Source organism: Monomorium pharaonis, chromosome 1 (genome assembly GCF_013373865.1).
Source record: "Monomorium pharaonis isolate MP-MQ-018 chromosome 1, ASM1337386v2, whole genome shotgun sequence".
NCBI lineage: Eukaryota > Metazoa > Arthropoda > Insecta > Hymenoptera > Formicidae > Monomorium > Monomorium pharaonis.
Genome location: NC_050467.1, coordinates 28,045,045 through 28,117,133, shown reverse-complemented (window position 1 = coordinate 28,117,133; position 72,089 = coordinate 28,045,045). Strand labels below are relative to the sequence as shown.

Sequence of the window (72,089 nt, the reverse complement as noted above, 5' to 3'; positions counted from 1 at the left end):
TAGTGGCTCGCGCCAAGTGCAAGCGCAGCGCGAGCCCGACCGTGCTCTTTTACGCGAGTACGCGACTTGCGAGCACTTGAGATTATCGGATCTCAGAAACGGCTAAACCGATCGAGTTCTAACTAGATTCAATCGAAAGCTTGGGGTCGATTTACATTAGAAAACTGTTTTTATTTTTTCTCTACATGCCCTATGAGTGGAGGTATCGCGACGCAAAGTCCGAAATGTCAAAAATTCATTTAAGATACGTCGTCGTCGTCAACCTTGTAGGTATCTCTGCGGGCAGTGCGGGTGCCGAAAATGAGGGACGAAATTCCATCTCGCTCATCTGCTACCATGTGGCGTTCGCATCGTCACTATAGCACCATATATGGCAATGTTTAAGTCACGGGGGTTGTCATGTCACTTGTCAGTGATCGTTTGCGCTAACTCGTGTCAAGTGAGGATGACGTGTGGTGTGTTTAAGGTTGTTATTTCAAAATTGCTGTCAGTACTGATGAAAATCTATATATACTACTACAGATTTTCAATATGACAGCAATTCTGAAACAACTTCTTTGCGCTTTAATTAATTAATAATCGTGTCGATCGATGGTAGAACCTTGTCGTCGAAGGATATAGCTTCGTGCACAAAAGAAGGTTGCACGCGAGGTCGGACGCACGAGAAGCGCCGGGAGATTGTAGTCACCTTGAGATTCAAGTCCACGTCCACGCCTGGTTGTAAAGCCGGAGAGGGTATCGGATCACAAATTCATACTTTTGCGACTGCACACACTGGTGAATTTCGCATCGTCGAACACGTGGGTTATACAGAAGGTAAGAGTGTACATGTACCAGCTAAAGACCAGCATGAACCAGCTGTGCGCCCACATAATAAGTCATTTAATTAATACTGGATTTTATGCTATCATGCAGGCTCTCTTAATGAAAGGATTGGGTAGAGTGAAAATCGCTTTGAAATTAGTTACACCCTCAGTAGCGGTTACTATACTGACATTGAGACTACCGATCTCTTCCCAAATGTCTGACAAGCTGGTATGTATGTTGTTAATTATTAACATGCCAACTCTGGTCTATCACCTCAATACCTTGTCACGGGAGTGCATTTTATCGTTCATGAGGGTAAAGGAGATTAGTTTAATAAATATACTTTAGATCCCTGTTCAAAAAATCCGATAGAATCAGATAAGAAAAAGTCCTATCTAATTGAATCGTGTTTTTGGTTCGTAAATACCAGATTAGTTATCTGAAATATACGATAGGCTTTCTATATTTCTGTATCGTATTTTTCATATAGTTACTTATCGGTTTTAATCAAATTCTATCGTCATGTTTTATATAAATTAATCGTATTCTATCGTGTTTTTGGTTCGTAAATATTAGATCGGTTATCTGAAATATACGATAGGCTTTCTATATTTTTGTATCGTATTTTTCGTATAGATAACCTATCGTTTTTAATCAATTTCTATCGTCATGTTTTATATAAATTAATCGTATTCTATCGTGTTTTTGGTTCGTAAATATTAGATCGGTTATCTGAAATATACGATAGGCTTTCTATATTTCTGTATCGTATTTTTCGTATAAATTACCTATCGTTTTTAATCAATTTGTATCTAATAATATTCCATATGAATTAATCGTATTCTATCGTGTTTTTATTCGTAAATTTTGAATTATTTGAAATATATGACTTTTTATATTTCTCTATTGTGATAAATATAATAAAAACATTTTTTCTATTTCTTACTAGCTGTACCCGACCACGCGTTGCCGTGGCTCAGTAAATCGGAAACATTAGTATTCTTCGTTTTGTCTGTTCTGGGTCTACTCGGAGTAAACCCTAGCAGACCAACGCACTCTAATAGGTTAGCGTCATCAGAATCATCAACCTTAGAATCAACATTAGAGTGCATTGATCTGCTTGGGTTTGCTCCGAGTAGACCCAGACAAAACGAACAAGACTATTGAATAAGTATATAAAAACGCGCGTATTCGAAAGCATTGTGTCAAAATTTCATAGCAATCGGTGAAGAACTTTCGGAGATTTAAGATTTTGAACGAACATTTACATTTTTATTTATATAGATTTTTACATAAAAGATAAATTATCGAAAGATAAATATCAAAAAGATAAATATTGAAACTTATAAACTTATAAAAACTTATAAACTTATCTTATAAAAACTTATAAACTTATCTTATAAAAACTTATAAACTTCTTATAAAAACTTGAAAACTTAATTATATTATTTAAAAAAAATACGTTTCAAGCTATTCATTCTTATTTTCTTCATTGGAAGTATCTGTTACATCGTTGATATTTATAACATCAATTCTTTCCTCAACGGGTACTGAAATTATAAAATTATTTATATCTTTTTTATTGTACGTATTTAATATAGCATCTTAAAATTACGTATTTTAATATAGAATTGTAATAAGTAACAAAATGAAAAATTCTTTTTACTTTACGAAAATTAAATCATTAACTTATAGACTTTTAATTTATATTATATAATTAAACTAATGGTAATTGTTCAGTTTAGAAACCTATCATTAAAAATCGATAAAATTATGCTCATTCGACGCGGTTTGCACGAAATGAAAAAAAAGCAGAAAAAAGCTTCGCTCTGAACAATTACCTAAATTAATTTCAGTATTAATAGTCTATCCTTATATTTGCAACTGCCTCAATTTCATTTTAGATGCTATGTGACAAATAAAAGAACCCGTGTAACATCTAAAAAAAAATAAAGCGACCCTCAATGATCATACATCCAAATAATTTCAGTAGTCACTGAAGGACCGTGGTGAATCCAACAACTTCAAATGGTTGTCAAAAGCATGCGCTCTTTTGACTTGAAAAAATTATTGTACATTATTTAAGTATTTTGTGTTCTAATGGTTTATGTAATAAAATTTTAATTTTAACATTGTTTGAGAATTAGTGAAGTTTTCACTAGTTCTCGCCCCGTCAGGTGGCAGCATCCATCGATCACCGAGCGCATGGATCGCAAAACGCCGACAGCGCACGGTAGCGCTGGCCGTCTTTTTCTGTTACTACTTTCTAGTGCTCATGGCCCCGGCCTAGTGTGTATACGCAGCTCAGATAGAATAGTAAATCGAGTGAATCAAGTAATTGTGAGAATTCATCAAGAACTCTAGTGCTCATTTTGGTCAGCTCATCTCAGCGACGTTCGCCGAAGTAGGAAACGTAGCAGACAACTCCGGTGCATCAACAAGGACCTTCTCATCGCTCAGCACGCGCAGCGCGCGCCGGCGCCACGTGCTCAACACGGCTCACGGGCATCCTCACATTAAGGTGATAGATTAATAAAATTGACTCACGCAAGTGCTCATCAGACAGTAAGTTAGCATACAGGACTCAACGTGTATCCTAGTGTGATTAAAATGACATTCTGTGATATAGCATGACGATAGCCACAGACATCTCCGCATTTCGTGCTGTAATTTATTAGTAAAATAAATTGTATTAATATCTGACTCCACGACGCCCTTTCTCACCCTCGTGAACATCCACAGGGCATAACCGCGAGCTCACGCGAGCATTTCGCAAACAAACATATTAAAAAAAAATTTATAAAAAAATTGATAAAATGATTTTTTTTACTTTAAAAATTGTAACTTTTTAAATTTTTGATATTTTTCAAGAAAGGTTTCAAGATTATACTCTCCAGATATTATACTTTAAGAAAAATATTTGATAGTGCGTGTTTGAAAACAGTATTTATGTTGAAATTGAAATGTTGGCAAATTGCGACTACTGGAATCACCCTACCGCTTTGAGAATTACAATATATGTTAAAGTTACCGTGACCTTATGTGTTCGTTGAGGATTAAAATATAAGGATTAGCGTATTATACAAATCAATTATTTGTATTAAATTAAAAAATATAATTTATTTAAGTTAGATTATCAACACAATTATAATATCAGTCACCAAATATATTTAATATTTTATTAATAGCTAATTGAAGTTTGGAACGTTCTTGGAGCGATTATTAAAAAATTATTTGGCATACTTCTCCTTTGGTACAGAGGTCTTTCTGAGTGCCCCACACAAAATGCAAAAGAGAGGAACACGATACATCCTGCGGAAGACACCCTTATATTCAAAAAACTACCCCGAGATTACTTAAAAAATTCTGCCCTCGCTAAAAAAACGCATGTATTCGATGAGAATTTTTTATTGTGCAGCAGGTGTAGCAGCAAGGCAGACAAAGAGTCTGCGATTAGGTGCCTGCCATTGCTTATTCTCGTTCAAGCTAAGTTCCTCAAGTCTGGATTCTGCATTGATCATGAATAGACGTGAATTTGTTATTGCCCGTTTTCTTCTCCAATATAATTAATATTAGCGTCGATTTGATCAGATGCAGAATGCGTACTGCTTGTTGTGTCATAGTAAGTATCTCGTGCATCACACATTGCAATAACTTTAAAATGTTTTAAATAAGACATTACTTTTTGTCTATACTGAATATGATTGTTTTCACAAAAAGTTGGTAATAAATAAAATATATTCAACGACATATTGTTAAATATAGATGTAGAGTTTGCATAAATTAATATATAAATTTGTATAGCATACTAGATTGAAATCGTCATCAAGGAAACAAAGCACACTGCGCGTGTATTTGGCGCGTGCTTTTACCTATTTTAAAAGAGAATTTTGCATTGTATATTGATACATTAAGGAAAGATACGAAAATTTAACTTTTATGGGATTACATAAGCTTTATTTTACATTGCATCCAAGGGCGAAAACCTTTGTTACACAATAAACATCTGTACTTGGCATTTGGATCTTGCCAGTTTGTCATGTCATTAAACTTCTTTCTCAGACAAAGTTGATGTACCCAACGTCGACAAGTATTACACATCACTAATGGTATTTTGCGATCGCTGAAACAGTATTGACAAACTTCCTTCATACATCTGGATGACGTTAATAAAGTTTCGGCAATTTTAATTCGATATTGTGCAGGGTTAAAGTTTTCATCGAATGGCGAATCGCAAATTATACAGTCTATATAATATATTACATATATTCCACAGTTAAATGAATCCTTCTGAAAAGGCCTATTATCGCATGTTATTTCGCGCCATGGTTTATGACATATATTTTTACCATCTGTATCTATTAAAGAGGGTCCTTTATATAATTTTTAAATGCTATAATTGCTCGTTTCTTATCAGGACTTTCTGCAAATTTTGGATCTAAGTGCAGAATAGTATTTTTGTTTAAATCAATGACTAAAAGACACCAATGCGATGTATACAAATAAGGTATTAACATAATACCGCCAATAGGATTTGTTATATTAAACATACGCCAATGTGCACTCTTAGACATTTCATAGAAATCTCCTATCATGTAGTATGAATAATTAGTAGGAACATATATAAAATTAGCAGATATGCTATTTAATAATGTGATTACAAAACAATCAATAATTTTACCGTCAATCCATTTTGTGTTTTTTAAAGTACAAAATTCTTCTGCAATAACATTATATGTATCAAATCCTATTACTGGCGCATTTTTTATTGATCCATACTGTCCAATTGTGAATGTAGGATCTGGTGATTCCATGTAATATTCTATATCCAAAAATAACCCATTTTCAAGCGCATTTGCATGAGTTGAATTTTCGCTTAAATTAAATTCTGACAAATCTATCATATTTGTACTTTTATTTGATATAGGTGTACTTGTATGAAACTTATATTTTTTAGTTATACGTCCTAATACACGGCCTTCAAAGTGACTGTACAAAGATTTTTGTTTTTTTTTGCCACGTTTCTTCTATTAATGTGTCATTTATGTCCTGCACATTACGATGTTTAATATTACGTTTTCTGCGTTTTATAGATATGTTTAATTTTAATTCAGCGCATATTTGTTCGGTATAGTCTTTCATTTTTTTAACAAACCGTCCAACTTTTAAATTTGTTTCATCATTTAACACATTTTTTTTAACAATATTAAAAAAACCTTCGATGTTTGCATTACTTAATCTAACTGTATCAGGTGTAATCAGTTTCAAAAGTAACGCTGACCACATTGGAGCAAAAGGCATATAATGATTTGTAATATAATCTGCTATTTCCGGAGCATAATATTTATTATCTTTTATACTATTATTTTCAACATTATTTTTTAGTTCACATAGTTTTGATACGTATCTTTTAAAAAACGGAGAATCACTAAAAATTCGACCTTCAAGTTTATAATTTTCATCCAAGAAGTCAGCGTTACTTTCGAAATCTGAGTTTATATCGTGCATTTTATTCTCAAAATGTTTCAAAATATGAAATCTATTGATGTCAGTAATACTGTTGTGAGCCTCTTTCGAAGAAGATGTTAATAATAGAGTCATCAATTTTTCGTAATAATAATCTAAATCATCCAAAGTATTACAATGTATCAATACACCCATACACTCTAATATAAGACTTTTATTTTGTACATATTTTGAAAATTTCTTATGAATACTAGACGAAATGCGTTTTTGAAAGTGTGCGCAGCAGCTATGTACAACAATTAAGTTTGAACGTAGTTTTTCTTTTTTATTAAGAGTAACGTAAATTTCTTCTAAGTATTCTGATACTGTTGTTCCATTCCATTCGTTCATTACTGCATTTATTAATGCCCAACTCCAGTCGACAACAATGACAGAGAATAGTGGCCAAGTAAAACGTTTAGTTTTTAAAAAATAACGGAATGTTTTTAAAAATATGCCTATTGCATTAGTGTCATGTACTGCGGTAACCATTTCAGCAACTGGAAGTATAGTACCATTTTTATTTACTACCAATGCATAATACAAAACACGTTTGCACTTAATATCTTTTGGCTTGCGAATAATAGAACCAGTAGCATCAAAATGAACTATAATGTCATTCTTATCTAATGCATTAATTTGTTCTTCTGTATACATATATACATGAAATGGCAAACCTACATTTCGTATATATGGATCATTAGATTGTTGATCTGTAATATATTTCTGAAATAAATCAGATAAATCGTAGGAAGAAAGATGTAAGTCGTTTTTATTATTCTCTTCGGATTTTGCTTTTTGATACGTACTAAGCATACGCAATTCTTGAAGATATCCATCTTGAGCAAGTTCATTATTTATATTCTGTAACGTATTTAATTGCAACATTCGAGGAGACATATAACGCATTTTCATTTTAGCCTCATCTCGCGCTTTACCTCTTAAAGTGCAAAAAATAGGTCGACCTTCGTGTAATATCTCAGTGCATTTTGTACTAGAAACAAATATTTCGACAATAGCGTTATTTAAATCTGAAATATCAAATTTGAATTGTTGTACATGGCTCAGATATCTGCACTTTGCGTATGTAACTAAACTACTTGCATTTCGTCGTATTCCGCCATAAAATTGTAGTGGACATGGAAAATTAAACTTATGCACCATATTATCCTGTATTATTTCTCGTACTTTATCCTTATTTACAATTTCATATTCATCGAAAATAATATTTCGTTGAATATGAAATTGTCCCTGTAAAATACAAAATTTCTTTTGTATTGATAATTTTGAATTCGGTTGACATTTTAAGGAACTATTACTATCACTTTTATCGCTGGATGTGTAATCACTGTCAGTTACAGAATCTACGTTATTTCCTTCTTCACTTGTGACGTTAGAAAAATTATCAATTTCCGTATTGTCAAAAAGTAATTTACACGTCGATTGTAATATATGTCGCTGTGGTGTACTAGAATTATCACATAACGTTTCATTTATATCATGCAATTTTTCATTTAAATTTTTTATGTTAACTTCTTCATCTTTTATATTAACTTCTTCATTCAAAGGTGAATAGATTTTAGGCGTTTCGTTTTCATTTGAGACATCATCAAGTACAGATTCGGTCTTCTTAATACTGATTGCAACGCTGGATCGAGATTGCAATATATTCTGTACAACATTTTGTATATTTTCTTTATTTTCATTCCATATCCTTTTATAATATTTGTATTTCGTATTGTCAACTTTTCTCTTTTGTTTTTGAAATAACTGAAAAATGCAAAAAATACAAATAACAGTAATACATAAATGTGAAATTATAAAAATATATTAGTATAAAATTTTAGTTAAAAAAATTTCATAACTTTAAACGTTCAACGATGTGTATTTAAATAAAATCAAAATTAAATTTAAAAGTTTAATTCTTATTTCTAAATTCTATATTCTTTAAACTCTCTTTAATTAAAAAAATTTTTTCATGTTAAATTATTTACTATTATCATTATTATTTATAATCTAATTACTAATTAATTTATTAATTTATATTATTTATAATTCAATAATTTAAGTTTTTAATAGCGTTCTCAACAAAAATAAAACCAATATTATCAAACAATCAATAACTTTTAAGAATATTAGATAATTGCAATATATGCAATATATATACATCAGTATTTGTAAGTACAATGCTATTTAATTAAAATATATTACATTTTCAGAATATTAAATCTGATTATTATATAATCATAACCACCGTTATATACAATATTGTATTATATAATTCCTTAAAACATTGCATTGTAATGTAAACATACTATTTGAGAAGAGACACTTACAAATTCACAAAAACTTCCTTTACCACAAGAATCAAAATTTATGTCTTGTACGGAATTCACTAAATTACATAACGTTTCAGCTAATCTCCTTATTTCGATTGACTTGATATTTTGTAAACTATCCATTATTTTCTTTGACAATAATAACTAATTACACATATAACTACATACAATTATATAAGGTAGTAATACTATAACACTTTTTCTAGTATAACACGACAAAAAAACTAAATTATCGCAGAAATTGAAGTACTACTGCTATATAATGTACTGCAAGCCAAACGTGAGCGACAATACAGAAGCGTCTCACTTCGCAGAGTTAACGCGAGTAAGGTACGCGAGTCGTACAAAGCGTTTTCCAAATCAATCGCAAAAAAAAGGCGAGCGAATTTCGTGCTCTCCACCCGCTCGTCTTCTATTCGCTCGTATTCTATCCGCTCGTCTTCTGTTCGTCTCGCTGTGGAGACAGCGCGAAATTCGCTCGCTTTCTTTATCGCAATTCGGTTGTCTCGGCGGTAAAAACTCATAGGGGAGACGTTATTCTCCGCCAAAGTCTGAGCGGCACATCAAACGCGGACAGCGGCAAGCGATCAGACGAAAGTCGCGAGCCGCGAGGTTCGAGCGCTCTTCGATAAAAGCGCAACGCGTCTGGAGATTCTCGTCACCGCGGCGCCGGAGAATCTCCGGACGTGTTGCACTTTTCGCGAATTTCGCGATGTATATAAATATATACATCAGTATTTGTACTTACAAATACTAATGTATATATACGCATATATTGCAATTATCTAATATTCTTAAAAGTTATTGATTGTTTGATAATATTGGTTTTATTTTTGTTAAGAACGCTATTAAAAACTTAAATTATTGAATTATAAATAATATAAATTAATAAATTAATTAGTAATTAGATTATAAATAATAATGATAATAGTAAATAATTTAACATGAAAAAATTTTTTTAATTGAAAAGAGTTTAAAGAATGTAGAATTTAGAAATAAGAATTGAACTTTTAAATTTAATTTTGATTTTATTTAAATACACACACTCGTTGAACGTTTAAAGTTATGAAATTTTTTTTACTAAAATTTTATACTAATATATTTTTATAATTTCTGTATTATAATTTCTGTATTACATTTATGTATTACTGTTATTTGTATTTTTTGCATTTTTCAGCTATTTCAAAAATAAAAGAGAAAAGTTGACAATAAAAAATACAAATATTACAAAAGGATATAGAATGAAAATAAAGAAAATATACAAAATGTTGTACAGAATATATTGCAATCTCGATCCAGCGTTGCAATCAGTATTAAGAAGACCAAATCTGTACTTGATGATATCTCAAATGAAAACGAAACGTCTAAAATCTATTCACCTTTGAATGAAGAAGTTAATATAAAAGATGAAGAAGTTAATATAAAAAATGAAAAATTGCATAATATAAATGAAACCTTATGTGAAAATTCTAGTACACCACAGCGACATATATTACAATCGACGTGTAAATTACTTTTTGACAATAAGGAAATTGATAACTTTTCTAACGTCACAAGTGAAGAAGGAAATAACGTAGATTCTGTAACTGACAGTGATTACACATCCAGCGATAAAAGCGATAGTAAGCAATAGTAAGATAGCAGGTACCTAATCGCAAGTTCTTTGTCTGCCTTGCTGCTACACCTGCTGCACAATAAAAGATTCTCATCGAATATTTGCGTGTTTTAGCAAAGGCAGAATTTTTAAAGTAATTTTGGGGTAGGTTAATTGAATATAAGGGTGTCTTCCGCAGGGTGTACCGTGTTCCTCTCCTTTGCATTTCGTGTTGGGCACTCAGAAGAACCTCTGTGCCAAAGGAGAAGTGTGCCAAATTATTTTTAGCAAAGGCAGAATTTTTTAAGTGATTTCGGGATATGTTTTTGAATATAAGGGTGTCTTCCGCAGGGTGTATCGTGTTCCTGTCTTTTGCATTTCGTGTGGGGCACTCAGAAGAACCTCTGTGCCAAAGGAGAAGTGTGCCAAATTATTTTTAGCAAAAGCAGAATTTTTTAAGTGATTTCGGGGTAGGTTTTTGAGTATAAGGGTGTCTTCCGCAGGGTGTATCGTGTTCTTTTTTTTTGCATTTTGTGTGCGGGACTCAGAAGGTCCTCTGTGCCAAAGGAGAAGTGTGCCAAATTATTTTTAGCGAAGGCAGAATTTTTTAAGTGATTTCGGGGTAGGTTTTTGAGTATAAGAGTGTCTTCCGCAGGGTGTATCGTGTTCCTCTCTTTTGCATTTTGTGTGGGGCACTCAGAAGGACCTCTGTGCCAAAAGAGAAGTGTGCCAAATTATTTTTAGCAGAAGCAGAATTTTTTAAGTGATTTCGGGGTAGGTTTTTGAGTATAAGGGTGTCTTCCGCAGGGTGTATCGTGTTCTTTTTTTTTGCATTTTGTGTGCGGGACTCAGAAGGTCCTCTGTGCCAAAGTAGAAGTGTGCCAAATTATTTTTAGCGAAGGCAGAATTTTTTAAGTAATTTCGGGGTAGGTTTTTGAGTATAAGAGTGTCTTCCGCAGGGTGTATCGTGTTCCTCTCTTTTGCATTTTGTGTGGGGCACTCAGAAGGACCTCTGTGCCAAAAGAGAAGTGTGCCAAATTATTTTTAGCAGAAGCAGAATTTTTTAAGTGATTTCGGGGTAGGTTTTTGAGTATAAGGGTGTCTTCCGCAAGGTGTATCGTGTTCTTTTTTTTGCATTTTGTGTGCGGGACTCAGAAGGTCCTCTGTGCCAAAGGAAAAGTGTGCCAAATTATTTTTAGCGAAAGCAGAATTTTTTAAGTGATCTCGGGGTAGTTTTTTGAATATAAGGTTGTCTTCCGCAGGGTGTATCGTGGTCTTTTTTTTTGCATTTCGTGTGCGGGATTCAGAAGGTCCTCTGTGCCAAAGGAGAAGTGTGCCAAATTATTTTTAGCGAAGGCAGAATTTTTTAAGTGATTTCGGGGTAGGTTTTTGAGTATAAGGGTGTCTTCCGCAGGGTGTATCGTGTTCTTTTTTTTTGCATTTCGTGTGCGGGACTCAGAAGGTCCTCTGTGCCAAAGGAGAAGTGTGCCAAATTATTTTTAGCGAAGGCAGAATTTTTTAAGTGATTTCGGGGTAGGTTTTTGAGTATAAGAGTGTCTTCCGCAGGGTGTATCGTGTTCCTGTCTTTTGCATTTCGTGTGGGGCACTCAGAAGAACCTCTGTGCCAAAGGAGAAGTGTGCCAAATTATTTTTAGCAAAAGCAGAATTTTTTAAGTGATTTCGGGGTAGGTTTTTGAGTATAAGGGTGTCTTCCGCAGGGTGTATCGTGTTCTTTTTTTTTGCATTTTGTGTGCGGGACTCAGAAGGTCCTCTGTGCCAAAGGAGAAGTGTGCCAAATTATTTTTAGCGAAGGCAGAATTTTTTAAGTGATTTCGGGGTAGGTTTTTGAGTATAAGAGTGTCTTCCGCAGGGTGTATCGTGTTCCTCTCTTTTGCATTTTGTGTGGGGCACTCAGAAGGACCTCTGTGCCAAAAGAGAAGTGTGCCAAATTATTTTTAGCAGAAGCAGAATTTTTTAAGTGATTTCGGGGTAGGTTTTTGAGTATAAGGGTGTCTTCCGCAGGGTGTATCGTGTTCTTTTTTTTTGCATTTTGTGTGCGGGACTCAGAAGGTCCTCTGTGCCAAAGTAGAAGTGTGCCAAATTATTTTTAGCGAAGGCAGAATTTTTTAAGTAATTTCGGGGTAGGTTTTTGAGTATAAGAGTGTCTTCCGCAGGGTGTATCGTGTTCCTCTCTTTTGCATTTTGTGTGGGGCACTCAGAAGGACCTCTGTGCCAAAAGAGAAGTGTGCCAAATTATTTTTAGCAGAAGCAGAATTTTTTAAGTGATTTCGGGGTAGGTTTTTGAGTATAAGGGTGTCTTCCGCAAGGTGTATCGTGTTCTTTTTTTTGCATTTTGTGTGCGGGACTCAGAAGGTCCTCTGTGCCAAAGGAAAAGTGTGCCAAATTATTTTTAGCGAAAGCAGAATTTTTTAAGTGATCTCGGGGTAGTTTTTTGAATATAAGGTTGTCTTCCGCAGGGTGTATCGTGGTCTTTTTTTTTGCATTTCGTGTGCGGGATTCAGAAGGTCCTCTGTGCCAAAGGAGAAGTGTGCCAAATTATTTTTAGCGAAGGCAGAATTTTTTAAGTGATTTCGGGGTAGGTTTTTGAGTATAAGGGTGTCTTCCGCAGGGTGTATCGTGTTCTTTTTTTTTGCATTTCGTGTGCGGGACTCAGAAGGTCCTCTGTGCCAAAGGAAAAGTGTGCCAAATTATTTTTAGCGAAAGCAGAATTTTTTAAGTGATCTCGGGGTAGTTTTTTGAATATAAGGGTGTCTTCCGCAGGGTGTATCGTGGTCTTTTTTTTTGCATTTCGTGTGCGGGACTCAGAAGGTCCTCTGTGCCAAAGGAGATGTGTGCCAAATTATTTTTAGCGAAGGCAGAATTTTTTAAGTGATCTCGGAGTAGTTTTTTTAATATAGGGTGTCTTCCGCAGGGTGTATCGTGTTCTTTTTTTTTTGCATTTTGTGTGCAGGACTCAGAAGGTCCTCTGTGCCAAAGGAAAAGTGTGCCAAATTATTTTTAGCGAAAGCAGAATTTTTTAAGTGATCTCGGGGTAATTTTTTGAATATAAGGGTGTCTTCCGCAGGGTGTATCGTGTTCCTGTCTTTTGCATTTCGTGTGGGGCACTCAGAAGGACTTCTCTGCCAAAGAAGAAGTTTGCCAAATTGTTTTTTAATAATCGCTCCAAGAACGTTCCAAACTTCAATTAGCTTTATTAATCAAGTTATATAACAATTAGTAAGTTTATATAATGTAACAAAAAATATTGTTTCTATATGTAAATGTATTTTTTTATCATTTTTTATGCACAGATAAAATTTTTTATTTACAAAAAAGTTAATAACTTAAAGTTTGTATGTTTAAAAATAACTAGTTAAAGTTGAAAATTAAATTAATTAAAATAAATTTAATTTAATTAACTTTTTAACTTTTTAAAATAACTTAACTTTTTAACTAGTTACTATCTAATCATGCTTATTAGTCTTATACTATGCATATGTAGTTATGTTATTTTGTGCAATAAGCTTTAGACTACATTCGCATAATAATTCGTTCTAAAATAGGTCTTAACTGTGATGCGCATACACACATGTATAATTTTCGTAGATAAATCAGGTAGACATTCTTTAGACATTCTTTGATCTAGATCTAATTCGGGACGAATGTACACGGATGTATATAATTCTGTCATAACGTAACTGAATTTTAATTCTAATCGAAATTTTTTTAAATTAAAAGTCTATATAAATTCCTTTCTCTTTTTTCTATTACATAAATTTAAATTATGTACCTTGTACAGTTGAAGGTCCTGGTGTTATCTCCGTATTTGTGGTTGCGATAGTGTTGTTTCCACAAGTTTCTTTCTTTTTCCTATTTATTTCGTAAATTTTTTAGCTGATATGCTTACTTATAAGACTTAATTCTAGATCAATGGCAATTTCATCATATTTTTTGACATTGCGTAACCAATAACGCATAATATCTAAGGAAAAATTTGATTGTTGTACATATTGATATATTGATGTGAATAGAACAAATAATGCAAATAAGAGACAGTTCCACAACCAGTTAATTAACTTATACAGCTTATATTACACTATGCTTATACCATAAGACATTATTCTATTAGATTTGACCAATTAATTTGAAAAATTGATTAGAATTAATCATGGAAGAAAGAATAACAGGAGGAAGTGTAACAGGTAACAGGGCAAAGGGTACTAGCAGCGAACGGAAGGAGGAGTAGGCTCGCGCTATAGAGATTCTACAGTCATGTCCAAAAATTTAAAAATTTAAAATGTTCCAATATTAGAATTACACTAAGAACTTAACTAACTATATCGTTGTCATGGCTTTCAAAATGGCCTATCCAATCAGATTCGTTACCTCGTCCCTCATAGTTAGCACTACCCCTCTCGTCCTAACACTCACTCCTGTTATCCTTTCCTTCATGGAATTAATTAATTACTGTTAACACTTAACCTAGTTAAAATTAAACAAAGTTGTGAAACTGAGCCTAATAAATATTTTATAAGTAAAAGAAACCTTTTAGTGCCAAAAACTTTTCCGAGTCTAACTTTGGTTTAGGTACTGTGTTACTTTGTTTTCTTATCCTGTTTGAAACGGTTCCTGTAACGGAGCTTTTTTGTAATACGTCAGCTCCAAATATAGCCAGAGCCATATTTTTTACAAATATAGCTGGTGTTTTACTTATGCATACTGCACTGTCGTACACTTGAAAAGTAATCCATACATTCCTACCTATATGAATCTGAAAGCAAAATTGTTAATATATATAGAAAACATACATTTTAAAAAGTAAAAATTATAATATACGTGTAAAAATAAAATACATTGTTATCAATTTCTCGTCGATAACCAACAGGAAAAAGTGTTCCATCAAAATCCTCGTTTGTCTCTTTCTTTTGTTGATTTGTAACAATATCTGTAAAATGCATAAGTATATAAACAAATCATTTTAAAATAATTGACAAATCATTTAAATTAATAAAAATGTGTGCGTGAACAAAAGAAAGAAGGCCGAGCCGTTTTTAGAATTTACTTAACTCCGTTTTCTCACACAAATTAGTCTGTATTTAAAAACAACTCTAAATTTCGTTGAAATCACACGCTAACTTTACAATCAAAATTGCATGCAATATTTCGCAAAAGGAAAACGAGACAAGCGATAAACTCTTTCTCACGAGCTTAAGATAGTCGCACGGGCAAGAGCAGCTGAAGACTGATAAGGCGCCAAAAAATGTGGTTTGGACCTTTCCTTTTATAGAGGAAGGCAAATTTTTAAACATTACCATATAAGAAGAGACAAAATTTCCTTATAAAATAATTAAACTCGTTAAGACAGTAAGTCCCCAAAACCAAACGTTTGATGTTTTGTTTACCGGCAATACAGAGCATCGGCTAAGGCTAAAGTATATGTATATTGAAGGACCGAAATGTTTTGATTACGAATTTGACAAATTTCACTTGCTGTATGCCCGAACAATTCGCACATCTCTTTAGATTCGTTTTCAAAAAAATATATAGATATAAATATTGAGAAATTACAGTTACTATATACATACTTTTAAGTTCCTTTATTTCATTTATCACATCTCGCTGTAAAGCAAGGTTCATTTTGACACAATCTTGTAAAATATTATTTTTATCTTCTAAAGAACTTTCCAATTCTGTAATGTGTTTTCTCAATCCTTCCATTTGTTTCTTGAGTCTTTTAATTTCTTTCTTATTCTACCATCAATATAAAAATCACATGCATTTAATTATAATATATTTAAATAAAACTTGAAATGATATTTGAGGTTTGGCAAAGTAGAACTTTAAATTTGTTTTTGATTTATAGTGACGTTTGCTGTGCATCAGTGTTTTACATTTCGTTAATGTTTCATTCAAATTCACACACACACACACACATTACTGAGTATTTTATAAATATATTATAGATTTCTTTGTAATAAAATGTATTGAAATATAAATAAAACAATAAAAAAATAACCGTAAAAAATATTTAAAATGTAACAGTAATACACACGTAAATCTACCTACACACACGCACGCATGCACGTACACGCAATATATATACACAATCACAACCCGGAAGGCAAACTTATAAGTACAAAATATCTCAATAGTAACATTTTGCATACCAAAAATATCCAAAATGTTAAAAGTATAGTCCCAGTAAGCAAGATATCATTAACACAGTACGTTATTAATGATATTTTAATAACATGTAATGTTTTCAAATATATGATTCTTAATGTTGTAATACGTTATTATAAAAACTATTTTACTAAAACTTTAAAATTAATATTTTTACACTGTAATTATAACGTTTAAAAATATTATGTTATAAAGTAACAATTCAAAAACATTCGTAAGATATTATATCATAATATGTTCATGAAATCCAAATAAAATCAATGTCTTAAAATGACTTAAAAGATTGATCTATGTTCTTTGTTTACTGGGATTAGAATTTAAAAATATTTTGAGACATAAAGCCATTTATAGAAGATAACTTACGCTGTTATCACATTTGTTATGTTGTTCTTCAAAGTTATTTTCTTTATCATTATTTTTATCTTTTATATTGTCCTTTATTGTATCCTTTTTCGTCTCAATATTATTATTCTATAACATTTATTTACATTAATATATACACATATAACTATATATCTAGAGTGGATTACAATAAATGAACCAATTTTTTATCTAACGTACCAACGAAATGTATTTACTTATTACTAAACTAATATGCTTCGGATAACAAATGTAATTTTTATTTTTATTATTAATTTAAACATGTAGCTAGCTACGTGTAAGGTCGTTTGCAAAACGGTTTTTCTATTTATTTTAGTAAATAACATTCTGTTGATAATTGTATCATAAGATAAAAAGTTACTTCGTGCATTATTATTTATTCTGTATACGTATATAAGATATAAAGTAAGCCATTTATAGAATAAAACATACCTCTTTAGCATGTTGTCTTTGGCTTGTTAAGTCTTTAAGTTTTTTTGCTAATAATTCTTCTTTGTCCTTTCTAATGTTATTATCTTTAAAAAATTTTATTACAATAATGTATGTGTATACATACACATATATATATATATGTAATACATTGTATATATAATTATATACATAAATATATATATATATATATATATAATATATTGTATATATAATTATATATGTACATATCTTTTCGTTGTTCCCCACATGTGCATATAAACACCCATGCACATATGATTCGTCCCGAATTAGATTCAGTGAGTCAAATCCGAGGAGTATCTACCCTGCTTCATCTATAAAAATGTGTGAGCTATATACATTTATTATACTTACAAAACGATTTGGATAGATTTTATAGGAGCATTAAGAATGTTTTTAAATGTCCCGTCAATCTTTTAAAACGTTCTTATTAAGTGACGTTCTTAAACGCATCTGTAAAATTTGCTCAAACCATTTAGCAAATAACTGTACACATTTGTTACGTCCTGGGGGAGGCGGGAAGTGACCGGGGGCCGAGCGTAACCCGTAGTTCCCCAGAGCGTAATTGTTTGTGAGTTTGTGGTAATAAAAAAAAAAGAAAGAATTTGCATCCGGTATAGATTTTATATAATTTTTTTTTATTATTATTTTTATTGTTCTCCCGCTAGTTTTCCTCTTTTAAGAGGTATTGCTCCTTCGAGGGGCTTGAGAAGCCTTTTGTAAGCTTCTATGGATCGAGGGGTCGCCTTGCCGGATAAGGCGAATTTCGGGAGCGACCCGACGAAGGCCTCGTCGCTTGTTATGCGGGGGCCTTGCCGCTGGGGTGGACGGGCCTGGCGGTCCACCTTTGCGGGACGCGTGGGAGCTCGTATAGGGGCTGTGTCGGTCCCTGGGGGTAGCCGGGGCGGTGGGCGCCTGAAGGGAGCGAGGTTTGGTGGTGGTGCGCTATGGCAGGGTGGTGCCGGGGCCACTAGTCGGGTGCAGGGGGTCGGCTGTGGAGGCGGCAGCTCAAACGGGCCCGGTGATCCGTGGCGTCTCGGGGAGGCGTCGGGAGGCGGAGGTCGATCGAAGATCCGTGGATCGAACGTTCCAGCCTCGATGAGACGCCACTTTAGCCGCTTGATTTGCCGCTTCCTTCCTCCTCGGCGAGACCGTGGCATGACGTCGCACTGTTTGGTTGTGAACCGAATTTATTAAAAGAACCCATGATTTATGAAAGACACGTGTCAGGCAGGTAAATTTTAATAAGCGATTATGGCAAGAGTTATGTAATTTGTGTAATGTTCCTCTCTTTCTCTCTGTTAATATTTATTTTCTTTTCTTTTTGTTTTTATAAAATATTTTAATCGGCGTAATTTTGCTGGGTCAGATGAGAAATCGAGTCAATCTATTAAGTTTGTGTTTGTATGAGTCCGTGGGGATAAAGCGTCCAAATAGGCGAGCCCATTGCCTTACGGAACAAGGAGGGGAGTGCAGGGGATAAGCGCCCTAGCGGGCAGCCCGTACCATCCCACGGAATGTATGAGAGATCGACTCGGGTTCTATTCCAACCCGTCTTGTTCCGTTCCACACGGACGCGGACTGAGAGTACGTGGACACAGAGAGAGAGAGAGAGAGAGAGAGAGAGAGAGAGAGAGAGAGAGAGAGAGAGAGAGAGAGAGAGAGAGAGAGAGAGAGATCAATGATAGTTATTATTTTTGTTAGCGTAGCTACTGCCTGGCACGTAAACTACGCGGTTCTTAGTGGTGCCCTTTTTTTTTGGAAATGAATTTTAAGCCAAAAATAAAAAAAGGAGAGTACCTTTTTTCTTTTGTGGGTACCTTTTAGGATACTAGTGAGAGGAAGAGCGTATAATTTTTGCGACGAGGTGTAGAGAGCGTGGGGGGGGAAGCGCCCAGGGAGGGCGCAACAAATCCCACGTCAAGGAAAGATGGGGCGTTTGTGACGGAGAGCGCCCTATGGGCTGCCCTATGGTGCACAGTAAGATGGAGGGACGACGTAGGGGGTGAGAAGCGCCTTAATAGGCGCCCGTTGTCCCCTGGACACCTCCTAGCTTAAGCGCCCCGGTAGGCGCCCCTGGCTCGAAGTTCAGGGAGGAAGCAGGCGCCTGAGTCGTAGCGCCCTGCTTCCAGGATGAGGATTCAGGGAAGTCGCTGTTTCGCTTCAGAATATTTTGGGAGCACCGAGGATGGTTTGCCCCGTATATTACCCCACTTAATTTAATAATTTTTCGCGGATAAGTAGGAAATTTTCTTTTTTAGCCACTAGGTATAATAGAATAGTTATATTGAACAGAATCTTTACGAGAAAGAAAGAAAAAAACTTTATTTTAAATAACGTAGAGTGAGCCTATACTTGACAATTTTATAAAAGTGAATCTACGGCGTTCGTATATAAGAGAAATATTACTTACGCACTGTAAGAACTTCTATAGACACAGCGTAGTGATCGATTTCTTAAGAGCGCGATAGTTAATACTATTTCTATGGATAGCACTTCTTCAGAGTAACGGTTTTGCCTACTAGCAGCGCGACTCGTTATGTGAGCGAAAATGCTCCTTCCTGAGGCTCTCGCGCTCCTTATATACCCGAAAACTAGGGGGTCCTAGGGGTACGCGGGTGTAGGGAAGCTCAAATCCATGGAAAATTCCGCGACAAATAACCATTACTTTTGAATTTTCATAGTTTTTAATTTTTATTCGGATCATTATAAACTTCGGTCAAGAGGTAGCCAGGGTGGTTAGCGTTCGAATGCTTCCTTCGCCTTCCCCCTATCACCTCTGTGAGCGGAGCAATTAAACCGCATACCTTTGTAATTACTTTACTTATTCTATCTTACTCATACTTCCCGATTGGAATAATGCTCGAGCTATTGCTATCCCACTTGGTACACGCGCTCCGCGGCTGGACCGACTCTTCGGTAGCGCGAGGGTGTCACGCGTGAACCGCATGGTTTTCAACTATTCACATTATTCCAGGTTGCTAATAATGTGAAAGAGCTATAGCATGACGGATTGCAGTATTATCAATTAACAAGAGAGTTGAGGGGTGGCGGTTGCACCCTGTCGTTAATAGCAATAGAAAGGCGACGAAAGAATGTTGCTCTTTTAATGAAATTTTTAACTATACGCGGCATGATTCGATGGATTTGAGCTTTAACAATTGAGGTAATAATTACGCACGTGATAACAATAAAATTAATAAAGAGTATAAGCGTAGGGTGTACGCGCTGATACTCCGCGCGTCTGATTTCGTGGGGAGGGGAGCGCTCGGTGAGACGGGTGCTCCGGCGGATCACGCGAGAGCGCGGTGCGCGACGTGAGATGAATTAGGTAAAAAAAATTTCATCGAACGTAACACATTATACATTTCTCATAAAAAGATCAGAATGGAGATTTTTGGAATTCGACCCTCCAACTCTAATTCAGGATGAATCATTATCAATGGGTGTATGCACACATATTATATTTATAGTAAACAATCATGTATTAAAAAAAAATAATATAAGGTAGACTAAGGATATTCGAATCACAGAGTTAATCGAATCAACAGAAGTTTTATCATAGTCGTTAGTTTTTTTGTTTTAAATAAGCTATTTTATCATAACAGTTATAATTAGAACGTTAAAATAATTTTTTTAAACAAATATATAATTCCATCAAAAGTTATTAATCTGATTATGTATATTATATAATTTTAAAATATAAATAATTACTTTTTTTGATGCTTTATATTCTGTGTCAGTCTCTGAAGCAGATAAGTACTGATTCATGGGACGTAGTCTCAATCTGCCCTCTTCTATTTTTTTTTCCAATGTTTCTTCTGATTCTGATAATAAAATATAATAAAAGAAAAAGTAAATTATTTAAAATAAAAACAGATTTAAAAGAATTAAATATAATAAATACAAAAAATATATATATAAATGTAATTATAATAAATGTAGAAATATTATTACATAAACTTTCTTTTCTTTATATTAACTTATGAATAAAAAGCGAAATAACTTGTAATACTTACCTGCGACAGAAATAATAATCCCATCATAATAGGCTTCATTCCATAAAATTTTGTATTTCTTTTCATAATTAATGCATTTAGCATTAAATCTTTTAATCGAATCAATAGAAACAATTTCTTTCTCTCCGGTACAATATTTGACATATGCAAATTTTGACTTTTCTGGTGACATTTTTGCTATAAATTCGACTCTGTATTAGATAAATTAATTAATAGAACGAGTCCAAAGAATATTTATATATTCGGAACAAATTGTACACTCGGGTACAATTTGTTCCGAATTAGATCTAGCGGATGCTTACAACAATTATGCATGTGTGAGCCATATACACATATATAACTCTGGTAGATAAATCAAGACATTCTTTTGAATTGACCTATTAAGGTTACATTCTTAAACTTTCTCTCTGAGCAAAATTTTACTAAAAAGCTATAGCTTATGTAACGGATATTATAAGCTTTTTAATAAAATTTTTCTTGAAGAGGATGTTTTGGAACCAGGTCCAGATCTAATTCAGGACGAATCATTTATACGTAAGTACATAAAAATTATCCTACATGTACAATTCTTGTACATTAGGATGTCTTGTAGAAACTCTACAGACTTGACCCATTCAATTTAAGATAGTTTGTAATATAAACAAATAATTGTTGATAATTGTTAATTTTTCATAATAATTTTTATTAATTTTTCATTATTTTTTTATAGTAGCACAAGTTTTTTTAAGTACAACATTTATCTTTATTATGCTTTTTTTTCGGTTTTTACATAATGTTAATATTTTAATCAAAATGCTTAAAAACACTTCACTATATACAAAACATAATATTATTAAATACATTTTAATATTAAAAAATAATAAATAATACATTTTGAATATAATATATATTGTACATTTTTTTAATTGGCGCATTTTTTCATATTATTACTTTTATAGACAAAATAATTTTTTTCCTTTTATTTAAAAAGATAGTTTCTTGTAATTTTACATATTTACATTTATTTTGTAAAAAAAATAAAAACAGTATAAAATAAAAATCTTACTATTTAAATATATGTAACATAATGGCGTTTTTCTTAAAAAAACACACACGCATACACTTGGTACCTTTCTTTAAAAAAAAATAATTTTTTACTTATAATGCTACGCAGCACTGTAGCAAAAAATAACTCAATAGATTATATACAGCATTGAACAATAAATTGTAAACGAAAGTGACAGCATACGAAGGCTTCCAATTTGACAGCAACGATTTACTATTGCATCATTTGCACACGTTTAAAAAATATAAAACTGTTTAAATGCCTACGACTAAAAGCAAATTGTTCCAACTTCTTCGTTTGCAACATATCTATATCATGTAAGCATATGTCCATTTTTTTCTAAATAAATAAAGACAGATACATATTTACTCGATAGAAGTAAGTTTACTAAGAAATCGGAATAATCGGTCTTAAATATTTCAATATTGACAATTAGATGCATTGAAGCATCGTAATCATAATGTATACGTTGCATTTACGTAAACCAGATTTCGCATATAATTTTATTACAATAGCTTCTCAAATATAGTTTTATTTAAGTATATAGCTCTCATTATACATATATGTTCGTATAAATATATATATATATATATATATGAATAAATATATGTGTAAAAATATATATACGTATATATATATATATATATATATATATATATAATGTGTGTGTGTGTGTGTGTATATATTGTAACCGCCGCTCACGAGCGACGGCCAACTTCGCCTCCGTCCCTGGCCGCGGCCCTGAGCCGCCCGGGTGTCGGGACGGCTATCCTCGCGAGGTTTCCCGACGCAACACTAAGTTGGGCGCCAGGTACGTTAAGCGTACCACTCTGTGTGCACCAACTCGCAAACCAATGTTTCGAGACGTGAATCTCGAGAAAGACGGGCGCACGCTAGGCGACCGGGGCGTTAGCGGCTCCGAGATCCAGCTGCTCAGCCCTCAAATGGTAGAGGGGGAGGTTCGGTGCGGGCAGATGGAATCGGGAAGGCGAGAGAATTACTTGTACGACACAGATGTAACAAATAAGAATAACAAGTGTATTTGATCGTAAATAATACAGAAACTGACGACTCTGCGGAGCGGTGGTGGCTCGCGCGCGCTATCAGCTGATGTCCGCTGGATATCAAATTTTTCGAGAACGGTCTGTTAAACGAGCGGGCTATGATGCGTACGCGGGAACTCTCCGACTTGTCTTACGCTTGACTCGGCGCCGTTGGAGGACGCCGACTTCCGTCAGGGTGACCTCGCCAAGGGCGAACGGGACGGATCGCAACTCCGAGCCCGCGCGACATGCGACGGACTCGTGTTCTCCCGTGCTCGAACGATTCTCGCGAAGATAAGCGCGATGATTACTAATGCTTCTCCCGTACGGCGGGATACGACGAACGCGTCGACAATTATCCGAATATACTCCCCGAAGGGCTCGCAGTCACAGTGCGATCGACCAAATTTTACAGCATTGACGAACAAAATCTTCTACGACGCGACAAGATACAGCGCGGGAATAACCCGCGACACGACGACCGGACGCAACAACAATTGACTCGGCTGCGGATCGGGACGCACACGCAACGCGAAACGATTCAGAAACACACGGCACGTAGCGAAATCACGCGGACGGGCGCGATCGGGCGAGACGACAAAGCTCCGTTGAATCCGGAAGCTCGAGATTCTCATAAACGCCGAGAGATTTTGCGACAAGTACGCGATTTCCTCGCGGCTCGCCCAACCCGCGAAATCGGTGGCTTTACAATATGCGTGACGCTCGTCTCACCACTTCGACTCTCCTCTCGTGGCCTCCTCCGGGTCGGGATGTCGGTCGCCCCTGCGTCCTTCCTTACACTCGTCTCGGGAACTCACGAACGCACGCACAGTTCTCAGGAATACGTCCGCAGCACGAGTGAGGAATCCTGGATCTCGCGGGGACCGCTCGGCGGCGCGCCCCACCTTGCCTCCGGCGTTCCCGGCCCTTATTGGCGGATTTCGCGAAAATCGATTTTCGCGCAGAGCGCGGTGCCCACGCTGTCGCCGGCTGATTGATCCACGCACGGCGGTCGATGTTTATGGGCCCCGGGCACGGGAATCCTGGCGCTTCCTTGCGCGGCCGACTCTTTTCTCTTCGCCCGGCGTATCCTCCGCCATCGGGGCGTCATTTCCTCCTCGACGGGGCGTCGGCGGATCTTGAGTTGTCGTGATTCCTTCGCCGCACTTCCCGCGGTATCGGGTCTGCAGTCGCCCCGTCGGGATGTCGGCCTCGCGCGCCGTCGCTGGATCCTGAAAGCGTGATTCAGCGGCAGTATCGGAATTCTAACATGGCACAAACGGTAGGCAAGATAAGGGCGGCATTACCTGCGGACCCCCGCTTAAAAAGGGTCTTCCTTGACTCCCTCGTTGTCCGTTCCTCTGCAATCTCCGGGAAGATTTTCCGTGGAGACGAGACGTCCGACAACTACAATGAGATCTTCACAGCCACCGATCTCCGCCGCAACCGCGGTATAACGCTCGCAAAAATCTTAACACGTAATTAAATGGACAGCACGTGGGACGTCACACACACAAAAGTACAGAGAATACGCTTTTGCGTCCGCTCCCGAGCGGGAGGACGCAGGGCCCGCGTGATGTTATTGCGTAAGGGCCCTCAGGGCCTTGTGACGGACAGCAGCCTGCGGCTGTCACGTCACAACTCCCCCCTCCCCGGAGAGGACCGAGGAGGTCTTGGCTTTTGACGAACACGTCAACAGCCACCAACTTCTTCCCGCCACGCGCGAATCCGCACCGATACCGAATTATAACGCGAACCAAGAATGATAGAAAATAACAAAAAAAAATTATCGGGGGGGTTTCTAGCCGCGTCCGGCTACCACCGCCACCCGTAGACACTAAGACGCTAGATAACGTGGGGGTTTCTAGGCCCGGGAAGCACGCCGTCCATCTCGTGGAACGGACATACCTTTTCCCCGCGGTCCACCCACGACCTCGCGAACACCAAAGAGGAAGGATCGACACGGCGGAGAATTCTTAGGATCTTCATGCTCGCGAATGAAATTTCGATTTCTTCACGTTCGGCCGCTCCACCGCCGACGCTAAGCCTCGATTTCCCCCTTTTTCCCGTGCGACCTTCACCCGCCACCGCCAATCCAAAGCAACAAAAGAGACAGAAAGAAAAGAACGAACGAACAAAACAAGACAGGACAAAAAGGAAGAACAAGACGCTTTCCTGATAAATCCGAACTGACCCCCTCTCATTCTCCCCTGTACTCTTTACGGTAGTTCTTCAGGACTCTAAAGGATGGAAGGTGGTACAATAATCAAGATCGAGAATGTCTACTCTACCACTTTATTGCTCCCTTACACCACGGAGGGGCGCGAGGGGAAAGCGGGAGTAACGAAAAGAGAAGGGGGTAAAGAAAATAAGTATAAGGGAACGTTAACGACGGCGTCGCTCAAGGGCTCTATCGGGGGCTTGGGGCCCGCCCACGCTGTTCCATCCGGGTCCGCAGACGGGACACTTGCTGAGGGTGGTTCCCCGCCGGCCGCAGCGATAACAAAACCCGTCGCTTCGACCCCGGGGGCACTTTGAATAGCGGTGCCCCTTCGCCCCGCAGTTCCAGCAGTCGCCGGGGCCATCACTCCTTCCTCGGGGCTTCTCGGCGGAGCGCTCCTCTGGTTGGCTCTCCTCCTCTGCCATTTTCCACCATGGGGTGGCATCGTCGGTCCCTGTTTGCGTCCCGACTTCCCGTCGGGCGGCCGAGCCGGTGTCCGTCTGGGCCGCACTCTCCCTCGTCTCGCTTGGCTCGGGGGGATCGGTCCCGGTGTCTCGCCGCTCCGCCTGCTCCTCCCGCCACAGCTCCCGAACGGCCTCCAACATCCTGGCAGCCCTCGGCGTCTGCACCCTCATGTCCACCAAGGCTGCCGCCAGGTGGAACTCGACAAATCGTCCCTGCATCCTCTCTGAGTATGAGGTGCGGGACTCTGGTGCTATAATCTTCGGTGTTGCCGGGATCCCACGGGCGGACACAAGAAAAAATCACACAACAACACAAACATATCAGTCTACATCGACACAATGATACGGTTTCAGGTCTTTTATGTGGACTTTTCCCGCTCCTGAATTATCCAAATTTGATAGCTCGTACACCACGGGAGATAAAATTTTCGCAATTTTAAAGGGGCCATGAAACCTCGGTGACAATTTTGCGGCAATGTTCTGAGATGCCGAAGAGAGCGAGTGCTGTCGCCGCAATACCAACTCCCCCACCCCAAAGGATCTGTCACGTCTCCGCGCGTTATAATAAGTCGATTGTTTTTGATAGGCAAGCTCCAGATTTTCGTTAACCCACCCGTGTAGGGCCTGTAGGTCTTTCATTCGCTTTGACCACTCTCCCGTTTCGCTTTGTTGTACCTCGGTAACATTTTCACGACGGCGACGTACCGTGCGGGCAGGCTCTAATTCTCTACCGCAATTTAAGAAAGCTGGCGACGTTCCTATCGACGAATGATGCGCGGTATTGTATGCGAAGCGAAAATCGCTCAAATGTACGTCCCATTCCCTATGATCTCTATCAAGGAATGCTATGATCATCGTCTTCAGAACGCGATTCACCCTCTCCACGGGGTTAGCTTGCGGATGATATGGCGGAACGGTAGTGTGCTTAATTTCGTAATCGTCTGCAAAAGAACGCAGCGTACGGTTAATAAATTCTGTCCCGTTATCGGTGAGTAGAAATTTTGGCGTTCCCCATCGCGCGATTACTAGATCTTCTAATGCCTCCCGTATTAATTTCCCATTCGCAGCTCGTAACGCACGGCACTCTACCCACTTCGTAAATAAATCTTGGATGACTAAAATATACGCGAAACCTGACTTGCTACGCGGAAGCGGTCCCATAATATTGGCGGCGACCACAGTCCACGGGACTTCCACGACTCGACGACCCATGAGTCCAGCTGGGCTCGCCTGCTCGACTTTCGTGCGTTGGCACGTGCCGCACTCTCCAACGTAAGACGCAACGTCCCTAAACATGTTAGGCCAGTAGTATGTAACGATCAATCGATGGTGAGTTTTTTCTACCCCTAAGTGGCCCGCCTGGGGATCGTCGTGTGCCTCTCGGAGAGCCTCCCCCCGCAATTCCGACGGTAACACTAATTTCCACTCATTCAAATCGTCGACCACGGCCGAAGTTGTAGCACGCGGTCGCGAGTAATACAATTGTCCGTCCACTATTTTCCAATCCAGGAACCTATTCGGAGTTTCGGATACGTCGCGAACTCGATCGAGATACCAGCGGTCACGTATGTCGTCGGGAATCTTAACATCGACAACGGCGGCAAGGGGGATCTCGGTGTCACTCTCAAACATTCGGGATAACGCGTCAGGCACGTGATGTAGAGCGCCTTTTCTATGCACGATCTCATAGTCGTATTCGAGCAGCTCCAGTGCCCAACGAGCTAGTCGACCTGTCGGATTCTTCAAATTATGCAACCACCTTAGACTACTGTGGTCCGTTATTACCGTAAATTTATATCCTTCTAAGTACGGGCGGAATTTCTGAATAGCCCACACAACTGCTAAACACTCCTGTTCTGTTACCGAGTATTTTCTCTCGGGATCCGACAAGGCACGGCTCGCGAACGCGATAATATTTTCTACGTCCTCGATATGCTGAATCAGGACAGCACCCAGCCCAACGGAACTAGCGTCAGTCTGTAATACGAACGGAATCTGAAAGTCGGGACACGACAAAGTCGGAGCGGACGCCAATCGGTCGCGAATCTGCGCGAAAGCGCTTTCCTGCTCCTCTCCCCACTCCCAGCGCTGCGCTTTCTTTAGTAATCGAGTCAGAGGCTCACTTACAGTCGCGAAGTGCGGTATGAATCGACGATACCACGATGACATACCGAGAAAACGTCGTAATTGTTTAAGGTTACGCGGCGCCGGATATTCAAATATCGGCTTAGCTTTGTCGGGGTCGATAGTTAGGCCGTCCCGCTGCAAAATAAATCCTAAATAACGAACCTGTGAGCGACAAAATTCACACTTCTCGGGATTTATCGTAAGACCGGCAGCCGTGATTTTGCTGAGAACGCGCTCTAGCCAATCTAAATGTTCCTCGAAAGTAGGCGTAACAATCACGATATCGTCTAAATACGCGAACGCATGGGGCTCCATTTCCGGCCCGATTAATTTGTCCAAAAGACGTTGAAACGTCGCGGGAGCTCCGGTTAATCCATACGGCATTCTCGTGAAATGATAAAGTCCTTTCCCGGGGACGCTAAACGCAGTGATTTCTCGACTATCTTTCGCCAATGGTATTTGAAAGTACGCCTGGCTCAGATCAATCGTAGAAATGTAACGCGCCGATCTCAATTTATCCAGTATACCATTCATATTTGGTAACGGATACGCGTCCTTTTTCGAAACGCTGTTAACTTTGCGAAAATCTAAACAAAACCGATATTTTCCGTTTGGTTTTCGTATCATAACGATGGGATTAGACCACTCACTAAACGACGGCTCGATAATTCCGGCCGTTAACATTTTGTCAACCTCCCCGCGAATCGCTTCCTGCACTTTAGGCGAAACCAAATAACAACGCTGTTTAATAGGAGCGCTTTGACCAACGTCGATCTTATGCTCCGTGAGAGAAGTGACACCGGGATCGGTAACCGCGTCAGGTATCTTATTTTCCAGAAACTGTCTCAACCGATTTTCCTGGTCGTGGTTTAGCTCGGATAGTCCACAGCAAACGCAAACGCCCTCATCATCGGCAGAATCGAAGGAACGACGCTCCCAAGGTCGGTTCGCGAAATACCAGCCCCGCGATGCGAAGTCCAAGCCAATACCGAACGCGCAGAGAAAATCCATCCCCGCAATGCACAAAACGGCCAGGGCCGGCAATAGGCACACGGTAACCTCACGCTGCAAATCGTGAAGTGAAAGCGTAAGCGAAACTTCCTCTCTAATTTCCGTTATTTGTCCGTTCGCGTTGCGAATCCGGAGATCGCGCGCTCTAGTCGTCGGCAACGCTAATCGTCGTACGATTTTAATACCCTCGTCCCCAAAGATTGTTCGGCTAGACCCTGAGTCGACCAGCGCCATTAACGGGAATTCTCCGATAAAAATACGGAAATACCGTAACGGCGGTAATTCTAGGGCACGAAACGTTAAATTCAAATATTCAACGTCGTCAACAGAATCAACGTCGCGGGTCTCAACCGATTCGGCAGGAGTCGCGACAACCCGCTCTAGCGACTCGCCTCCGCGTTTCCCGTACACGTCGGGCAAGTTCTTACAGTGACGTCCTTCTTCCCGCATCGATAACAGTGCACGCGGCGAGTCTCCGTGCACTCCCGCGTGACGTGTCCACTTTTCTCGCAATTCCAACAGCGAATGGTTGATGCACGTGCCGGATTCGCGGCGGCGGTCGCAGCCGGTACGACGGCGGTGGTCGGGGCCTCGGCGGCCCTCACCGGCGCGCGAGCTCGCCGACCCGATCTTGTATTTCCCGTCGGGCCAGACGCGGCGAGTCCCGCCGTCAGGGTGTCGGTAACGCGGGATGACTTCTTCGGCGGCCTGTATGCCAGGTCAGGGAACAGAGATTTCTCGGGTGGCGTGTAATTACAGAACCGCGACCGAGACTCGTAACTCGCCTCCACTCGAATGGCCAATGTCTCGAAAGTCACGAAGTCGCGGAACTCATCGCGGCGCAGAGCCATCTGCAAGTGCGGCTGCATGTTACGATGGGCGTAATTAAGTTGTTCCTCGACAGTCCACGGGGGACTCAACCGCTCGAAGAACGATTGCATGCAGGAGAGATACTCCGCGACCGGCTCCTGTTCCCCCTGCACGCGTCTCAAAATCTCATCTCGCAACGCGAACTGAAAGTCCGGTTTACCAAAACGCGCACGCCACGCGGCCACGAAATCCTCCCAAGTTCTCCATCCATCGCGCCGATTCCTAAACCAGTACAGCGCGGGTCCCGTCAAGAAAGGCGGTAGGCATTTAAATAACTCGGCGTCGTCGACCGGGCACATGGTGCGGCCCTCCTCAATGCGATCGAGAAAGGCCTCCGAGTCACTTCCACGCGCTCCCGAAAACGAGGAATTCCATCTACGCAGCGTGTGGTACATGTCCCTCGCGTCATTTCGCTTAGGTGAGCGCGGGGGCGAATTACGGGCGCGAGGGAGGTGAGGGGAGGCGACGGGCTCCATCTCAGCCACGTCGTCCTCGTCGAATTGCCCCGGGCTATCGGGTCGCATGTCCGCGGGCGGCGACAGGTGTAATAAGTTCGACGCCCCCTCCCCCGCGCTTGTCGAGGCCATTGGCTCTGGCGGGATACCGAGTTCGAAGCGTATTAGCCGATCGCGCAAAACAGTACTCCCGCCCTCGCCCCCCTGGCCCCGCTGTAGCAACTCCTCTCGCAATTGCTCCGCTGTTAACTTGTAAATCCACCCGTAACGCTCGCGTCCCTCCGACATCTCGAAAATACTATTTACGCGTGATAAATATCCCTCAAGGATACACGAACACGCGAACTCGCTGTGGACCCTCCGCTACAACCTTCGCTAATAACGCTAAGTCGGGTGAACGACTCCTCGGGATAACAAACCTTGAATCGACCTGTATTATCGCCTATATAATTTTGACCGATCCGTATCAGTCAGCAACAAACGTCAAAATTTTCACGCAAAGTCGGATCACGGAGAGGCTCCCAAGGCAACACGCGCGAACGTAAACACGACGCGGGGTTCCGCAGAGAGAGATAGCGACACTCGAGCACGCCGTAATCACGCGGCCGGGCGAACAGCACAGCTCCAAATAACGAACCGAATTTCTCAAACACTGAGTACTCGCGACACCGAAATTACATGAGCCCGAAAATACTAAAAGTAAAAGGGCAAAATCCGCGACACGCACAATTTCACTTTTCTGAAAGAAAATTATAAATTAGCACAAATATCCGCTCACCAAAATTCAGGTCACACTGAAATATAACACAAAGAAATACACGATAAAATATCACACATAAAGAAAATTCGACATGCACAACGATATAGATCTCTCGCCCTTCCGAACCCGAAAGTAATAAACAAAAGATTTTAATCACTTTATTTTTACAGGGGCCCCACGTTGGGCGCCAAATTTGTAACCGCCGCTCACGAGCGACGGCCAACTTCGCCTCCGTCCCTGGCCGCGGCCCTGAGCCGCCCGGGTGTCGGGACGGCTATCCTCGCGAGGTTTCCCGACGCAACACTAAGTTGGGCGCCAGGTACGTTAAGCGTACCACTCTGTGTGCACCAACTCGCAAACCAATGTTTCGAGACGTGAATCTCGGGAAAGACGGGCGCACGCTAGGCGACCGGGGCGTTAGCGGCTCCGAGATCCAGCTGCTCAGCCCTCAAATGGTAGAGGGGGAGGTTCGGTGCGGGCAGATGGAATCGGGAAGGCGAGAGAATTACTTGTACGACACAGATGTAACAAATAAGAATAACAAGTGTATTTGATCGTAAATAATACAGAAACTGACGACTCTGCGGAGCGGTGGTGGCTCGCGCGCGCTATCAGCTGATGTCCGCTGGATATCAAATTTTTCGAGAACGGTCTGTTAAACGAGCGGGCTATGATGCGTACGCGGGAACTCTCCGACTTGTCTTACGCTTGACTCGGCGCCGTTGGAGGACGCCGACTTCCGTCAGGGTGACCTCGCCAAGGGCGAACGGGACGGATCGCAACTCCGAGCCCGCGCGACATGCGACGGACTCGTGTTCTCCCGTGCTCGAACGATTCTCGCGAAGATAAGCGCGATGATTACTAATGCTTCTCCCGTACGGCGGGATACGACGAACGCGTCGACAATTATCCGAATATACTCCCCGAAGGGCTCGCAGTCACAGTGCGATCGACCAAATTTTACAGCATTGACGAACAAAATCTTCTACGACGCGACAAGATACAGCGCGGGAATAACCCGCGACACGACGACCGGACGCAACAACAATTGACTCGGCTGCGGATCGGGACGCACACGCAACGCGAAACGATTCAGAAACACACGGCACGTAGCGAAATCACGCGGACGGGCGCGATCGGGCGAGACGACGAAGCTCCGTTGAATCCGGAAGCTCGAGATTCTCATAAACGCCGAGAGATTTTGCGACAAGTACGCGATTTCCTCGCGGCTCGCCCAACCCGCGAAATCGGTGGCTTTACAATATGCGTGACGCTCGTCTCACCACTTCGACTCTCCTCTCGTGGCCTCCTCCGGGTCGGGATGTCGGTCGCCCCTGCGTCCTTCCTTACACTCGTCTCGGGAACTCACGAACGCACGCACAGTTCTCAGGAATACGTCCGCAGCACGAGTGAGGAATCCTGGATCTCGCGGGGACCGCTCGGCGGCGCGCCCCACCTTGCCTCCGGCGTTCCCGGCCCTTATTGGCGGATTTCGCGAAAATCGATTTTCGCGCAGAGCGCGGTGCCCACGCTGTCGCCGGCTGATTGATCCACGCACGGCGGTCGATGTTTATGGGCCCCGGGCACGGGAATCCTGGCGCTTCCTTGCGCGGCCGACTCTTTTCTCTTCGCCCGGCGTATCCTCCGCCATCGGGGCGTCATTTCCTCCTCGACGGGGCGTCGGCGGATCTTGAGTTGTCGTGATTCCTTCGCCGCACTTCCCGCGGTATCGGGTCTGCAGTCGCCCCGTCGGGATGTCGGCCTCGCGCGCCGTCGCTGGATCCTGAAAGCGTGATTCAGCGGCAGTATCGGAATTCTAACATGGCACAAACGGTAGGCAAGATAAGGGCGGCATTACCTGCGGACCCCCGCTTAAAAAGGGTCTTCCTTGACTCCCTCGTTGTCCGTTCCTCTGCAATCTCCGGGAAGATTTTCCGTGGAGACGAGACGTCCGACAACTACAATGAGATCTTCACAGCCACCGATCTCCGCCGCAACCGCGGTATAACGCTCGCAAAAATCTTAACACGTAATTAAATGGACAGCACGTGGGACGTCACACACACAAAAGTACAGAGAATACGCTTTTGCGTCCGCTCCCGAGCGGGAGGACGCAGGGCCCGCGTGATGTTATTGCGTAAGGGCCCTCAGGGCCTTGTGACGGACAGCAGCCTGCGGCTGTCACGTCACAATATATATTTCTTCGCATGCAACTTTTTCTCTATGTAAATATAACGTAATGAAAATAACTTAAAAATAAATTAAAAAATAAAATACTTCTTACCAAAGCAAAGTAACAAAATAGATTATGTACTCTATTCAATAGTAAACAACGCATGTAATAAAAAAAACGTTCAATATGCAATTGATAGGAGCTAGGACAAGATGAGACACAAAGAAAAAATATATTTTACAACTTATTCTCCAGGACCGTTCAGGACTAATTGTAAGGAACCAGAATTTACTACATGTCGAAGCGTAATATTGGGCGCGTTCAGCAGACCACAGCAGATAGAGGTTGGTTTCGGAGAGCATTTATGACGCTGTTAGCGTGTTCTATCTTTCTTCAACATTCACTGAGTAACAAGGATAGAATGATACTTTTAGCGCTAATAGCGTCTCCCCGAACCCAGCCAGAGAGAGAGAGATTTTGAAAGAAATCTTTCATGTAATTTACTATTGAATAGTGTGCATAACCTATTTTGTTACTTTGTTTTGGTAAGAATTATTTTATTTTTTAATTTATTCTTAAGTTATTTTCATTACGTTAGATGATTTACATAAAGAAAAAGTTAATGCTTTCAAAAAGGTATATAATATTTATTTTATATTAATATAGGTTTTATAAGTTGAAAATAATATGGAAAAAGATCCTTTAAAACATAAGAAAGTGTATAAATATTTTTTGGATCCTACATATGAAAAATCAAAGGTAGATCCTCGTACAGATAAACGGTGGAGAAATATGACCACGGTAACACATGCGACAAAGAGAGAGGAAACTAATAAAATAGGTATTATTTTGTGTTTTTTATAATTATAAAATTATATTATATTTTAATAGTACGAGTTATAATGTACATCGAGCATGAGCTACATTACATATCCTATTTCTTACTCAACATTGCAAATAAAATGTATTATAAAACTAGTATTATATCATTAAGTAAGAATTAAATTATATCAGATATAATATAACTAATATTTAGTGCGTACTAGTATACAAAAATAAATTATATATTTTAATTATTTTTTGTTAATGTAAAATTTTAGATGAACCGTCAACTTCTGTAGATATCTATGACACAAATTTACATTCTAGTTGTAATCAATATAAAAATACATTATTTGATACTTCACTGCCATACAATACGCAAAACGAACACTCCTCAGAAGACTCCATTAACTTTGTTTATGATCAAGATAACACTAATACATTTTCAGAACATAATGCTGATATGTTCTCAGAAGGTAATACTGATATGTTCTTAGAAGATTATATATATATATATATATATATATATATATATATATATATATTGATGCATCCTTAAAAGATAATACTAATGTTTTAAACAGATTCATGTGGAAATCTATTCAACGACATAAATGAAACTATTATGTTTGAAAGTGCCAATCTCACAATACATGACGTTTTGATGATGGTTACTGACATCTGTTTACGATATAACTTAGCATATTCTACAAGACAAGCCATACTTGAATTTGTTAAGATATTAGCTAGACCAAAATTTTCTAAATGGGACATTGGTGACTATACAATGACAAAACTATACGATGCACCTAATGATAAAATTTTATATATTTTTTATTGCCCTACATGTAATATAGAATTGATGGGACCTATTACGAGGAAAGGTATTAAAAACCAAAGTCAAGTTTGTAATAAGTGTACTAGTCAATATCAAATTTCAATACAATCCTCAAATTATTATATATATATAGATATTTTATATCAAATAAAAATATTATTACAGAATAAGGATATTTTGTCAAAACTATTAACAAACTTAAAATCAATCAATAAGAGTACAAATTCAAAAAGTTTTACAATATGTGATATTTACAATGGGGAACTATATAAAAAACAATCCCTTGTTAAATGTACCGAATATAAAATGTTAACATTTAACTTTAATACTGATGGTGCAGCTTTATTTAATAGTTCAAAATTATCAATGTGGCCGATACAATTAATAATTAATGAACTTCCTGTTCAAATGCGATTCAAGAATATTATACTCGCCGCATTGTATATTTCAAAATCAGAACCTAAACCTGTATTTATGAATTTATATTTGGCAAGATTAGTGAAATTTAGCAAAGAATTCGTAAACTCAGGTATAACAATAGTTACTAATAAAAAACAATGTATTAAATTTAAACTTGTACCATTATGCGCATCAGTCGATTCCGTTGCACGACCTATTATGCAAAACCGAATGCAGTATAATGCGTATCAAGGATGTAGTTGGTGTTATTTATGCGGACGTTATATAAAAGGTGCTATACGTTATCCTATGCCAACAGAAGATCCAACACTGAGATCACATGAATCACATTTTAATGATATTCAGGATGCTACAAAAATTCAAAAAGTTGTTAGAGGTGTAAAGGGTACATCTGAGTTAACTAATATGCCGTTGTTTGATATTATTTGGGGTTTCCCTGTAGATTATATGCACGGAGTTCTTCTAGGTGTTACTAAACAAATGTGGGACATTTTGATTACGCCTGGGCATACATACTCTTTAACGGCAAAAAAACGCTCGGTTATCAATAAACGGTTATTAGCAATTAAACCACCTCATGAAAGTCATCGAATTCCGCGAAGTTTAGAGTGTAAAGCAAAATGGAAGGCTACAGAATGGCGATCGTGGTTATTATTTTATAGTTACCCATGTTTACGGGAAATTCTTGAAGATAAACTTTTACAATCTTTTTTATTATTAATACAAAGCGTTTATATTCTTTTACAAACTGCGATAAGTGAAGATAATTTAATTGAATGTGAATTAAATTTATTAAAATTCGTAGGTGAAAGTGAAATATTATATGGAGAAGAAGTGATCACTTTCAACATGCATTCTTTATTACATGTAGTGCAATCTGTTAGGAAGTGTGGACCATTATGGGCTACATCGACATTTCCATACGAAAGTAATATGTTTAATATAAAACAACATGTTAATGGACCTAAGGGTGTACAAAATCAAATAATTAAAAATTATTTGCGATGTATAAAATTTCGAAATTGCGCAACCACTGCATTTAACACTAATAGTTACGAATATTGCAAAAACTTATTTGAATATCGACGATTAAAGCAATATGTAAGTACTGAAAATAATATTGTATTTCCTGGCAAATTATTAACAAATATTACGGACAATTCGGAACAATCTTTGCGTAATGGTTTAGTATTTAATAGATGTGTGTTTAAAGGTACAATATTTCATAGTACTTTATATTGTCGATCACAGAAAACAGATGACACAGTAGTCCAATTAAAAAATGATACTATTGTCCAAATTGTTAAATTTGTTTTGTTCAAACAACAATATTATATGATAGTACATGAAATAATTGTTTCTCTTATTAAGGAAAATGTACCAATGTTACATTTAATGAAAGTTATTGAAAAAAAAACACACACAATTGTAACCTTGATTGATGATATTAAGCGAAAAATGTTATTTATAGATGTTGGAACATGTTACGTATACGCACTGTTGAAATACAATAAAGTTATTTAAATGTTTCAAAAGATTATTTATTTATTTTTAATAGTAAAACATATTTATAATTATAAATTAAAATTCTTTTCAGCATTAAAAATTGTAATATTAAATAATATTATGTACATATTATTAAATTAAAATTTCAAGTCAAAAAAATAAAAATTAGTGTAAAGAAGCAAACGACTAAATAAGACAAGTTTTTTGGAAAAACTTTCATCCCAAATCTCATAAACTACTGACGACAATTGTAGAATACAAATATGAATAATAAGTACTTCTTGAGATTACTCCTATATCATCTTGACTAAGAGAAATCAAGAATATATGTATTCCAAAAGGCCTATATTAGTTAGCAAACTTAATTTTATGTAGTATATTTTAGTAGGTGAGGGAATGGTAAATATAAAGTATTGTTTAAAATAATAATTAAAAAATTTAGCTTGCTAGCTAATATAAGGTCTTCCGGAACTATAGCCAAATCAGATAAATTTTATATAACAATTAAACGTAATAAGAATAATTTCAGATTAATTTATATAGACCTTGAATCGTAAATTTTATATTCAATACGATAAGTAGATAGGATCATATATAAAAGTAGTCGTATTCAGATAAAGCTTTAATCGTTTATTTCAGATACGATAAGAAACGATAGAACTTTATGTCCGCCGAAATTGGAATATATCTGATAGAAACGTATAGGAACAATTTCGGATTAATTCATATAGAGTCTTATAGACCTTGAATCGTAAATTTCATATTCAAAACGATAAGTGGATAGAATCATATATAAAAGTAGTCGTATTCAGATAAAGCTTTAATCGTTTATTTCAGATACGATAAGAAACGATAGAACTTTATGTCCACCGAAATTGGAATATATCTGATAGAAACATATAGAAACAATTTCGGATTAATTCATATAGAGTCTTATAGACCTTGAATCGTAAATTTCATATTCAAAACGATAAGTGGATAGAATCATATATAAAAGTAGTCGTATTCAGATAAAGCTTTAATCGTTTATTTCAGATACGATAAGAAACGATAGAACTTTATGTCCGCCGAAATTGGAATATATCTGATAGAAACGTATAGGAACAATTTCGGATTAATTCATATAAAGTCTTATAGACCTTGAATCGTAAATTTCATATTCAAAACGATAAGTGGATAAAATCATATATAAAAGTAGTCGTATCAGATAAAGCTTTAATCGTTTATTTCAGATACGATAAGAAACGATAGAACTATATGTCCGCTGAAATTGGAATACATCTGATAGAAACGTATAGGAACAATTTCAGATTAATTCATATAGAGTCTTATAGACCTTGAATCGTAATTTTCATATTCAGTACGATAAGTAGATAGGATCATATAAAAAAGTAGTCGTATTTAAATAAAGCTTTAATCGTTTATTTCAGATACGATAAGAAACGATAGAACTTTATGTCCGCCGAAATTGGAATATATCTGATAGAAACGTATAGGAACAATTTCGGATTAATTCATATAGAGTCTTATAGACCTTGAATCGTAAATTTCATATTCAGAACGATAAGTGGATAGAATCATATATAAAAGTAGTCGTATTCGGATAAAGCTTTAATCGTTTATTTCAGATACGATAAGAAACGATAGAACTTTATGTCCGCTGAAATTGGAATACATCTGATAGAAACGTATAGGAACAATTTCGGATTAATTCATATAGAGTCTTATAGACCTTGAATCGTAAATTTCATATTCAAAACGATAAGTAGATAGGATTATATATAAAAGTAGTCGTATTCAGATAAAGTTTTAATCGTTTATTTCAGATACGATAAGAAACGATAAAATTTTATAACTTTTCTATCTGGCAAGAAATCTAGTGTCCGATAGAAACGATAGATTCAGATAAAATCATATTCAATTTCTATCAAATTTCTATATGTTTCTATCAGTTTCTATCGTACTTTTTGAACAGGGATAATAAATTTCAATCATTAAATAATTATTTTATTTAATTTTATATTTAATGTATTCCTGTTGTTTCCTGAATTTCAGAAAATTGAATTCAAATCTATATACATATGGAGAATTGGAAAAGAATCACTAAGTATTTCATCATACCATGTATGTTAAGTTGGTAATACACGAGCTGTAAAGAGATACTGTTACGATATCACGACCAACTAAAGACCTGATATTACTGCCGTCGTTAACGAGCGGGATAATTTCGTTGAATACGAATAAAATTGCTTATGGATTTATTAAGAAAAGGAATTGTTGCAATCCAATGTCAGGTATTTTCAAACCAAAACCTTTTACAGAAATGTTTCTGACCAATGGAAATTTATTATATTATTAACGAAAAAAAATCTACTTGTAGAATGTGTTATACTTGATGGAATATGGAGATGTGGACTCGTTTACGTTATAAACAGAGGCTTTGGTGACTGTCATTGAGAGACTGAATGCAGCTGTAATCTATGATGATTTTCACATTTATATTAATATCACTTATTGTAATAAAATTTATGTTTAGAAAACTTAATAGATTGCAAACGTGTATACAATAAAATGTAAGATATCCTACAATATTAAGTTTTCAATATTACTCGCTTCTCGTTAACACACACACACACGCACGCACGCACGCACGCACGCACGCAGGCACACGCCTATATACATACATTTAATAATTCTCTAGATGAAATGATAATAATATGAACTACAGTAATTTTCATCAAAATTATGACAAAGATTGCTCGACGTAAAGTGATCGATACACTGATGAATTTGAAGGATAAGGCACGAAAGAGAGGTATGGAAAAAAAACTAATATCCATTTTACTTTTTTATTTCACACACATATACTGTAATTTTTTATTTTATTTCAAGTTACAAAAGATATTTTAAACAAATGTTTTTATTTTTATGACATTATACTAACAAACTGCGTTTCGATATTTGCTATCAGTACTGAAAATCTACAGTACATGTGACGTAAACTATAGATTTTCAGTATTGGCAGCGGATATCGGAACGCGCCTTAATAATATTAATGAATGTTAAAATAAAAGTATTTGGATAACCCTCTGCCTCGTCCACCTCGTCCGCCTTGTCCACCTCGTCCACGCCATTCATTTAATCTGCGTTTTTTGCGAAAACTCTTTTCCCAGCGTCGCGCTGTAACAGTTTTATTAAAAATAATTTAAATTTATTTATTTATAATATTACATTACTACTTTAATAATAACAGTGTGACTTTTTAAATAAAAGACTTACGTATATTTTTATCCCGCTCTTGTAATGGTTCTTGCGACTGTGGGCTCGATTTTTTGCTCGACGACTGTGTCTCTGTTTCTGGCTGTGGGTTCGGCTCGCTGGGTTGCTCGTTCCGTTGCTGTGGGGACGACCCACTCGGTTGTACCTCTTGTGGTGGGGTTTGCAGTCTCGATGGTTCGTTTAATTTTTCCATCAGTTTATTCAGTGCGGCCTCCAGGGCCGCGATTCTTGTATGTTCATCAGCAGGTTCCATAATACTAAAAAAAAGTATAGTTTTTATAATTTTTAATGATTTGAAGTATGTTTAGTATGTAATGTTTTACTTACACATCGTTGTCGGAGTCGTCCTTATCTTGATCATTTACATTTGCGGAAGATAGTTTTTGGGTTATCTTATGTAATTTCTTCTCCAGGGCCGCGATTTTCGTTTTGTCGGCGGCTGCCATGATACTGAAAAATATAATTTTTATAATTTCGAGTATATTTTAATGTAAAATGTAATTAAAAATAATTAATGTCTCTTCTTACATCTCGTCATCGGCGTCGTCCATATTAATTTTCATTTGTTAAAACAATCACGGGTCAAAAATCAATAGAAACTATTACGCTGTATGAGTAACGCGCTAGTTAATGCTTCAGTTTATGGTTATTAATCGCTATGAAACATTCATCACGGCAGCAATCATATAACTTTTTCCTTAGTGCGGAAACGTGAAAAGTGAAAAGTTTTATGTACCTATCTCTTTCTATTAGTGTTAAATAGAAAGAGACAGTACTTGTAACTTTACTTTTCACGTTTCCGCTCTAGAGGAAAAATTAAATGATCGATACCCGGGAACATAAATCCTTAACAATAGCATTACTCATACAGAATGAATTTAGTTTATGGTCATATTGATGTTTTATAGGAATCAATGACGTTAAAAAATTTAATAATTTTTTTTAAAACTAAATTTTTCATCAACATAAATTAATCTCGGTTAATTTAATTTTTCTTTTGTTTATTTTATTAAAAATAAAGTTATTAAATTTTTCTAATGTCATTGATCTTTACAAAACATTCATTGTCCGATATTCATAGTCAAATTGATTTATTTCAAAATCGTCTCAAGCAATGTTTTGCAAGCAAGATGCTAATACGGCTCTATTATTGGTTGATGGCATCTTAAAACAGTACTTAGATGATCTTAAATATACCCGACTATAGCCAGTATTCATAGTTGGATCTTATATTTTAGTCGCGTGATGTCTTTTGACGCTGAAAATGAGCGTCAAACTTCAGCGTGAAAAGGCACCTTAATAGGTTGGATCGGAATCAACATATTGGAGTTAAGGTGAAGAATAGGATAGGAGCATGTTGGAGCATGCAACACGAACAGACCCTAAGTAATAACATTATGGCGGCAAACAAGGAAATTCTGTAAGTATTAATCTTGTGAAAATAATTAATAAAAAAATGTATTAAAATTATAAGAAATACTAAAATTAATCAATTTAATTTCAGATTGATGGACACGGAAGATGATGAAATAATAGCCTATGCAGCTTCTCAAATTGAGAAGCTGCATGTGGCACAATCCAAATCACACGCGGATACATCGGCCCCGCCACCGGCGTCGTCGCTGCCACCACCGACGACGACGATGACAATGGGTCCCCCACCACTGCTGCCGTCGACAACGTCGGTCCTTCCGACGACGTCGGTCCCACCACCGTCGGCGCCGACAACGACAATGGACCCCCCACCACCGCCGCCGTCGACTACGTCGGTCCCTCCGACGACGTCGGTCCCAACATTGCCACCGCCGCCGACAACACCGATCTCGTCGATCCCGCTGCCGATGCCGACGACATCGATCTCGCCGACGACGCTAGCCTCGCCGACATGGTGGACTCCGTACGGTCCATACCCATACGCATGGCCATATTCATGGGGATTTGTACCCCCACCACCACCACCACCACCACCACCACCACCACCACCACCACCATCACCATCACCGCAATCGTCACAGCAAATGACAAAACGTAAGAAAAAAATTATCATTTATTAATATTTTTTAAATAAATAATATTTTATAAATAAATAATATTTTTATTTTCTTTTTACAGCTCCTCGCTGGCAACGTGGTGGCCAAAAAAAAGATAGAAAAGGTTACGGACAAGACCATGGTGGACGAGGCCGTGATGGACGAGGCCGTGGCAGGCGAATCCGCGGGAGAGACCGTGGGCAAAACATTTATATTAGTTACAGTTAAAAATATAAGTAATATAGAATGGATATATATGTGACAGTAGCTGTGTGTGTGTGCGTACAAAATAAAATAAATATTTTTTATTATAATTCCAGATATACTGCATATTTGTTCCAGATTTTGCCAAGATATACTGCAAGATAAAGATAATAAATAAATAAAAATGTATAAAACGATATGTATAAAAAAATAAAATATATTCTCTTATATAAAATACTTATATAAAAATTATTTTAACTTAACCTTCTATATTATTAAATAAACTAAAAATCTTGAAACATATAACCATATGCCAGCTTGTAATAATCTTGTTGTAATCTTATAAAACTTGTTATAATCTTATATAATGTTATAATCTTAGAAAAGTTATAAATGTGGTCTATGGGCTTTATATAATCTAAATTCTGTAAGAACCATGCTTTTGTTCCCATTACAAGCCGACACATGATTATAGGTTTCAAGAGCATTAATTAAAATGTGATCTTTGTAGACCTATGAAAAGAATTGTATTTTAATTAGATTTGTAATATTTTTGTTATCCGTATATTCAGCTCGCATAGAATGGATGGCAGTTATTATAACTAAACAGATTAAATGTAGAGATAATCCTTGAAATTCATGTAAACGTCTCCAATATTACATCCTATCCGTGTCATCAGCAGGTCAGTTGGGTGATACTATGGCCCGTACACTTCGTTGTAGTAGTTTTAGACTAGATTTCATCACGTATAAAAAAGATACAATATCTTTAAGTTTAAATACTTTGTTGTTCCCAAAATTGTAATTGTACTTTTATAATTATGTTTATTGTTCTTTTACAGTTACAATAAATTGATCTATTTTGTCCATGTTTTACTTAAAAAAAATATCTTGAAACATATAACCATTTACCAGTTTGTAATGTTAAACAAAAGCGTGACTTACAAAAATTATAAGTGTGGTCTATGGCCTTTAAGTAATCTAGACTGCCACTTGCAAAGTTAGCAAGTTTGAGAAATTTCCATAAGAACCATGCTTTTGTTTCCCATTACAAGCCGACACATGATTATAGATTCCACGATTATTAATTAATTAAAATCATATACGTCTCGAAAAAAAATAAGTTAAAGAATTTCACATTCAAAATAAAAAATTTTGAATGTGATCTTCATAGACCTATAAAAAGAATTTTAATAATTAGAATAAATTGTTTAGAGAACAAAGTATTTAAATACTTATATCCAGTTCGCATAGAATGCATGGCAGTTATTATAACTAAACAGATTAAACGAAGAAATAATCCTTGGAATTCTATAAACATCTCCAATATTACACCCTATACGTATTATTAGTAGGCTAGTTGGGCGATACTATGGCCCGTATACTTCGTTGTGGTAGTTTTAGACTAGATTTCACGTAATTTACCTACAAAATCTGAAAAAGACACGATATCTTTAAGTCACACAGTTGAAATACAATATTTTTTTTAATAAAAATATAACACTTGTAACTATTCTCTTACCTGACTTGCCATAAAATAATAACATACTTGAAGAACTAGAAAGTACACTTTCAAATAATCCTTTTGAATTGCCTTGCCAATTCTCTATATGCCAATCATTGAATTTCAAAGGGAATGAATCTCGGTGAACTTATTAACAGTTAACAGCAGCTGGCACACTGTAAATTCTGAGCTTTCATCATGTTAATTATAAATAAAATGATGCAAAGCACTACCGTGCCTCTTGATCTTTCTTTCCTTACTCATCCATTCTTTTTTCTTTTTCTGTCTTCTTTTGGTTTAAATTTTTTTAATTAACTGAAATTTAAAACATAACACAAAGTATTACTCTTATCTCAGAATATAACAAAAAATGCAAATTTTGTGTAACTTATCTAATCTTCAAATTAAGCACAGCCGTATTTCCTTCCATGATGTAATCCACGATGTAATATACAAGTTTATCATATCATCGTGAAATCTGCCACAGACTCACTGTTCTGTTTCTTCTTAATTGATCTCTTTTTCTCTCTCTCTCTCTCTCTCTCTCTCTCTCTCTCTCTCTCTCTCTGCCATTTTTCCTCTCTCGAAGTTCTTCTTCCATTCGATGATTCATAAATACCTTAAACAATTATCATCATAAGGAACAATCGCGAAACTGTCTCCACATCTTCACAGAGAAAAACCTCGAGGTTTCTCTCTGGGGCTCAATTCTTGAATTCATTCGTAAGAGAAACGTATTCGCAAACGTGTAGCTTTTAACCAATAAACTTGCAACTTTTCTGTTAAAACGAGTAGGTATTTGCGCAGCATATGTTTTTCTTGCAAATAAATTCAGGAATTGAGTCCCTGGTCTCCAACTGTCTCACGTTGCATATTTACACTTACTTACAGCGAATCAATATAATGCCTCTCGAAACTTCGACCATGTCTTAAAATATTGTTTTCTTATTAAAAGACACATCAGTCATTGTTTAGATTAGACATAAATAATGGTATACTACTTCACGAAACTGTCATCATATCATAACAATAACCCCTGGCAACTCACATAACCCATAACCCATTACACATACCGTAGTGACGATGCAAATGCCGTAATGACGATAATACGAATAACTGCGTTCCATTTTATTACGTACATAATTAACGTTAGACATTATTATGCGTGAAACGGAACATTACCCAAGAAGCATGCAAAAGTGACCACTGTTTCGTCGGTATGACAAGTTCTTAAATAACCTGAGGTATGTGGATGATAATACACTCGGGTGTAGTTAGTGGAGGACACTGAGGTGATATTTGGGAACACAGCTTTAGAAATTTTATGAACGTTCGGATTTGTTATGAATTGTTTATGGCTGTTTCGTTATTGCTCATTATTGATACAGATTGTCAATATAATTTGAGTATTATTAAATCAAAGGCGAAAAGAAAGTATTGAAAATAATATTTTAGTAAGTATCAAGATAAATGTGTAATTATTTTCAAAGTAGACTTTCGGAATTTTACAAAATTAGATAAAAGCAAATGGGCATGAAACATGGTTATGTTATTTATTTTTTTATACTTTCCGAATTTTATAAATATGTTAACATTTTATGATCTGAGCATATTCGTTGCAATGTATATGTTTTTATATCAAGAGACACGGTAGTGGCTTGCGCCAAGTTTTTATATTTTGCTACTGATTGAAATAATCAAACTTTTGGTTTTTTTGCGTAGATCTGGGAATTGATTCTGTATTGTTAAAGCATACATACCAATTAGTGGATTTATTTTTTTCAGAAATACAAAAAATACCCATTGTATTGAAAAGGTAACATTAATTTTGAAAAGCTAACTTGTTTATTAAGAGACACGGTAGTGGCTCGCGCCAAGTAAAAGCATATAGCACGTGTCCGACCGTGCTCTTAAGGGTGCATCCCGATGGAGAAGAATTAACGGAACGGAATAGAAACGGAATGGAAATATGGAGAGGGATTGAGCAATCAGAGTAATTCCGTTTCAATTTCGTTTCGTTTTTTGATGAGTTGGATCTCTATGTACGGAACTGTCTCGGAATGGAAAAGGAATGGACACACTTTTAAAAGTGGCAAAGCATATTATCCTTTATGGTCTGTCGGGCGACTTTTACGATTGTGCCTACTTTTTTAAACGATACATTGGTTGGAATATCGCCAGTAAGTATAAAAATAGTGATAACTGATAATTATATTTTAATAACATTATAACATTTATTTCTAATATTTATTTTAGAACTGTAACATCCTTACAAAAATCAATACATGAAGCTTCGACAAGTTCAACAAAAAATAACAATAGCACTCTTTTCACATCAACAAGCAACAACTTCAACGTGAATAATAACGTTTTAACTCTTACCAACAATAATTCTACGTCAATAATTATGTTTATATATATTTCTGTTGTAGAGAGAAAAAGAATTGATTGATTTTTTTACGTGAACGTTTTCTGCTGCTAAAATATTTGTTCTCATACTCATCTTTACGAACTTTTTTATATCTATCAAAATCAATCCTTTTTTCTCTACGACAGAAATATATAAATATATAAACATAATTATTGAGGTAGAATTATTGTTGGTAAGAGTTAAAACGTTATTATTCACGTTGAAGTTGTCGCTTGTTGATGTGAAAGGAGTGCTATTGTTATTTTTTATTAAACTTATCGAAGCTTCATGTATTGATTTTTGTAAGGATGTTAGTTCTAAAATAAATATTAGAAATAAATGTTATAATGTTACTAGAATATAATTATCAGTTATCACTATTTTTATACTTACTGGCGATATTCCAATGTATCGTTCCAAAAAGTAGGCACAAAATGTACAAAAATGCGTCGTAAAAGTCGCCCGACGGACCATGCAGGATATGCTTTGCCACTTTTGAAAGTGTGTCCGTTCCTTTTCCGTTCCGAGACAATTCTGTACATGGGGATTCAGCTCGTCAAAAAACGGAATGGAATTGAAACGGAATTACTCTGATTGGTCAATCCCTCTCCATATTTCCATTCCGTTTCTATTCCATTTCGTTAATTCTTCTCCATCGGGATGTACTCTTACGCGAGTACGCGACTTACTTATTTTTCCATTTAAGTACTGCATTTTTAATGTTTGTCTCTATCTAATTTTTACATTATTAGTTTATTTTTAAACAGTGTCTACTGACTTATTTCCTAAATCTCGGAAATATGGAGAATTTTAAATATGGAGAAATGTTTTGGGTGAATGTTTCTAGCGATTGACGATTGCGTCTGCGTTTGCGTCTACAATTGTCTTTTTAACAATCAGAAGGCAGCTGCTGGCGATTACGACTACATTTCTTTTAGGAAACACAATCGACACAAGCATCGTTCTATCTTTTTTTTATGTTCAATGAGTAAGATAAATAAAACGATACTTGTGTCGATTGTGTTCCCTAAAAAAAGCAGATTAGTGATACAATTAGTGATTCTTAAGCTTCGTCTACAATGAGTTAGTCGTTGGTCGTAAGAAATTTAATATTTGTAAGCCCGGATTTACAATAGGTGTAGTAAGCCTTATGCCATAAGAAACTGATCAATTATAATTGGATGTGAGAAGAATAAACGAATATAATTGGTTAATTCCTTAGGGCTTAAGGCTTACTACACCTATTGTAGATCTGGCCTAACAGCTAATAAGTATAAAGCTTTTATGTTGCAATGATCTTACAACTTCACTATTATTAAAATACAGTGGAAAAATATTAATATTTTTATTTTTAAGCAGAACGTCTCTACTGACCCAGATAGCATAAAATATTATCATAAATATTTATAAATATTTTACAAATTTATTAAAAAAAATATTTTATATAATTAAATTATTTTTTATAAACCATTTAGAAATGATACAAAAATTATCAACAATATATAGAATATATTTTTAAAATGTACTGAAAAAAAAAATTTATGTATATGAGCTTGAAATATTTTTTATATTTAATGGTATAAATAATACTTATTTTAAATATTTTCATAAATGTTTATCATAATTTTTTTATACCTGACAAACTCATAAAAATATGTACAAAATATTTATTATAAATATTTTTTCTTTTAAATATTTTATAAATATTGTGTGCTATTTGGGGACTTATTTTTTCCTCCTAAATTTCGGAAATTTAATGTTTCAGGTGAAAGTTGTATGTAAGTAAGATATTAAAAATATGGATTTGACTTTGATGTCAGTCAGGAGGATGTTATTAAGGTGATCTTCTGATGTTGTCGACATTATTCAAAATTAAGTCTATGGGGGCGTTCTTAAATTCGCAATGGATGCAGCCAGATACACCAGAATGTCATTCTATCTTTGTTCAACTTTCCGTAAGTAATAAAGATGGAATGACATTCTGGTGTATCTGACTGCATCCGTTGCGAATTTAAAAACGCACTTCATATGTTCATTGTTTTAAAACCGTTTCCGAGGCCGGTATTCATAGTCTTATATTTAAGATCATCTTAAGTACTGTCTTAAGATGCCATCAGCCAATCACAGGCTCGTATTAGCATCTTAAGACATTGCTTGAGATGATCTTTAAATAAAATTCGACTATGAATACTACCCCGAGCTTCAGGGCCTTAGTAGAATGGCTGACTTACAATCTTAAGACATGTTTTATGGTTTAAGCCTTATGTCTTGAAGCAATGCACAATAAGGCCGGATCTACAATAGATGTAGTAAGCTTTATGCTATAAGAAATTGACCAATTACAATTGAATATGAGAAGAATAATCGAATATAATTGGTTAATTTCTTATGGCATAAGGCTTACTGTCCAAAAAACACATTATAGTCAAAATGACATCACATTGATGTCATAATTACGTCATGACAGAAAGAGTCAAAATGATGATTTTTGGTCACAAAATTTTACGGTTTATTGACGTCAGAAAAGTGTTATGCTAGTAATATATTTAGTATTATAGTATATAGTTAAAAGAACTTTTGAAATACATTTATAGAGTAAAAACATGTGAAACAAATTTATTAAAATTTTTATATCTTATAATTATAATAGATATAATTAAACAAACTATATATATATATATATATATATATATATATATATATATTAATATAGTTTTTATAATTTTAGTGTATTGTTTAATTTTCTAAAAATGGTTCTATTGCAAAATTAATTATTACATATGCACAATATACCATAAGTATAATTTTTATATAAGCTGATACGTTTATATATTAAAATTAGAGATCAGTCATCTTTTCGTCACGGAGCAAAGTTATCTTCTTGTCACTAAATAGCAGATACTAGAGTCAATTTTTGATCATACAAAAAATGCGTGAAATATTTTTTGCCTCTTTTTGTCAAAATGACTATTTGGATTCGAAATAGTCATTTTAACTTTTCGTTGACTTTAGTGTGTTTCTTGGGTACACCTATTGTAGATCCGGGCTAACTGTCTTGTGTCTTGTTTGTGTCTTAATGGCAATATCGAAAACGACAAAAAGAGGCAAAAAATATTGCCATTGAGATACAAGACACAAAACAGTTATTGTGCGTTGCTTCGTGTTGTACGTTAAAGTATACGGGTGCGTTGCTTCGTGTTGTACAGGTGCGTTGCTCTTGATCAATTAGAAGGCAGCTGTCATAGACGCAAACGCGAATGCAGACGCAACTATCAATTGCTAGTGTAATTCAAGCATTAAGCCTTGTCTAGAATAACCGTGGTGAGGTAATAAGGTCATTGTAATTTGCGATAGCCAGTGAGCATAAAAATCTTATGTTGCAACGACCTTACAACTTTACTACTACGGCTATTGTAGACGATGTTTTATATGTAATAATTCTTTCTTTTTAGTTGCATAGATACTTGTGTTTTCTAATTTTGAGAAGAGGTAAGTATTTTTTTTAATTTTTCCTTATTTATACAAGGCTGCTGTGTGCCAATAAAAAAGGTTGCTGTGCGCCAATACAAAAGGCTGCTGTGCGTCAATAAAAAAAAAGCTGCTGTGCACTAATAAAAAAAGGCTGCTGTGCGTCAAAAAAGAAAGGCTGCTGTGCGTCAATAAAAAAAGGTTGCTGTGCGCCAATAAAAAAGGCTGCTGTGCGTCAATAAAAGAAGGTTGCTGTGCGCCAATAAAAGAGGCTGCTGTGCGTCAATAAATAAAGGCTGCTGTGCGTCAATAAAAAAAAGGCTGCTGTGCGTCAATAAAAGAAGGTTGCTGTGCGCCAATAAAAGAGGCTGCTGTGCGTCAATAAATAAAGGCTGCTGTGCGTCAATAAAAAAAAGGCTGCTGTGCGTCAATAAAAAAAGGTTGCTGTGCGCCAATAAAAAAGGCTGTTGTGCGTCAATAAAAAAAGGTTGCTGTGCGCCAATAAAAATTTGCTGCTGTGCACTTATAACAATTGTTCGTCTGTAAAAAATTTTAGCAGATTTGCAAAAATTTGTAAAAGATCTTTCTAAATAAAATGTCTCCAAAAGAAAAAGAAATTATTTTAAAGCCTGAAAATAGAGATATTATTATCCAAAATGAGTGGCTTAACGATGACCATATTGATCATTTTCACGAACTTTTACAAAATTGTTCCGACTATAAACCTGTTGGAACATGGCGAATACAGCTTCCTCATTTAATACAACCTGTATTACAAGATACAAAACACATTCAAATATTGTACAGTTCGTCACATTGGGTATGTAGCTATTACGATAGAAAAAATATATTCATATATGATTCCTTAAATAATAAAATACTACATAAAGATCACGAACAATTCTTAAAAAGATTATTTCCAACATATGATTTTAAGAAACGTTTAGTCAAATTTCCGACTGTGCAACAACAACCGAATGGTAATGATTGTGGTGTTTTTGCAATAGCTTTTGCTATTTCATTATTATATAACATTAAACCTGAAAAAGTAAGATATGACCATAGTTTAATGCGTTTGCATTTATTAAAAATTTTTGAATCTAATGTGATTGAGCATTTTCCTCAGGATTTAAATTATGGTGTCCCTCAAAAAGTACTTCCATTAGCAGTAATAAGAGCAAGAGAAGCTATAGCTAATGCTCAACGTATAAAAAGATTTAAAAAAAATACTTTGAAGACTGAATGTCATGATATTGATAATAATCAGGTTAAAAAATATCATATAAACGAATATGACTCTTTGAAGAATAAATGTAATATAGAAGATAATTATGGTAAAAAACGTCATCTAGACGATGATTTGGAAAATGCTTGTTTTGAAAAGCGGTTTCAATGTCAACAAAACTTAGAACAAAATCGGACTAAGCAGCTGGATCAATATAACACAGATTTATTGAGTAATCATGTTAAAAAGCAACGTCAACATGAAAAAATTGAAGATAATCGTGATATAAAACGTTATACAGACAATGATTTGGAAAATATTCGTGCTAAAAAGCGACTTCGATATCAACAAAATTTAGAGCAAAATCGGGTTAAGCAACGGGATCAATATAAAAAAAATTTATTAAATAATCGTGCTAAAAAGCGGCTTCGATATCAACAAAATTTAGAACAAAACCGGGCTAAGCAACGGGATCAATATAAAAAAAATTTACAAAAAAATCGTTTGCGTAAGAGAATACATTACTTTACACATTTACAACATGAACGAGATAGATACAAAAAATATTCCGATCGTAAATGGCTGTATAATAAACAATATTACGAGAAAAAGTTGTTAAAATTTAATTCTGTAAAAAAATATGACGGTCAAAATATTATTAAAAAATATAGTAAGTTTTGGTCAAAAAATTACATACATATGCGTAATCCCGTAACAATAACAGATATTATGAATAAACTTGATATTAAAAATAAAATTGAAAGACGATTAGAAGCTGAAAAGATTTTGCGTTGGTCTATGCATATTAGAAATAATTATATTCACAATATGTATAAAATATTAGCTGTATTAAAGAAAAAGGCTGAAGTACACTTAACTCTCGTTACTGAGTGTTTAACAATTGATGATAAATTACATGCGTTATGTGGTATATCAGGTCATACAGCTTCTTCCGAAAATTATTTTATTGATTCTACATATAGTGAACAATTTATTTCATCGCAACCTTTGATAACAAACGTGAAAGGTCAAATTATAAATGTATTACCTTTGGTAGAAGCACAAGCTAAAAAAGCATGGTTGTGCAATACTTTGTGTAAAATTGATTCACTTGTAATTGATCGTTATAAAAAATTTCTCGAAGCAATAAATACATGTATTTTAAAGAAAATACCAGAACTATTACGCAAAGTTTGTCAGAAATGTACAGTAAACGATTTGACTGACAAATTAGGTCATACACAGGCTTGTTACATTAATCCAAACCTTTGTAAAGCGATGTCTCTTTCTATTCAGTTATTATCACCTCATTTTCCAAAAGTGAGATTTATTAAACGTTTTATTTATCGAATGAGAGCAGACTATCGAAAGTTAATAAATCTAGAAAAGGCTTTAAATTCTGGTGATATCGATACATTAAATGAACTTATAACTTTGGCACAAGATCGAGCAAATATGTACAAACATCATCAAACTTTAACTGATTTGAGTGATGATGATATTATTTCTAAATATAGCAAAGCATTTAAGGCGTTGACTAAACGTTCCATGGATACACCTCGATATGTTTGTGTTTCATGTGAAAGACTTTGCTATAAGAGAAGTGTATCTGAAATTAGTAAGGTTAAAACACAATTAGATATTCCAATTTGGAGAGATTTAATGGCACATATAAAAAATCTAAATATTAATCCGCAATACATATGTCTTTATTGCCAAAAAAAATTCCGTAACGGATTAATGCCTGCTTATTGTATTTTGAACAATTTATTTATCCAAAATGTTCCCGAAGTAATATCGTCTCTTAATTCATTCGAAAAAAATGTTAATACAAAGAGCTAAAGCATTTCAAACTGTTGTTAAAATGGGAACTGTAATGAATAAAAAGTTGCCTCACAAGCAGATGGTACAGAAAGTACACTGCAAAGCATATCCTCTTTATATATAAAGGACATGTATATTTTATAACGGAATATACAATATTAGAACGGATTTCTTACGTGTCCATTTTACTTAAGCGTGACTGGCGCAATTCTTAATGTGACATTTTATCTATGTATGACAATGTCTTTTATATAAATAGGACTGAAAATAATTATTATAGAATAGACGTTAAACCGGACATTATAAAGGATGTGGTCCGGACATTATAAAGGATGTGGTCCGTCATGTATATTAAAGCGGACGAAATAAACAAAACTATGCTGGCAACGCAATATGGCGCGAGCGGTAGCGATAGCTTTGTCGTTCACTGTTACAACAGTCTGTTAGCTTGTCTGCTTTGACGGCCGTTCTCTTCGCAGTTGTGATGAGTGTTTTTGTTGCTAATTGTTGGTGCTAGTTGTGGGTGTCGATCGGCGCGGTGGCCGTCGCGTTGGGTATGCGGCATGTGATTGCGAATTTGGGTTGCTTCCCGAGGATGGTGACGCGGGTGTGTGCTCCTCTTGCGGGCATTATTCGCCTTTACATGAGCGTGTGAGAAAAGAAGCACACGTTTGCGTTGTCATCCGCGGGAGACAACTCAAATTCGTCGCGGTCGCATGCCGTGCATTTGCCGCGGTGGTTGCCTCGTCGATCAGTGCCCGTGTTGGCACCAACGGTTAGCAATAGAGATGTTTATTGCAACTGAGGGGAGGGCAGCCGTTAGGGCGGACATTAGTCCGTTCTATTTATGAAGGACATTAAAGACAATGTCCTGCATATATAATTCCGTTTTAATTTCACACTTATCTAAAGTGGAAAAAAAGTCATTTTTTTCCATTATAGTTTCGCGGAATTTAGAGCGGATGTGTTTTGCAGTGTAAAAGGTAGAACATTTCATTTACCATTACCATTAGAACAAACAATGAATAAAATATGATCGAAAACTGATGCGATAAATAAAAACAATATGGAATTGTACATTTTGGTTAGAGGTATTCCGACAAAAACAAAAATTATTTGGGAAGAAATGGTAAATCTTAAAAAAGTATTTGATGCTTTGGTATGGTTGAAACGTAATAATCACCTTTATAAACACATTATACTGCCAGATACTTGCGATGGATTATGTTCGGAAAAAAATGTAGAATTTTTTGAAATAAAAGAGACAGAAAATGATACTGAATTTGTATCGGATAATGATAATGATGGTATATTATTAAATTCCAAAATTGAAATGCAAGAAACAAAAAATAATGCAGAAGCTATTGTTTTAAATCTTCAAGGTGACGCTATGTTAACTCAGGTTACCGATGACAAGGAGAATTATTATGAACAGTATACCATTTATTCTTTATATGAAAAAAAAAACACGTGAAAGTGCTAACGCTTTGTATCAAATGTTAAAAATTGAAGAACTACCCTTGGATAACCGTGAAAAATTTTTAGATCTATTATTGTACGAAAGCGAAGTCGTGCACGCATATCGATACAATTAAGACGTGACGCAGGTCTACGGACCCCAAGCGTATGTCACGCAGCGGATCCGGGTGGTGCCCCCCGGTCCGTCCAAAAAACATCGATAAATAAATTATGTGACAGGTGTCACAGGACAATGCAGATCGTAAATTTGCTTGTCCCATCGTATCTACGCCGAAGATTTCCTGGCGGCACGCGAGAAAACATGAACAAACGTGTTCGCGAAAACACTCTTCTCCCGTCCCCCGCTAAGACCATCACACAAATCGCTTATTGGTCCATACGGCGCTCTTCTTCAAATCAAAGCACGTCAATTCGTGGTTCATCATCGAATCGCAATGCGGAAAAATCACACCAGCGGAAGGGGTTGTCGCCAAGGAAGATCTCGTCAGGCTTTCGAGCAGTCTGAGTAGATGCGTTGTTACGTGTAGACATCAGTTCAGTCGGTCTTATATGCGAATGCGAATAATCATAAGTCGATCTTATACGCGAATACGAAAAGTGTGAAGTCGATCTTATATGCAAATACGAACAGTCTAAGTCGATCTTATACGCGAATACGAAAAGTGTTAAGTCGATCTTATATGCGAATGCGAACATTATAAATCGGTCTTATACGCGAGTGCGAACATTGTAAGTCGATCTTGTGCGCGAATGCGAACAACTATACGAACTCGAAACGTACAATTTAGGATACGGTGGTCCTCAAACGTTAATAAACTGTACACCGGACTGCATAATAGCGCGATATATGTATAACTCGCGTTTGTACATAGATAATAAACTGTGATATAGTGTAAATATAGTGTTAATCTCATTGATCATAAACCTTTAACCAAGGACCTTTACGCGAAACCGCGGTGTGCGTGTTTGTGTGCAACGCCACCAATTTTTCCACAGAACAATTATGTTTTCCAGATTTATATCCTTTTGGTGTTAATGGACAACATGAAACTAGACAAATTAAACTTCATGAACATGAATATATTAAATGTCGTTTGACTTCTAAACATCCCCAATATAAATTGAATCAACTATATTTGTTTTATTTATTAAATAATGTGAATAATCGTCAATTAAAGCGTGGTATTTATCATAAATTGAACGTAACCAATTTGCGAGATCGTTATACGGCTTCGGAATATTTACAAGCAGTGCAGAAAGAATTATTGGAGTCTGATTTGAGTACAATATTTTCTACCTTGAGAAATACGGCACAATATTGGCGTAGACCAAGATATGATTTAGAGTGAATGATACAACATTACGGACCTGCGACATGGTTTTTAACATTGAGTCCTAGTGAATGGATGTGGGATGCTTTAGGTCAATACATTCGTGAAGTAAATGGTTGGTGTAACGATTCGTCTTCCACTAGTGTTCTCGTTGCTAGAGATCCTGTATCAGCGTCGAGATTTCTCGATAATAAGTTTCGAGTAATGATTGATTTTATTTGTTCCGAAGATCATCCGATCGGAGAAGTTACACATTACTTCTGGCGACGAGAATATCAAGGTAGAGGGATACAACATTTTCATATGTTAATTTGGATTAAAGATGCACCAATTATTGGTGTATCTTCTGAAAAAGAAATTTCTGAATTTATTTTACAACATGTAACTTGTAAAATGCCAGGTAAAAATATTTCTCCATTATTATATGAGCGAGTTAATACATACCAACAACACAAACATAACAATTATTGTCTTCGTTCTAAGAAAATGGAACGTAAAGTTGGTCGTATATGTCGTTTCGGATTTCCTCGTTCTGTTACGGATACGTTATGTTTAAGAGATGTTGTAAGTTCGATAGCAGGTAGGAAACAGTTAAGGTCTAGAAGTAGGCTTTATGATATTCCTCGAACGGAGAGAGAGGGTTATATAAATGACTATAATCCCCCTACTCTTACTGCATGGAATGGAAATATGGATATACAATATATTGGAGAAAATTCAAGGTTTATTAATATGTACATAAGTAAGTATGTAAATAAAGCAGGACAATGTGAATTATCTGAAGATATTCTTGATTGTAAAAATCAGACAAACAAATCGATAGCAAGCTGTCTTTGGAATATTGGATTACGATTTTTAAATAATAGAGAATGTGGAGCTCTTGAAGCTGCGGATACATTGCTAAGTATTCCTTTATATGGAACTGATTGAGATACGACGATCAAATGGTTGGATACGAATCAGATACGATATAGAAGAGTTAAAAACGTTAAGGAAGTTGAAGCTCTCGATAGAGATTCTACAGATATATTTTGTGCGTCTGTAATAGATGACCATTATCCACATAGACCGAAAAAATTTGAATTGATGTGTTTATATGAATTTATGCAATGGCATGATATTACAAAAATTAAACCACAAAGTAAAAATATTAAATATTACAAAATGGATAATGGTTATTATCTTAAACGGCGACAACGTGGACATCTCATTAATCATTATAAATATGATATTAAGACGCGGCCGGAAAATTATTTCTTTTCATTACTTCTTATGTTTCAACCATGGCGAAAAATGGAAGATCTTAAAAATGGTTGTGATACTTATGCGGAATCATTTCATAAGGTAAAATTACATCTCGTCGAAGCATTGCAGTATCATGAAAAAATGGAAGAATTGAAACAAGCATATGAAACTGTGAAGGAATTGGTTCAACAGCAGATTGATGAAAAACAACATCTGTCTCAAGATGATCCTGATAATCCGATAAGTGTTCAAAATTTTCAAGCTGGTAAAGCAATGCAAGATTTTAAAGATCTCGGTGGTCACGAAGAAGAAATCGATATATCTGAAATGATTTCAAAATTGAATGCAGATCAATAAAGAGTATTTGATAGAGTCATTAATACCGTGTCAGATAAAAAATCGTTATTACGACTATACGTTAGTGGAGAAGGAGGCACTGGTAAAAGTTTTTTGATTAAAACTATTAAATGTTGGATAAAACAAAATCTTAATAAGGATACTGCAATAGCAGCGCCCACTGGTATAGCAGCATTTAATATAAATGGTTTGTATATAAATTACTTCAATACTCTAGTACATAAATTACTTCAATTACCCGTTGAACATGGTTCTACTCCTAATTATAAACAATTAGCTGATCATGTATTAAAAGTTTTACGAGCAGACCTCAAAGATGTTATTCTTTTTATAATTGATGAGGTATCAATGATATCTAATTTGATTTTATTGTATATACATTTGCGATTATCTAAAATATTTGATACTATTGATAGTGATGATGGTTGGTTTGATCGAGTGCATATTCTTCTATTTGGAGATTTGCTTCAATTACCTCCTGTACATGAAGATCCTGCCTTTGTAGATTTAACAAATGTAAAAGTTAAGAAATTTCTTGGTTCCTTAAATGCTGTTAATTTATGGACTACTTTATTTGATTACGATGAATTAACGATTAATATGCGCCAACAAGGAAATGGATCTTATCGTGAATTACTTTCGAGAATTCGTATTGGTTTACTGACAAAATCTGATTGTGACATTCTCGAAAAAAGAAAAATATCTTTTATAGGTAAGTCTTTCGAAGAAAGATTAGGTGAATTATGTAATTTTATTGATAATTTGCCTTCTGATACCGTTTGTTTACTCCCTACTTGTCATATGTGTGATGTTCTTAACAATGCAATGTTAAGTCGTATTGCTTCGAAAGAAATATTATTAATGGCTGAAGATGAGATTGAATGTATTCCATATATTAAAAAAAGAGTAACAAAGTTATTGACGGATAATGATGATGATAATAGTAGGACAGCTGGGCTTTTCAAACGAATTACAATTAAAATTGGAGCGAAAGTTATGATAAGACGTAACATTGATGCTAGTTTAGGCCTTGTAAATGGTACAATTGCTACAGTTATTTCAGTTGTGCAAGATCCATCTACGGATTATGTAGAAAAAATCAAACTTCTTTTACCATCTGATTTGGAATATTTTATTGAAAGAGTAAGTGTCAAATTTCAAGTTATGGAAAAAGCATTTGTTATTAGGAAACAATTTCCAATATCTTTGAGTTATGGTATTACCATTTATAAAGCTCAAGCATTAAGTTTGCAAAATGTTGTTACGGATATAGGTAATTCTGTGTTTAGTTGTGGTCAGATTTATGTTGCATTATCCCGTGTGACATCTCTGGATGGATTGCATTTGATTAATTTCGACCCTTCGTGTGTAATAGCTAGTGAAGAAGCAATTATCGAATATAATCGGTTAAAACAAATACATAAACCGGAAGAACAAGTTATTACTATTTCAAAAGAACGATATCATAAAGTTAAAGATACGCCATGGACATTATGGAAGACAATTACTTCCGTTCAACAGTCGGATCAAAAAGTTCGACGTAATACTACTTGTTGGATTTTACGTGGTTTTCAAAATACTGACAAAGTTTCATGTTATGCAAATGCTGGATTGCAATGTTTATTTCATTTAAATATTATTAGAAAACAATTATTTAATTCTGATAAATTAGATGTTTTAAGTATTTTAACTCACCGATATGAAAATGGAATACATAATTTAAATACCTATGCAATACGGGAATACTTAGGAGAGTATTTTTCAACTTGTATTAAACGAGATGCATTTGATTTTCTTACAGCTCTTTGCACAAAATACGATTTTATAAAAAATTTGGTAGAGCATCAAGTTATTTTTACTACTCGATGCAAATTATGTAGTAATACAAAAGTTACTACGGATAATAATGTTATTCTTTCAATTCCTGTTAACAATTTAAAGAAAAAAAGTTTTAATCTTAATGATTTATTAAATATATCATTTTCACATTGGTTTGAATTACATAATAAATCATGTGAACGTTGTGAAGGAAATGAGTTATTATTTAAGAAAGAAATAAAATTGGCAAAAGAGATAGTTATTATATGTTTAAGTCTATTTTCATTACAAAATGGTAGCTTAGTAAAAGTACAAAAATTTAATTTATGCGCTATCCCGACAAGTAAAATATTAATAGCTGGACAAATATATAAAATTATGAACGCTATATTTCATCATGGTTCATGTATTGAAAATGGTCATTTTACAAGTATGTGTAAAGAAGAATTGTGCAATTGGATTGAAGCAGATGATGTGCAAATTACCAAAAAGCAATGGCCTAGAGGTGCTAAAGATATTTATATATTATTCTTAGAAAAAATTGATAATAAATAATAATATTCAGCAAATATGTATTCTTAATTTAATATAAATATTAATCTTTATAATCATACTTTTTAAAAAAGGTAAAAAAAGCGCCAAACCTGTGGTTTTTCTTTAATTAAGGAAAAATTTACAAAATTCAAGATAATACTTTTAATCAAATTCAACCAAAGTGATATATGGAATGGAAAAAAATCATTTACTTATGTATAAGGTACATTTCATTAAATTTAATTCTAAATGATACATAAATTAAATTCAGTCTAAGTGGTCTATAAACAATACAAAATGCGTGATATCCGAACAAAATTACCTTTTTAAAAAAGGTAAAAAAGGCGCCAAGTGTGTGGTTTTTCCTTTAAGGAAAAAAATTATTGGATGGTTCAACCTAAGTAATATATAACATAATCCAAGATAATACTTTTGATTTAAATTCAACCTAAGTGATATTTTCTTTTAAGGGGATGCTGGACTGCCTCTCAAACTTGATCGAGGTCGATAATGTAGGGTCATTCGTGCACATTATTAATGAGATTTCGTATATATTTCTTTTATAGATTAAAAAATTATTTTCCAGAATTAAAATACACGTATTAATATTAATCTGTGAATTAAACTAGTGCTCTGTTTCTATCCTCGGACCGCCTCGTACCGATTCCTCACTCACACATATATACGAAATTTTCTCTAAGGCTTTTTTCTTATACTAAAGCTTCTAGCTCATTTCTGCAAGCATTTTATTATTCTTTCATATAATAAGATTAGTGCGTACTAGTTATTTGTACTTACAAAGTTTTTAAAACTCATGTGTTGCAAATGAAAGATACGAGACGACTGCACAAAAGTATAATTTACTAACTTTTTTGTTTTTTACATGAAATTATAGGGAGGCACTATTTGTTATTATCTATACTTTAATTCTAGAGAAGGATTTTTAATTCTATGAAATCAGTAAAAAAATAGGCCTAATTAAAAATAATAACGTTCAATCGGTAAAACAGACGACTCCAGCATCCCCTTAAGGAAAAAATCACAAATTCAAGATAAAACTTTTGATTAATCTCAACCTAAGTGGTATATTTTTTTGGATAGTTCAACCTAAGTAATATATACTAAGTGTGTCAAATTCAACCTAAGTAATATATTAAAAAACCTAAGTAATATATAACAAAATCCAAGATAATACTTTTGATTTAAATTCAACCTAAGTGATATTTTCTTTTAAAGAAAAAATCACAAATTCAAGATAAAACTTTTGATTAATCTCAACCTAACTGGTATATTCTTTTGGATAGTTCAATTTAAGTATTTAATATATATGTCAAATATGTTCCTGAAATTTTTAAAGTTTATACACACAAATTAACTTCTTTACAAAAATAGTGATATCTAAATATTTTGCGCCAATTATAAAAACAAATATTTTTATAAAAACTAAAACATTATTACTATTCTTTAGCCAGTTTTTATAATATTGACACTATAAAATTAGAGCTCTACAAAAGTAATGATATATAGAAAAGAAAATGCGCCAACTATAAAGTAGATGTTTATACAAATTAGAACATCTATTTTATTATTCTTTGGCTGGCATTTATAGTTTAATTTTTCATTAAATCCGTATCAGACTAGAGATTGATATTGAGACTGAAATGAAATGTAACTATTAGGTTGGTCAAATTCTAATTCAATCTCAATCTCAATCTCTAGTCTGATATGGCTTTGATTGTCTTAAGTTTGTCTTTAGATACAATTTCGTTGCCAGCTCTTCCTTTTTCTTTTGTATGTGCATCTGAATGTGTGTGTGTGTGTTTGTGTGTGTGTTTAATATATAACTTAGTTTATAAGAGAGCGATTTATTTTTTACTTAAGTTTAGTATATAACTTAGTTTATAAGGAAGCGATTTACTTTTAAGGAAGCGGTTAATATCTGTCTCTTATGCGTGCGTGCGTGCGTCTTTCTCTCTCTCTATCTCTCTCATGCGTGTATATTATATGTATTATTTTAATATGTAAGTGAGATTGTAAGAAAATAATTTTGTATTAAAGCAAATTATTCGGTTTAGCAGCGCCAAGTTTTTGTAGTAAAATATTTATTTGTATTAAAATATTTATTTGTAACATTTATAATTTATTTGTATTAAAACTTATTTGCCAGCTCAATATTATCTTCTTTATTCCTTGCCAATATACTTCCTAACAATTGTTTTTTGCAGGCGCACAGCAGCCTCGTATCGGCGCACAGCATCCAATAATATTTAATACAAAAGGCTAATATTTATAGTTTAATTTTATATTTAAGGATCTTCTTAAGTTTATCGTTAAAATACTTTGTAATTAACGAAATTGTATCTAAAGACAAACTTAAGACAATCAAAGCCATATCAGACTAGAGATTGAGATTGAGATTGAATTAGAATTTGACCAACTAATAGTTACATTTCATTTCAATCTCAATATCAATCTCTAGTCTGATACGGATTTAATGAAAAATTAAACTATAAATGCCAGCCAAAGAATAATAAAATAGATGTTCTAGTTTGTATAAACATCTACTTTATAGTTGGCGCATTTTCTTTTCTATATATCATTACTTTTGTAGAGCTCTAATTTTATAGTGTCAATATTATAAAAACTGGCTAAAGAATAGTAATAATGTTTTAGTTTTTATAAAAATATTTGTTTTTATAATTGGTGCAAAATATTTAGATATCACTATTTTTGTAAAGAAGTTTGTAATTTGTGTGTGTGAGTATAAACTTTAAAAATTTCAGGAACATATTTGACACAATATATATTGGGTGTACTTCCGAAAAGGTGAAACCTCCGATCGCGCTGAAATTTTAACCAAAGCTTACCCTTAATTAGAGAAGTCCCTAAAAGGATTTTCACCGACAAAGCTTTGTTTGCCCGTTATCACTTCCTAAAGTTGCAAACATTTTTACTGTATATCTCTGAAAGTATTAGTTTTAGAGAAAAAAGTTTCAAACAAAAAATGAAGCTCATAAAAGGCTCTACAAAAAAGTTATATACATTTTTTACGTAAACCTATTATTTTGGCAGTTATAATAACTGTTATGAAATAAAATAATTTTAATTTTGGATTAACAGGATTTTACTCGTATAAACACACGCGCGCGCGTATCTATTGTAGGCACTCTTCTGGCGGAGTGAGTGTTGGAGGGGGAGGGCCGTAGGCCCTCCCCTACCTCGTGCGCGCGTGTGTGTGTGTTTGTGCGTGTAAGCAAAATTTCAAATAAGGTCAATAATTGTTTTGTTTCACATGGGTTTGCGACGTTTTACGCGAAGCAACATTTTATCCCGTGCTTCGGTCTAAAACAAGATCAATTGTTCTCTTTCAAATGCTAGATATTTTTATTTGGAAATACAAGAGGTACGTACGAAATACTGTTGTTGAACTATTTCATATGTTTTAATTTTGTGAAAAAGTAAACAAGGTTAACACTTATTTGAAATTATTTTTTAATTTCTGTTTAGTTTGTTGTTAAAAGATGGACAAAACGTACAATTTTTTCACATTGGCGTCTGTTCTGCAAAATCGTTCTTTAACCCTTCAATGGCTTAGAGATGTTGGTTTGATTCCGGCGCAAAGATTTTGCAAGATTCATAAAAAATATATGGTTTGTAACATGGTCAATTGGATATTCATAAACTTAAATAATGACTTAAAATTGATTAAGTTAGAGTTAGGATTACAGTAACAAATGCGCACGGATCAAATGCGCACGAACTTACCACATGGGTTGCAACTTTTCAGGGCACCCCTACCGACGGGGTGGGTGCGGGAGGGGGGAGCGAAGCCCCCCCTTGCACCCCCCCGCGTGTGTGTGTGTGTGTGTGTGTGTGTGTGTGTGTGTGTGTGTGTGTGTGTGTGTGTGTGTGTGTGTGTGTGTGCAAAGCATTCTCTGCACCACATAGGTTTGCGACTGTGTCCGTTTCGCACTGTGCGATATTTGGTCTGTGCACATTTGAAACGAGATTCTTATTATATACGTATTCATTTGAATTTTGCGCATTTCTGTTCAGGGTATCTCTATTCTTTTTCTGAGATACATAATGAAAGCTTTTAAAATTTTGAGGGAAAAAAAGCTTTTTTTCTTCATAATAGCCAAAATAATAGGTTTACGTAAAAAATGTATATAATCTTTTTTGTAGAGCTTTTTATGAGCTTCATTTTTTGTTTGAAACTTTTTTCTCTAAAATCAATACTTTCAGAGATATACAGTAAAAATGTTTGCAACTTTAGGAAGTGATAACGGGCAAACAAAGCTTTGTCGGCGAAAATCCTTTTAGAGACTTTCTTCTCTAATCAAGGGTAAGCTTTGGTTAAAATTTCAGCGCGATCGGAGGTTTCATCTTTTCGAAAGTTTATCCCAATATATATGCTGTATTGAAGAATGTAAATTAAATAAAAAATTAAATACCAAATTAAAATTTGTTACACACTTTATAATAATTAATTAAATAATAATTAATTAAAATTGCCTATAATAATAAACTCTCTTGTAGTTTCTGATGCAACTATTATAGCCAACTTTAATTATTAATTATTATTTAATTAATTATTATAAGATGTGTGTAACGGACCGTATTTCCCACGCGGACTTAATTCGCTGAGATCCGGTGTAGGAAGGTCCCTGAGATAATAGACTAAGCTTTTCCGAAATAAAAGAATATATATTGTGACGTGGCGCGTCCGGCGCGCGCGTCACAAGGGCATAAGACCGACCGAGGGGTTCGCTCGGGGGCGACTTCTCGCCAAGCCGAGGGGGATACGGCTGTTATTCTATTTTCTTTTAACTTTTAGCTTCCGCGATACCGTTTTGCGATTGCAGTTGACAATCATTAAAGTAGAGGCGCCGAGTGTGAGCTAATCTGAAGAGTGTGCTAAGGGCGACGGGAGAGCAGCCGTCGTTGGAATTTTGCTGGGGACACTCGACAGTGGAAGGAGCGCCCCTCAAGGAGTTTTTCCGCCGAGCCGTGCATCGGGCCCCGCAGAGCGTTGCCGTCCCTGAGTTAAGGATACCGACCGCGCCGAATGACAGCGCGGAGACACGACAGCTCCCAGCAAGGATCACGCCGTGGGCACGCATCACCGGGCTGCGGGCCGGAAGAGCGGCCACAGTCATGTAAACCGCCAGCCACCATGATCGGATTGGTCACGGCCTGGCCAGCCGGACCTACCGAAACGGCGGAAAGAGGGATCGCACTGCTGGAGCACGTGGTCATCACGGACCTTTCGAGAAACGGAGCAGCGCGGCGCTGGATCGAGGATCACGCGGAGTCACGTGGATCCATCTATGGATAATCGAAGAGCGTCCGCGCCTGCGCGACGGCTCGAGCCGGCCGGCGCGGGACAGGGGCTCCTCACTGTGCGGTTGACGGCGCGATAAGGCGTATCAGAGGACCAGCCCCTACGATCGACTTCGACGGACAAGGATCTGGAGATTGTTGTAAGGCCATCACTCAACAGCCACGCGAAATTTAGTAAGATTCGGTAAGGCGGTCGACTTTCGTGCGAGACCGGATAAGGGATACCGTTTGTCGTGTTACCGGTGATCCCGAATCCGATACCGTTTTGCTGTTGCCGATTTATTAGTGTAAAGGACTCGAAATACAAAGTAGAGTCTCGTGGCCGCACGAAAGATCGGACCGACCGGCCCGAATATTTAATTGTTAAGTAAGTCCCTCTCGGACTAAGCCGGCACCGACAGTTATCTTGTAATTAATAATTGCGTTCGTTATTACCGCGAATACTGATCTAGAGGATATTATAATTATTGTGATTGACGAGCGGAGAGCCTCGACGGCCTCCCGCCTCGTAGAGAAAGAACAAAGTTTCCGCATTCTCTTAGTGCCGACTTCCGGCTTCCGTCTGAACCACATCTTTGAATTTATAGAAATTTTATTAAGTGGAATAAGATCCACGATTGTCGTCGATACAGTGCCTCTTACGAAATATACTTTAAATTGAATATTTAACTAACGATTGAGTACCGATTCTTTTATACGACCTGCCTCGATCCGAACTCTCCACACCCCTCGCTTACCAAAGGACCACGGCCCTCTACCCCTTCGAGAAAAGAGCCACCGGCATTAGTAACGCTTCCTATCCGGCTACCGAATTATAGTTGTTGTGCGGCGCGGAAACACGCGCCTGGCGCCCAGAAAATTAGAGCATTTTTGGAGTTACCGTGCAAGCCGGCTACCGTTTTCGAAAGTTACCGATCTCGCGAGGAAGCGTTACCCGCGAACTGTTAGATAAACTCTTGTTAATTATTGTTAATTGGGCGTAGCCCCTCGGACCTGGCGGTTTCCGACGGAAAGCTACGTCGCAATATATTTAATAAGATCGTGGATATGTACAGGCTATTTACAATGTGTCAGTGTGTCGGTGTGTGTATCGTGAGTCGTCGGTGGAATGAGTATTTACAGATGCGGTGTGTGTATGTGTGTCTGTGTAAGTCGCGCGTTGCGAGCCGAAACAGCTGTTCGCTGCCGAGCGTGTATCTAGCTTGGTGATGGTCGCGGTGTGCGGCGATAGGCCGGCGGGCAATGCCCTGGCGCGTGAAGCGGCGTTTCGTGGCGCGGTGAGGCGAGCGGTGCGGCGGGCGGTAATCGCCTCGAGCTCTGAGGCGTGCGGTGCGCGGCGTGAAGCGCGGGGTGTTGTGTCGTGCGGTGATCTTTCGTTTTCGCGTTTTGATGATCTAGGAAAACGCCGGTCGATCTCGAGATCTCTCGAGGGAGACGGAGCACTCTCCACCCCCGTTGTGTTCGAGCCGGGTGAGCGGGCGATTTAGGATAATCCGTAGCCGAGAATTCTCGGCGAAGGCGGAGTACGCTCTACCCTTTGTTACGGAGACAAACTAGGAGTTAGAATGCGAGCGGTACCGAGAGCTCTCGGTTAAGGCAGAGAACACTCTACCCTAATTACTGATCGCAGGAAGCTTCTCAGGAGCGTACTCTGGTCGGAATCCAAATCCAGCGTACGGTCGGAGCGAGAAGTGTCGCAGCCTCCACCGGAGCGGCTTTTTATACCCGCTCGGGTGGAGGATCGGGGATCCTCGTGGATCTTCGGATTTCCCCGCACTCGCTCCCCTCCTGTAGAGGTTGGGAGCGTGCGGGGAAATGCGCGGAGCTGAGACGATGTCTCGTCTCGACGCTTTTCATTTCGAGCGATTAGGACGGGCCGGTGCCCGTTTGTGCGATCCGGCGGGTGTTCGGCCGGACCGCGCGCGGTCGGTGATGCCGGCGGACGGGAGGTTCGTTACATATGTAACAAATTATAATTTTGTATTTTTTATTTAATTTACATTCTTCAATACAGCATCTATATTGCTACTCATGCTTACATTTTATTTTTTTTTAAATTTAACATGTAACAAATAAAATTAAACTTTAAGTTTTACTTTTAATACTTGATTATTTTACAATGCTGACCAACAATCTTAATTTCTAAAATCTTATTTATTGACAAAATTTGTATATGTAAAAAAAGGATGAATGTAACTATTTAATAATTCAATCTTACCTCTATTATGATCAGTCACAGGTTTTTCTGATACAAAGTCGGCACAGATCTCGTCTACATCGTCTACATCGTTGCTTTCATTATTTTTAAATAGAAAAGTTAAGTTAGTAAGATATAATTGATTTTCATTGAACCGATTAAAAGATTGTAAAAATTCTCTCAAAGATATTCTGAAAAAAATATATAGAAGAATGTTACAATTAAAAATAATACTAATTCTTAATACTATGCATCTTAATTAATATATAAAATGCTTCATAAATACACAATACCTATTTTGTGCAAGATCTTTTTGTTTTTGAAATATGCTATCATTTCTTTCCTTATTAATTTTACAGCGTATACGTCGAACTTGCAGATTGTTTCTTGCACGACCGAGATCAATTTGTTGAGTAATAATTAACTTTTTTAAATTATCTGTTACATACAAATATAAAAGTATTATTCATATTTTTTTTTGTTCTTAAAAATATTAATTTTATAAATTTGTTTTGATTATCGTTAATAATTCATTTATATTTATTTTATATTGTTCTTTATTTCATTACAAAGATAGCATACCTATAAACATCCATAAATTCGTATGTTTGTCAAAAAAAAGTTTCGATGCTGTATTGTGAAAGCTTTCCACTAAGTTATTAGTTCGCACAGAACAGTTATACACTGAGACTTTTTTAGATATCTTAAGCCATGTATTACGCATATACGTTGTAAAATGTAACACAGCAGGATAATCATTACACATTTCATCAGCAACACATTGGAATATTGCAAACGCTTCTTCAAATTTAGTATATAGTATTTGTTTGGGATTCGAGACTCATGGCAAATACTCGAGTTCCAAACATATGATTTCCATCATTTTGTTTATCGCTGGTAAAACGTCGTGCCGGTGGAGTGAAATCCTATACCAATGCTTCGATTGTTGCGAGCCGTGATTCTCGAGCGCCGCGGACGAGTCGGAGCCGCGTGATCGAGTCGTGATCATGGGATGCTGCGTGTTTCTCCAACATGTTATTCTCCCTCCTGTTATCGGAGAGAGATTTTTGGAGCCATCCCTTGCTGAGGGAGGCCAGTCGGCTTTCTGCACTCGCAATCGCCTCTCAAACTTTCCGCTCTATAAGTTTCTCGCTTGAGCGACTCGCCGTGCTAAGTTTCATTAAAGAACATTAACCGCTCGCCAAAATATTGTAACGAGCTCATCGCTTTCCTTGTGACTACTTATTGTGTGCCGCGAACATTAGGAGGATCGACGAGTGATTTGCTCGCGTGAGTACGTCTGCCTCGCGGACTTCAGTACGTCGCCCGCGGTCAAGATTTCCGATCCGACGGGGCGTACCGGCCTACGCTCGGCAAGATTTCCGTCGCGCCTACACACGGCAGCTCGATCACGTACTCAAAACGAAGATTTCCGCTCGTCTGGTTACTCCGTCGCTCCTCCGTGTCGTCGCAAAGTTAATTATATTGTGAAGTTGGTGTGTAAATCAAAATAAATACATTTTTGTCAATTCAAGTCTGAGTTGTCTTTCTATTAATTATCTGTGCACTCGCCTAGTCCTCCAGCGGATTCACGGATTCGCGCAACGATCACTACGCGCTCATTACTGAGCGGTTCCGGCATCTCGCGCTAACGATCGCATTCGCTACGTTCTCGCGCGAACAGTATTAATGGAACTGACATTGCCATTGATATTAAAGTTTTTGGAGCTTTAGTTAACCCTAATTGTCGCCATTTGCGCAATATTGACTAAAAATATTTTAATTTAATTAATTTTAAATTGTATAATATGTTATATTATATTATTAAATTTCCAGATAACACAATGTCTAAAATCGAGATAAAAGATGTCTTTTTAAGATGTCTTTGAGTCATATTTTTAAAAGATATTTAAACGACGTCTCAAAGATATCTTATATTTTAATGTTATCTTTTGGACAATTTAAAAAATATTCACCAAACTTTGCGCCAATAAATAAATTTTTCTTGGCACACAATTTTAAGTTGACAAGAATAATAACAATATTAAATTGCGATCAATTTAATAATAATAATGCTAACCAAGCATCTATAATATAGCAATAATATTACGGCAATAATAAAAAAAAATTGCTAAATACTTCCTTTAAATATTGTAAAAATTTTTTGTAAAAAAATTTAAAAATTAAAAAAAAATTTAAAACAAATAACAATTAAAATTAAGCGCACCTGGTTGTAATGAAACCAACACCCATGTATTGCAGCCGTAGGAAAAAATTCATGCAATGCAGCAATTGCTGCTTTTTCGTAATCAGACATAATAAATTTCACATGTTCTTGTAACACAGGTGCAAGTTCAATTACTTTTCTCCACATAGCCCGATAAAAAGCTTTAGTACGCGATTCACATAAAATGAATACCGTTGCAATTCCCTGTAAAATATTAATATATACAGTACCGGTCAGTATGTCATTTTTAATCTACTTTGTAGATTTTTTATAAAATTATTTTTTTAAAAGTTGCTGCTTCATTATTTGATATAAAGTTTTTTTATTTGAAAAATTATAGCTATTATTAAAATATAATTTACTAGACATCCGTACACTATGAAATTATGCTAAGAAATTATAAAGGTGATATATTTTTGGCCAGTGTTGTGTTGTGAGCGAAACACTCACAACCAATAAAATCATATTATAAAATAAAGAATATAAAATATTAAAATTATCAGATAGCTCGCCGAGGAAGGCTCGCTATCACAAGGTGTCAGGTGACACATGCCTCGTGCGCTGCCGGCCGGTCATCGCACTGGGCAACGCACCAGCCACCATTAAAGAATTAGCGAAGCCAGCTTAGCAACAATCATGCCACCGGAAATGCATACCGGCATTTTGGCAATTGTTGCTAAACTCGCAAATATTTCCCGCGAGCCGGATGCGCGCGGGAATGACCATATATGGTCATGCGGAGGGCCCGATGCTCCTACTAATAATCAAATCCGCGACACTATTTAAACTGCTGCCGAACAGCGGCCCGTGGGATCAGTGATTAGCAATCAAGCTGATACGTACGGCCCGCACGAATAAATTACGAGTTCGGGACTTAGCCGCAAGCAAATCTCAAGCGAGCGAAGAGACGACGCGTTAACTCCGAGTCACGCGCCGTATCTAATCAAGTGTAACCCGACGCGGCACCTTCGCCGACCGCCGCTATTGTACATTACAAGCAGAATAAATCTTTTTATTAAATTCACGTAAAATCAGTGAGTGAGTGATTTGAGGACCCTGCCAACAAAAGCCGCCTCTTTCCGCGAGTTCCTACTCCTTGGGCAGCAACGAATCCCGAAAGATCTTTTGTCGCACTGCAAGGTACGGCAAAAATCATTTGTTGTACCGCAAGGCGCAACAAAATTGGTGGCAGCGGTGGGATTGACTGCCAGGAAGGAAGGCCAAACAACTCCAACGAGAAACTACCCATAAGGCCAAGGGACCTACGTCACGAGCCGAGGGCAGCTGAACGACCTCGAGGACCAGCTGACTGGACGAGTCCGCCGAGCGGAACTCAGCCACGGCTTAACACTCGACGCAGCGTTATCAGCGACACCGGAGTACCGACCTACCGCAACACACAGCTGACAACATGGAGCGAAGCGCAGCGTTACTGTAAGTCGAAACACTATTGTACAAAGCGAAATACGAAGGGCAAAGCGATAAGCCCTACTAATAGTAAAAACGTGCTGATCCCCCGGTAATCAAAAAGCGGTTATCGTAAACGTAACTAATAGGCGTGAATGTCGGAAAATAACGACGCTGCTATAGCAAACGACTCGTGGTTGCATAGCGAACAAGCCACTCGAGCTATTCAATATTGCGCACAAGACTTCATAGAAGCACGCGATAGAATACATAGGGAACTAGATCCGTACGATAGCGAGCTACCCGAAAACGTCGTCCGCGAACGAGAATTCCCATTCGCGAACCTCGACGCGAGTTTATTTCAAAACGAATTCAACATGGCAACACCGTGTAGAACGACGAACGAGACCATACGAGAGTCGCACCCCTAGTCGCGTTTCATCACGAGGCGAGTTCTCACTCACGTCCTACGAGTCCGACATTTTCGACCCAGCTGAATTTTTTCAAACGAACGCGATGCCTAACGACGAGCAAACAGAAACTCAACAGTTCATCGCCGGTGCAGAACAGGAACTACAGAACCTGCACCAAGAACTAAGTGCTAATACGCCAAGACTCGCACGCACTGCTACGCAAAGAGACGATGTGCAAGAAATACGGGAAGCCTTACGCGCAATGATGCACGAGGTCAGGAGACTGACCACCGAAGTCAACGAGGTGCAAGAAACAAATTCGCGAACGCTACGTACATACGCACCTTGACAAACGCGATATAGCCGGCATGAAACCGCGTTTGAATACCCCAGACGACGACGTGCGCCGACAGAGAGGTCGCGGAATATTGTCGTTAAAAGAAGCTCACGGCATGATACCTGAGTTCGACGGTAACGCGAGTAAATTGCAGGAATTTCTGAGTTCAATGACTTACGCGATCGAGAATATAGATCCGTCGGACGAAGTATCCTTACTAGGAGCGATATTGTGTACTAAACTGATAGGACGCGCCATGTTGAACTTTCAGACACGAAAGATAAGCGATTTCGTGCAATTAAGAACGGAATTAGAAGCGTGTTATGCGAGTACACGAAGTACAACGCATTTACAGCTCAATTTTAATACCTTGAAGCAAAGGCCAGGAGAAAACGCTCGAGCTTACGGACTGCGTACAGATAAA

The 72,089-nt window shown here is 36.7% G+C and overlaps 2 protein-coding genes and 2 long non-coding RNA genes across 4 annotated transcripts; 3 read left to right on the top strand and 1 right to left on the bottom strand.

Moving 5' to 3' along the window:
- Positions 1 to 495: 495 nt before the first annotated feature.
- On the top strand, positions 496 to 1,157 carry LOC118645863. Its single transcript, XR_004963509.1, has 2 exons — positions 496 to 816; positions 916 to 1,157. It is a non-coding gene; the product is annotated as an uncharacterized LOC118645863 (long non-coding RNA).
- Positions 1,158 to 39,017: 37,860 nt separating this feature from the next.
- Positions 39,018 to 39,623, top strand: LOC118647885. Its single transcript, XR_004965046.1, has 2 exons — positions 39,018 to 39,327; positions 39,414 to 39,623. It is a non-coding gene; the product is annotated as an uncharacterized LOC118647885 (long non-coding RNA).
- Positions 39,624 to 40,085: 462 nt separating this feature from the next.
- LOC118646710 lies at positions 40,086 to 40,863 on the bottom strand. The gene is made up of 4 exons (XM_036290164.1): positions 40,841 to 40,863; positions 40,640 to 40,762; positions 40,313 to 40,569; positions 40,086 to 40,213 (listed from the first exon to the last, which is right to left on the bottom strand). The coding sequence occupies exons 1-4, from the start codon at positions 40,861 to 40,863 to the stop codon at positions 40,086 to 40,088; spliced, it is 531 nt and encodes a 176-aa protein (XP_036146057.1).
- Positions 40,864 to 41,676: 813 nt separating this feature from the next.
- Positions 41,677 to 42,695, top strand: LOC118646702 (branchpoint-bridging protein-like). The gene is made up of 2 exons (XM_036290156.1): positions 41,677 to 41,732; positions 41,817 to 42,695. The coding sequence occupies exons 1-2, from the start codon at positions 41,677 to 41,679 to the stop codon at positions 42,364 to 42,366; spliced, it is 606 nt and encodes a 201-aa protein (XP_036146049.1). The 3' UTR covers positions 42,367 to 42,695.
- Positions 42,696 to 72,089: the final 29,394 nt, after the last annotated feature.

Excerpts from the sequence above, each read along its gene's own strand:
- LOC118646702 (XM_036290156.1), top strand. The coding sequence starts at position 41,677 with ATGCAACACGAACAGACCCTAAGTAATAACATTATGGCGGCAAACAAG. Across the intron at positions 41,733-41,816 it reads GCGGCAAACAAGGAAATTCT|ATTGATGGACACGGAAGATG; the intron begins GTAAGTATTAAT and ends ATTTAATTTCAG.
- LOC118646710 (XM_036290164.1), bottom strand. The coding sequence starts at position 40,863 with ATGGACGACGCCGATGACGAGAT. Across the intron at positions 40,763-40,840 it reads GACGACGCCGATGACGAGAT|TATCATGGCAGCCGCCGACA; the intron begins GTAAGAAGAGAC and ends TATATTTTTCAG. Across the intron at positions 40,214-40,312 it reads AGAGCGGGATAAAAATATAC|CGCGACGCTGGGAAAAGAGT; the intron begins GTAAGTCTTTTA and ends AAACTGTTACAG.